Source organism: Oryctolagus cuniculus, chromosome 10 (assembly GCF_964237555.1).
Source record: "Oryctolagus cuniculus chromosome 10, mOryCun1.1, whole genome shotgun sequence".
Classification (NCBI taxonomy): Eukaryota; Metazoa; Chordata; class Mammalia; order Lagomorpha; family Leporidae; genus Oryctolagus; species Oryctolagus cuniculus.
In genome coordinates this window covers 117,728,641-117,798,589 of record NC_091441.1, presented here as the reverse complement: position 1 = coordinate 117,798,589, position 69,949 = coordinate 117,728,641, and the positions used below count along the sequence as shown (strand labels likewise).

Genomic DNA, 69,949 nt, shown 5'->3' with positions numbered 1-69,949 from the left:
TGCAACAAGGTATCAATGAGAAGGAGGAAAAGGAATACCCTGAAAGGAGCCCCACCCTGCGAAACCTGCCTGGGATCCAGGACTGGGCCTGGCGGGTGTGGTCCACTGCCTGAGCAGGTGTTCCGCAGCTTCTTGCTGTGCTGAGAGAGTCCCGCCCCATGCACGCCCCAGAGGGCAGCAAGCAAGTGACCCAATCTGTCAATCAGACTCCCACGGCCCAGACACCTCCTGAGACTGAAGCCACACCTGGGAGCGGGGACAGGAGGTGCCCTGTCTTGGTGGCCGTCTTCCCAGCCCTATGGAGGAAGCCTGTTGGTACCAAGAAACGGGGCCCTGTAGAGATTGGCAGAGACCTGGGAGAGGTGAGGCGTGAGGCAGAGAGAGCATCGTCTGGCACCGAGGCCCAGCTCCGGTCTTGCAGGCTGCCCCTTGTCCCCTCCTGGCCACAGGCGTCCATCAAGCTCCCCTGGCTTCTGATCGCACCCTTGACCTCCATGCTGAACTCCAGCGGGGGGAGGTTGCCCATCATCATGACCACAACGGCTGCTGCCAGAGTACAGATCCAGGGGCCAGCGCTGGGGCACAGCAGGCCGCTGCCAGCATCCCATACAGGAACCGGGTCGAGTCCCAGCTGCTCCACTTCCAATCCAGCTCCCTGCTAATGCACCTAGGAAAACCGTAGAAGATGGCCCAAGTGTTTGGACCCCTGCACCCATGTGGGAAACTAGGAAGAAGCTCCTGGTTTCACTCTGGCCCAGCCCTAGCCATTGCAGCCATTTCGGGATTGAACTAGCAGATGGAAGATCTCTCTCTCTCTCTCTCTCTCTCTTGGACTCCGCCTTTGAAATAAATAAAATACATTAAAAAAAAAAAAAAAAAAGAGTGTCCATCTGATGTGGTCCCCAGAGGCTCCTATGCTGGAAGCCTGGTCTCCAGTGTGACTGGACCGAGGCAGCCGACCGTGAAGAGATGGCCCTCTGGGAGGCAGTCAGGCCAGGGGCTCTGGATTACGTCTCTGGGGACTGGGCTGGTTCAAGGCCACCATGGCCTTGGCCTCTTCTGCCAGGGGCCACCTTCCCTTCTGTTCCTCTGCCATCAGTGGGACAGCAGGTAGCAAGCACCAAAGCCAAGCAGGTGCCACTCCCAGCCCCCCAGGGAGGGCTGAGACCTGCACACGCTTCTCTTCTAAGCCCCCAGCCTCAGTCTGCGGCAGGGGCTGAGATGGCCATCATGCCCGTCTCCGGGGGAGGCAGACACGGACGTCATCACTGGGAATGAGCTGATGCCGGCACTCAGCAGGCTCTAGGATGCCTTGTCGCATTGCTTTTCTTAACCTTGCTGATGCTACATCACCTGCAGTAAAACAGGAACAACTCATACAGTCAGCTTCCCAGGGGAGCTGTGTGACCCCGGGATCCATGAGTGAACACCTGGCAATGTTCAGGCCAAATCCGCAGTCAAGGGGATGCAGCTTGGGTCCAGAGAAGCCACGAGACCCCAGCTGGGACGATCAAGTGGAGCCAGCAAGGGGGTGCCCAGCTCATCTTTTGGCATCAAGGGAAGAGAAATGGGTGAGTGGACAAGAAGTAAACAGCAGGACGGGATAACTCTGCAAGCTGCCCACCAGGAGAAGGGGCTGGGCTGACTCGGAGCCAGCCTGACCCGGGGCCAGAGAGCAGGAAGCACACCTTGGAGAGCAGGCGGCGTCCCACGTGGGAAAGGCCATCAGAGCCCAGGCATCAGTTCTTGCTTTCAGAGTGCACCACGACTTGAGGGCTTCTTATCTGAGCTCAAGAGGAATTACAGGAAGGGGGTGCAAGAGGGGAAATCAGGGCACAGGAAGGGGGGCTGTCACACAGCACAGCCGGCTCTGGACAGGAGACACCGGCACTGGGACCCATGCCGGCCCAGACAGCAGACTGACGCCGAAGCCAATTCATTTCCTTGCAAATTAAACTTCCAGTCTTCCAAGTGCTCAGGCACGGCCAGTGCTGTGAGTTTATCAAGAATCAGACGTTCCAGGAACAAAGCGATGTGATTATGGCACTTGGCTTAAAACCAGACTGAGGGGAAAATACCAGCCCCAAGAAGCAAACCTAGCAGACGGTTGGCAGCCACACAAAGAGCTTCAAGAAAGAAGCACAATGTTAAGACAACACCTAAGATACAGGAGGAGAACTTTTATCCTGCAGGGAATAAACAGTAAAATAACATAGCGAAGCGTCTGGAGTCACCAATTATCACAGAAACCCAGTGTAATCATGATGAGCCAGGGGATAAAAATCCAATGCTGGCCAGGCTGCAGGTTCGGCTACTGCTGACAGCAAAACGAAAGCTCTGGAGCTGTAAAACTACCGATGCCCTGTGACCCAACAATGATCACACCCCACGGATTTTAAAAGCCAAACACCCCAAGATGCCGGTACTGGAGGATGGTTTAAGGGCACACAAAGAACGCTTAGGCACAATCTCATGTCCACAGCAGAAAGAGTTCCGCAAGTCACAACACGTCCATCTGGCGGGATGTCTGGGAGCCATGTGACACGACAGCCGTGCCGAACGTGAGACACTGGGCAAGCGACTCCACACCCTCGGTGCAGACAGCAAAGCGCCCGGAAGTGGGGACCGCAGTCACAGGAAAGTGAGGGAACAGAGGGACTGCAGGAGAACACAAGGGGCTGCACCTTAGGCGGGTCATGGACACAGGGTCCTGCGGCCTCACCTTCCTGAGCGGGGAGCCCTGGGGGCCTGGCTGCCCTCCACCCTCCCAGCAACGGGCTGAGAGTAGGAACGAGGCAGCACGTGCAAAGAAGCCTGCGTGCTGCGGGCCCAGCCTCGCTCTCCTCCCATCCCTGCAGCTCAGGGCGCCGCAGGGGCGCCTGCCAGGCTTCCGAGGTTGGATGCACGGCACCACACATGTGGAGTGCCTCTGTCCTGCAGCCAGGGTGCAGTGTGGGGACGCACAGGGGGACATGGGGAAATGGGACTCGTGTGGCTTCTCAAAATGCTCCCTGGGACGAGAAAAGCCCCACTTGTCCTCCTTACCTGGCTTCTCTGGAATTCATCCGCCGACATCATTCATCCCCGAACATCCCACTGACCCAAAACATTCATTTCCTGACACCCCGGGCAGCGGGTGCACACCTGTGTGAGCCCTGTCCCACGTGACTGAGCTAGGACATTGTCAGAAGTCCACGGAGCTGAGGAAGTAGCGGGGGGATGGGACAGCTGGTGATGGACAGCCCAAGCCGACCTCAGAGACTTGAGTCAGGAGCGCCTGGTCTGAACATGGCTCTGCACCTGGGAGCTTCGTAGACCGCAAACTGTTTCCCTCTGCAGGGAGAGCAAAGGCCATGGGAATGAAACAAGTGTGCATTGATTCTCTGCCTCTCGTCCCTGACATGGGAGTGTGACACTCTGCTCTCCCCAGCAAGGTCCCCAAAAGGCGCACTTGAATCCTCTGGGGGCTTGTCAGAGGGCAGCCTCGGGCCCCCAGCCCAAGCCCATGGAGGCAGTGCCAGGGTTTGAACAAGCACCATCCATGCCCGCACGTGTCTGTAAGCACTGGGGAGGCACCTGCAGCAGCTCAGGGCCTGATGTCACAGCCAGGGAGCCGCGCCCTACAAGTCAACACCCTGGACCCCGGGGACCCCCGGCCGAGCTCCTCCAGGTGCTTTCTTAGTTGGGCCTGAAACTCCCCAGAGAGAGCCACGCTGGGCGGTCCCACCAGGAGGTCAGCAGTGTGCTGAGCACGCACGGAGGGCGGAGGAGGCTGGGGAGCAGGAAGCAGCTCCTGCAGACACAGGGGCCGCCCCACATCCGCATCCCCGGCCTGCTGACTCCAGACTCACCAAGACGCAGGGGGTGCAGCCCCTGGGTGGCGGCTGCCACGGGCCTCTGGGGGCTGCTCGAGCCGTAGGTGTGTGTCTCCTCTCTCTGCTCCAAGGGTCAGCACACCGTTGCCTTGTAATTTCTCAAGGCTGCCGTTCAGAGCTGCGCCCCCAGGCAGCCAGGGCCTGCCAGGGTCAGAGGCCGCTTCTCGGAGCCTCCTGACAGCTGGAAGATGCTGGCTCATCTTCAGCAGGAAGCAGGTCTCTGTTCCCAGCTGCCTGGCCCCATGCTGCCCGGCGAGTCTCCAGGGCCGCTCTGTCTGTCCTGGGGCACCGGACCCGCTCCTGCCAGGATGTCCACTTTCCAGCATCTCAAATGGGCTTGCTCAGCCTCGGCGTCACCACTTTTGGGGCCAGCTACCCCTCTAGTAGTGGGTTAAGCCTAGGCCTGCAGTGTTGCCATCCCATATGGGTACCAGTTTGAGTTCTGGCTGCTCCACTTCCAATCCAGCTCCCTGCTAATGCACCTGGGAAAGCAGTGAAAGATGGCCCAAGTGACTGGGCCCCTGCACCCATGTGGGAGACTCGGATAAAGCTCCTGGCTCCTGGCTCCTGGCTCCAGCCCGGCCCAGACCTGACCGTTCCAGCCACCTGGGGGTGAACCAGCGAATGGAAGAGCTCTCTCTCTCCCTGCCTCTGCCTCTCCTCTGTAACTCTTTCAACTAAATAAATAAATCTTAAAAACCAAAAACATGGCTACCGCCGACAGCATTAGTGCCACTCCCACCTGCAGCCACGCGTGGGGCACTGCTGAAGGTGCTTTGCACCACGAACGAGCTGTGCCCACGCTTTTCACCCTATGAGCTAGGAACACAATCAGCCCATTTCACGGTTGGGGAAACCGAGGCACCTCCAGGCCGGGCGCTTGGGGGCTGGGACGTCCTCAAAAACCCAGCTCTGAGTCTCACGGACATGGCCTTGACCGTCAGTTCTGAGGGTCGCGGAGTCCGACGGGAAGCCGCTGGAGCGGCCCGACCCCTGCCTGGGTCGGGACAGGCGTGGGCAGCACCGGGGCGGCCGCCCTCCCCTTCCCGCAGAGCCGGGGGCCGGGGTGCAGCGCTGATTGGCCGGCGGCCGCCCGCCACGCCCACGCCCACAGGCCACGCCCACGCCCCGGTTCTCCGCTGCCGCTGCGCTGTTCTGAGCCCTGGCGACCCCTCACGGACAGCCCAGCCCGGAAAACCCCGCAGGCGCCGTCGCCGCCCGGAGCCCCTGGCCTTGACCTGTGCGCCTGGCTCTGCCACGATCGCCCAGAGGCAGCTCCCGCATCGCTGGGTCTCTTCCCCACTCCTCCCTCTCTGCCTGCTCCACGGGGTGGGGTCAAGGCCAGGTGAGGGCAAAGGCCCGTCCACTCCCTGATGCGAGCCGGCATGCACACGGGCACGCACACACGCTGGAGGATGGTGTGCCCACCCACGTGGACGCTGCACGCCCCCCGGCCATCGCTACAGGGTCAGACGGGAAGCAGGACGAGCCCTGCTCGGGCCTCGGAGCCCCCCGCACGCCCGCCCACAGGATGACTGCGCCCCTCCGCCTCCAGATGCCTCCGTGCAACGTCTCCTGCCCCGGGCGCAATTGCTTTCAAGTCCGGAGAGGCGCTTCTCACTCTCTGCTTCCCACCAGGGATGGTGGCATCCGGGGAGATGCAGCGTCCCAGGCAGCTCACCCCTACATCAGATCCCAGCCCGGCCACTGTCAGGATGCCTCCTCAGTCCAGACACGCTGTGTGGCTTTTCCTGCAAGAACCAGCCACGGGCACGCAACCTCAGGAGAGCACCAGGGCCCTTCCAGAAGCTCACGGAGCAGTGGGATTAGAAGTTAGCTTTGAACTCAAAAATGTCCCATGCTACACATGCACACAAACAGGCCCTTCCATCCCATCTGCCCACCAGGTCTGTTTGGTGCCCTCGCGTGGGCGGGCCAGCCCTGTGCCCAAGCAGCTGCACTTGTCACTCACGGTCGCTGTTCCCACCCCTGGCTGGGCTCGCCAGAGGGGTGCACGAGCTGGTGGGTGGAGCTCTTCCCCCAACCCCACCATGCCCCTTCTCAGTCTCTGGTCCCCAGTTCCAACAGGCAGCTTCTAAAGCTGGGGCACCCTGGGCGTCACCGAGGCCAGAGAAGCTGCCCGCTGGGCCTGGGGTGTGGCCTGGGATCTGGGGAGGCCCTGGCTGCACCGTGCCCCCCCCCACCAGCGGGTCCTCCAGGCTGAGCTAGTCAGCTGCGCACCTGCTCCTGAGTGGGCGGGCCCCTGAGCTCCAGTTCTCCACGCTGCCCGACTCGCCGTGTAGTGTCCCGCACCAGGGCTGAGCAGCTGTTGCATCTGCCCCACCAGGCTCCCTACAGCACAGGGCCTGCTTCCTCCACTCTCCCCGGGACACTTAGGTCTGTGACGCTGGCGTGGTCCTCATCTCTTCCCATGATTGCCGTGCCCATTTCACAGGTGAGAAAACTGAGGCTCCAGGGCCCAGGACGCCTGATGAGGAGAAGCAGGGCAGTCTAAGCCAGAAGCCAAGCCTTGAGGATCCTGCCTTCCCCAGGTGACCCCAGCCCGCTTACTCCAGAGAGGCGGAGCCCCCCTCTGCCATTCACCTGCAGGAGGGCATGAGGGCGGGGCCGGCTGACTCCGGTGCCTGGGAGGAAGTGGGCGCGTCTGCCTGGTCCCCGCCCCTCGTGACGTCAGCCCTGTGAGGTCCCAGGCTCGGCTCCAGCCCGCCCCATCTCTGGGTCAGTTCGTGGGGCCTGGATCTGCCCCTAGCCCTCAGGGAGAAGCGGAAACCCAGCCGCAGAGCCCTCCCAGGGTCTGCGAATTCCCACGGCTGGCCAGGGGTGCGTGAGAAAGCAGCCGGAACTCTTCCCATCCCCGGGCCCTCAGCAGAGTCTGCAGCCGGCTGCTCCGGGACGAGCAGTCTCATTCAGGGCTCTGGCTGCCCACATCCCATGAACCGACCTGTACTGGGACCACCTGCGCCCTGGGTCCACACACCGCCTTTAGCTGCGTTTGTGCCTCGAGGGCCACGCGGAGCAGGCGCCACAGGGACCTCGTGTCCCACAGAGCTACACCAGGGCCAGCTTTGTGGGTGTGCAACCCCCACAGCAGGTGCCGAGAACACGCCACAAGGTTGCTGTCACCGCGGTCAGATTCTAGCGTGGCTTTCCAGCGAGGGCTCTGTCCCCCCGGGGCTCCCGCAATGAGGCAGGCACTCCCCCTAAAATACGCCCCATCCAGCCCCAGGGGCCACCTGTCACACCGCTGTTCCACACCCCCGCTCCCTCCCAGTCCCACCGTGGCAAACAGCAACCCAAAAATGCCTTTATAGTAACACAGCACCCTCCGTCGGACCCCAGACACAGAGGAGCCGGGAACACCCCCCACCCCGCACCACCACCGTGCAGTCTTTGTGGGTTGACTGCTCTGCACGGCGTGTGCTCTCATGCCCCGCGCGCCCTCCCGTGCCCCAAGAGGCTCTCCCAGTGTGTGCCAGCACAGCCCTGGGCGAGGAGCACGGGGACCCAAGAAGAAACAGGGCTGGCGTTCCAGGTCACAGAGCTGCCGGAGCCAGAAACAAGGGACGGTTCCTGGCTGTGTGCTCCCCCCAGGAGCGCCATGTCCAGAAACAGGAGCGTCCGCCCTCACCACCCAGCCCCTCTGGTCCCTGCCACCCTGGCCCAGCTGGAGTGCACGCCCTTCTGCAAAATGCACACGCCCTGGGTGGGAGGCAGCCGCCCCCGGAACCCGGCAAAGGAGCCGACTGTCACTCGCCTCGGGCCTAAGTGACCCTCAGCACACGGGAGCTGCAGGTGCGGGTCAGCCGGCGCATAGCCATGATCGGGAGACACGCTGTGCCCGTGTCTAGAGGACCACGCAACCTCACGTGGTCTACAGGACCAACCGGGCACTGAGAGGATGGCCCCGTGGCTCCGGAGCAGTGCGGGCACGGCCACCCTGTCACCACAGTCGTGTTGCCATCGCCGCTCCGTCAGGCTCTGCACCCCCGGGGCCGCTGGCTGGTCCATGACACAGCCGCGCCTGGGCTCAGATCCCTGCCGTGTCCCGCAGCACAGCCCCACAGCCTGGAGGTGGAGAAGCCGGGGACCCAGAAAGGGGAACAAACAAAACCCTTGCTGACTCGTAAGCGACTTAGTGATAGTTGTCACCCCCACGCTCGCTCTGGGAGTTGGCAACGCACAGCTGAAAACCTCTCATTCCACCCTCCTTTGCCAAGGGGGGACCACCAAGCTTGGATGGGACTTGTGGGAAAGCCTTCTAATGATGCCAACTCAGCCTGCAGACGCCTCTTCCTGCCCCTTGCTCTTCTTGTCTAGACTGAGCTATGATGCCTGGAGCAGCAGCAGCCACTTGTGTCTATCAGGAAGCGTTGAGGACACAACAGAAACACTGGGGTATGGATGCCTGATGAAGGCATGAAGCCACCCCACAGTTCTGAGCCCAGAGTCTCTGAGGCCTCCACCTTCCCGCCTCAGACCGCCCCAGCCCCCGTCCACCCTCCAGCTGGCTGCCAGGGAGTTTTCCCTCCCCCCTACACAGGGGTGACTGTGCTGCCCAGAGGCCCTCTGAGACCTCAGACCTCTAGGTAAGTTCCCCCCACCCCCGGCTCAGCACCACTGTCCAGGACACTTCACCTCCAGGCCCAGCCGGGTGCCACCCCACCTGACCCCAGCCCCAGCACAGTCTGTATACACCATGTCCATGTACACCTGCTCATCCACCCACCCCTAACTACAGCCACCTCCTACGGGAAGCCTTCCCTGATGCCTTCAGAGCAAGCAGAGCCCTCTGGTGTGCGGCACCTGTCATGCTACCACAGGACCCCTCCGTCTCCAATCAGTGCATCCAGCTACACGGGCAGCCCCTCCACACAGGGACAGAGCCTGTTAGCCCCTTGGTCCCCGGCTCCTCGCATACCTGAAGGAGTGAGGAGGTGGGTGGGCGGGCTGAGCTGGCCCCTGGGAGTTGAGAACCTTCCTCCTTCCTAGGTGGGGGAGGGGGTGGGCTCACGTGATTGATGGCAGAGTGGGAACCGGACACAGGAGCTCTGCAGGTGTGGGAGAGAGCAGAGCCCTCCATGCACGTGGGGTGGGCGGAGGTGTGGCGCTCTGGAAGCCTGTCCACCCTCCCCTCCCCTCCCCTCCCCTCCCAGGGCAGCACAATCGCGCCGCTACCTGCTCTCCACGGGGGCCCCCTCGGCGCAGGCTCACCCAGGAGTGGGGCCACCCCTCAGGGTCCCCTCCCCCACAGCCGCTGGGAGACAGCACGCCCAGCTCCCGCAGCCCATTTCACAGACAGGACGTGGTGGCCGTGGCCCTCCGCGTCTCAAAGCCTGAGGCTCCCAGCTTTGGAGCTCAGGTGCAGGGGCAGACCACGCATGGAGGAAGGGGAGGGGCTTTTATACCCAAGGCCCTCACGCTCCGCCCACCTCCCAAACCCTGGAGAAGCCCCGCCCTCTGGTGCCACTCACTCCTAAGTTTGGGGCTAAGCCCCTCTACAAGGTCAGGAGCCAAATCAAGACGACACCCAGCAGGGGTACATAGGTCAAGGGCGCCCAAGGTCACCCGACAGGCGGGACAGGCAGAACTGGCTTCTGGGGCAGCCAAGCCCCGAGGAGCCCCCAGTGGGGCAGCAATGGGGAGAATTCCAGGGCCCAGCCGCGCCCGCAGGGCCTGGCCTGTGTGTGTGTGTGAATGCTGTGTCCCAGGTGCCCGTGCGAGGCCCAGCGCCGGCCGTGGCCCCCTTTAAGGAGCGCCCGGCCTTCCAGGGCGCTGCAGTCTTAATTTTAGCTTGGAGGCCTGCCACGGGCGGCTCCCGCGAGCGGCCGGCGAAGTTATGTGGGGCAGCTGTCGGCCGGCGCCCTGGGTGGGGCCTATTTAGCCGGCGGGGGCACGAGGCGGGGGGACCCTGAGCTGGTCTCTCTGCCCCCAGGGCTTCTGCCCCGCCGGCCCCACGGCTCCGAGCTCCCCCAGGGGGCCCCCCAGCCCCGCCATGATGGCCGAGGAGCACACGGACCTGGAGGCGCAGATGGTCAAGGACATCCACTGCAAGGAGATCGACCTGGTGAACCGGGACCCCAAGAACATCAACGAGGACATCGTCAAGGTAGGCCCCCCCGGCTCCTCGGCACCCCGGGCGCAGCCAGCTGCCCTGACCCACCACCAAAGGTTAAGTAACGGCTCCCGACCCCCAGGGCACAAACAGCAGGACCCACAGCCTGGACACGGCCAAGTGCGGCGGGCAAGGTGGCTGCCAGGCAGAGAAAGCCACCTCACCCCTGGTGGCCCTGCCACTCACTGCTGGCGCCCGGCCCAGGCCCAGCAGGAACCAGCGGCCACACTGGGCCCCGTCCCATGCCACGGGCCATTTCTGTGGTCTCTACAGTGGGCACAGGGTGAATCCCCAGGGGTGGCTGCAGCACAGGGACACTCACTAGCCCCGTCTGTCACCCAGGGCCTGGAGGCCATGCCCAGTCCTTTGTGCACCCCAGGTCTGGGCCAGGGCGGGGCACAGGCGCTCCAAGGCCCTGGGGTCCCTGCAAGGGTGTGTCAGAGTTGCCCTCAGCTGTTGGGGCATCCCCCCCTCCCCAGCAAGGAGCCTGAAGTTGGGCCACTTCCCTCGCCGGTGACCCTGGACCCACACCCCCAGTCTGGACCATCCGAGCAGGGTCCGAAGCCACCAGCACCAGAAACAGTGGCAGGGCTGTGTGAGGGGCGGCTGCCCGGGGGCTTCAGGTCCTACAGGGCCCACCTCGAGGTCCAGTGCGGCCTGCAACTCAGGACCCCACATTGCCAAAGGGGGACACAGTCATGAGGCTCCCGCGTGCGACTTTACCCCTGCACACCCCACATCCGCCGTTTCAGCACCTAACGTACCACAACCTCGGACGTCCTGCTGCCCAGTCCCTCCTTATCGCCACAACCCAGCAGGCTCTGCGCCCCCACACCTCTGGGTGCAGCCTCCCCACGGCCATCCGAAGTTTGTGTGTTCCGTGTGCAGAGATCGTAAACTGCAGAACTGAAAAATCCAATCTCAGGCTCCAGTCGCTGCCATCCCAGACGCCGGCACTGCTTGTCCCATTTTAATGAGCCCAGCAGAACCCAGAACTCTCGGCACCAGCCGCGTTTAGGTGCCCAAAGCTCGCAGCTGCTGGGTCAGGCGAGGTAGCTGAGGGCGTGTCCCAGGCCTGGTCCTCAGGGGCAGCACTCATGGGCAGAGCCTGACCCCTCCAGGGGCTTCCCAGGCCCAGGAGTCTGTGAGCCCACCCACCAGAACACACCCCGTGCCCTCGCCAGCATCGCCTGCCTGCTCCCTCCAGGTGGAGAAAGGCCCCTCAGCTCTCAAGACCACGCTCTGGCCACCTCCTCCAGGGAGCCTTCCAGGCTCCTCCAGGCAATCAGTGGCCTCCTGGACTTGCTCCGGGGGCATTCACGCTACACCACAGGTCGGGGCTCTAGCAACTTATCAGAAGTGGCGCAGAGGCGAGGTCTTCAAAAAGTTAGTGGAAAATGGAATTAAAAGATCATTTATTTTGGTGCCAAAAAAAAATAGCCTCTTGGACTCCACGCAGTTTTTTCATGAGAAGCATTGGCCGTGAACTTCCTGCCGAGCCCGGATTTCACATTTCTTTTTCACCCAAGGGACCTCTTTTGTTCATTCCATCTCCCACGGGTGTTTTGAAGCCCCAGGATGGTGGCGCACAGTGTGAGAAGCCGTGGCGGGAACTCGGGCAGCAGACCTGACAGAGTGACAACCACCAGACCGGTGCAAAGTGTCCCTGAGCAGTGCGGGCGAGCGGGAGCCACCCTGGGCTTGACGCCCGTCACGCACCTGACCTCAAGTCCAGGCTCTTCCACCGAGGAACCGTAGCCGGCACACTCGCCCAGGCCTCGTGGGCCTCAGTTCCTACTCTTACACTGCCATGGGCCTCCTGTGGGTAACTGAGCCCCAGCTACACGCTACATGACAGGTTTACTGCGCAGGGTGTGAGCAGTGAGCCCCCACCTGCCTCACAGCCTGCAGGACAAGGGACTCGGGTGTGGGCCACTCCAGGGGCCCCCGCGGCTGCTGGGGGAGACCTGAGTGGGTGGCAAGGGCAGGGTGGTCTCCGAGGTCCCGCAGAGCCAGGAGGGAAGCCGGCCAGGCCGTGGCCGTGGCCATGGCGAGAGCACTGTCCTGAGCTTCACTCCCCTCTCCCGGGGCTGGGAACCCCCGCTTTCTCCCGGCAGCCCCGAGCGTGGCCACAAGATTGTCCTTTGGTATTTTGGGGATGTTCTCTGGCTTGAGGAGCTCTGTGCCCTTTTCTGAAGTTTAGAAATAAAGGATGCAGACCCTGGTGTGTGCGTCCGTGGAGGGAGACGGAAGGGCAGAAAGCAGAGGGGACGGGCACAAGGCAGCTCCCCGGGGCCTGGCTTTCTGGCATCAACGGGAGAACACGACACAGGGTACCTGCAAGGGAGAATCAGGGAGGGAGGCAGGAAGAGAGACAATGCAGAGGCCAAGGCGAAGGCTCAGAGGGCCCCACAGAGCCTGGGTGCACCTGTCAGGGTGCAGGGGCTCCGAGGAGTGACACAGAGAAGCCTGGAGTGGGACAGGGCTGCAGCCACCTGAGCTCCAGCCCCCAGCCCAACACCACCGTGCTGTGTGACTCTAGGAGAACAATGAGCTGGAGTCCATGGTGCAGCTGGAGGCAGGCAGACACACACAACTGAAGAACAAGAGGCACGCCCACCATGTCCAGCGCTTGACCTCCAGCCCAGGGGAAGCTGGGAAATGAGTGCCAACGGCAGAGAGACCATGTCCAGCCCAGCAGACTTCACCAGGGTCCCCAGGCGGCTTGCAGGGCCCTGGGAGACCAGAGGAGAGGACCTGGGCCAACACAGCCTCATGGCCTTTGCCACGTTCACCACAGCCAGCACTGACTGCCCCCCAAGTCTGTGCTGCCCCAGAGGAGAGGGTCACACCAGACCCTGGGCATAGGGATGCCCCCCCAGGGGCCCCGGCTCTAAAGATCACCCGCAGGTGCACCTATGGATGCCTCTCCCTCATGCCCAAGCCATACAACCCTGAGCACCTCTCCCGCACAAGCCTTGGGACCCCAGCTTCAGCCCAAGTCCTCTGAGGGGGCTCAGGGTGGGCTCAGCCAAGACCCAAGGAAGCCTGGCTGGATCCCAAAGCATCACCCAGCTCTGGATCCGAGTCCTCTTCCCTCGGGAGGCAGGGAGACAGACCCAGCCCTCCCCGCATAGTCGTTCTCAGCCCACCTGCAACCCATACGTGCCACAAAACAGCCTCCTCTTTCAGAAAAACCAACAGCACCCCTTGGGCTCTCAGATGACATCCAGGGGTACCTGCATGGCCACAAACTCCCACCCCCAGCAGGCCCCCTCTGGGACTCCCTGTTGAGCCAAGGTGAACCTGATCTGAACCTGGATGCTGCCTTAGACTCCATCCTCCAGGGGAGATCAGAGCAGGGTGAAGACCGCACGGGAGACAGTGCTGAACGCCCCAGTTAGTGCCAGGCAAGCTGTCGCGGAAGGTGAGGGAGGCGTGAATTACTTGCACCTTGGAAAACCAGAAGCCAGCTTGATGGTGAGGTGTTGTCCAAGGTGCCCCCCAAAAAAGGGAGAAAAACTAAAAATGTAGAAGAAGGGAACCAGGCTTCCCAAGAGAAGGAAGCAGAGTTAGCGAGAAGTGGAGGTTTCGTGGCACTGGGAGAAACCTGGGGCAGAGCTGGCAATAGTATGGGCTCGTCTTGCCACTGCAGACATCACTAATGGATCACAGCACTGGCGCAGTGAGTCAGAGCTGACACAACAGAGGATGTCTCCTTGCCCCTCCTGCAGGAGATGACGAACTTTCGCATGGGCTGGGTCAGAGCCAATGAAAGGGATTTGTGGGAGAGAAGGCAGGGAGAGCAGGTTGGGGCTGGATCGGGGGGGCGGGGGGGTGGGGGGGCATTCACCTGCTGGTCATTCCACACCAGCAGTTCCTTCTTCCTCTAAGGGCCGTGCTGCACTGACTCACGCTGACGTGATGTGAGTCAGGGCCGTGGGAACCCCAGGTATCAGCTGGCCTGAGTCTTTTGAACGAGGCCCGTTTTCTTGGGGAGCTCATTGAAATTTAGATTCCGGGGCCCTGCCTACACAAGTTCCCCTTCAGCCGAGCTGGTGAGAGTTTTGCATCTGCATATTTGAGGCTTGACCAAGAGCCCCTCGCCTGCAGGAAGACAAAGCTGGAGCCCAGGGTTATCTGCTGCCCCTGGAGACGCACTGCATCCCTTACCCACGGCTGTGCCACAGCCATCCTTCAGCTCTGCTGGCCTCATGGGGGCCTCTCATGCAGCTGCAGTCAGACGGGGGCTGGGGCTGACATCCCCTCAGCCGGAACTCCCTAATGGTGCCCCCATATGGCTGCGGCACTGGGGGAGGCAGGGATCTGCTCGGGGGCAGGGCACAGCAGTGGCTTCCAACTCACGGGTCTCTCGAGCAGGGTATAAAAGTGGCTCAGGGATCCCCAAGGCATCAGCTCTGCAGCCAGTGCGGTGTCTCCTGTGCCACATTCTGAAGCTTACAGTGAGTCACGGGGCACACCCAGACTCAGGATGGGACTAGACTCCCATGCTCACAAACACCGAGAGGCCTGGCTCAGTCATGGCATCTTCTCGCTCCCCCACACCGCTGCCCAGCAGACGCCAGGCACAGCGAGCGTCAAACTCCACCCAGGCACTGCTGCTGCCCCCCCGTCCTCCCAGGCACCTCTGTTGCCCCCTGGGCCTTTCTCCTGCCCCCCCTTCCAACCTGTGCATCTTCACTGAGAGGGCAGAGGCGAGGCTGGGAGGGCCGGGCAGGGGCAGGAAGAGGGCCCTCCCGGATGCTCTAGGGGCTTCCTTCCAGCAGATCCTTCCCCTCCCTGCAGCTCCCTCCTCCTGCTCTCCCCACTCTCCGCATCACCCCAAGGCCCCTTTATGTCCAGCCCAGATGCCCCCGTCCCCCTGTGGGATGCACCCTGCATCTGTGCCAGCCCACCGTGCACCCTGCCACCACCCAGGGCACTGGCTTTGCTGTCAGGCTGGGCTGGCTGCACCCTGCTTGTCTCTCCTGTGCCCTGTGCGGCAGAGGGACCCATGCGTGGGGGCGTCCCGGGGTCTTCCCAGGCTGACGGAGTTGCTGCCATCACCAGTCCTAGCCCAGGAAGCCCCGCCCTGCTGGGCTGTCTTTGCAGCCTTCACCATGTGTGTGCTGCCTGTGTCAGGGAGCCCTGCTGGTCTCACTCCTCCAGCCTCATCAGCGTCACTCCCATCTGCTGAACGCTGACGTGCTTGTAGGATACGAGAAAGATGAACTATGAGAGCAAAGACCCGAAAAGTGGGCATGCAGGGAGAAACTCCAGTTTTTGCAGTCCTTAGATTTAGTAACATAAAATCACTGCTTCCAATTCCTAAATGCCTTCTCTCAGTCCCTGAAGCCACCTGGTGGGGGGCTGGGGAGCAGCCACTGTGGACCACCCTGGAAGTAACAGGGGCCCAGCAGAGAGAACCCAGGGCCCAGCAGAGGCCGGCGCTCACCCTTCTCCAGAGCGGCCCCTGGTCCACCTCTGTGCAGCACTGAGGAGGACAACGCCATGGCCCCGACACACCTTAATGCAGTGGCCACGTGGACAGCAGACCTCAGTGACCTCCCCTGCTGCAGCTGCTCCCCCCACCCCAGATAGCCCATCTGCACCGTGCAGGGCCCTGTGTGTCCCAGGGCCGAGTCCTGGGGGCTCTGGGGAGCTGTGTGACACCCTCAGGCCACGCCCAGCCCTTCCCTCCCCCCACCCCAGGACTGCGGGGGCTGGACTGGCTGGTTCTGATTAATCAACTGGCTCTCCAGCTGTTCCAAAAATAACCAGGCCCGAGAAGGGGACACCGACTGAGAGAGCAGCCACTGCGCTGCCTTCCTGCCCCCCTCAGCTGCACACGGAGCCCCAAGGCTCAGTCAGCGCAGCCAGCACCCAGCCTCCCCCCACACACACACACCGAGTCCTCTCCTCCCCACTTCTGGGAAGGAACTGAGGAATGAAGTCACCGCCGGCTTCTGATACCCTGGCATGGCCGCCCAGGGCTGCCCAAGTCGGGCCTTATAAATATCTCTCCAAACCAGAAGCCTCAATGCTCGGATCCCTGCCAGGGGTGCGGCCGCCCCCGCCCGGCTCGGCACAGCACAGCGCGCCGCCTACACATGTGCTGACTCTCAGAACACAGCAGCTGCCCTGCTCGGCGCGCAGTGGCAATCCCTGGAAATCACTCAAACGTCAGCTCCAAGGGATTCTGCAGAAAAATGACAACTAGAGACACATCAGAGAGATCGGGGCTGTGGGGCCCTTCCAGTATGCAGCCAAGAGGGCAGGGGGGCGCATCAGTCCCCATGGGGACCCCACACACATCTGAGCCTGGGGAGCTGCACAGAACTGTATTTGCCATCAGGCATGAATTTCTGAGCTGTAACTTCAATGGCGCTTCGGATAGTTATTGCTACGGAGCACCTACCACGTGCCAAGGAGTGGGCTAAGGACCTCTCAAGAGGTGTGTGCCCAGCACAGACTAGGTGCTCGATGACTATCTGGTGGACAGATGCACAGATGGACAGATGAGTAGGCAGAGAGCTGGACAGACAGATGGTAGACAGACAGCAATATGAATGGGCAGGCAAGTGAATGGATAAGCAGGTAGACAAACAGGTTGATGAGTGGATGAACTGACCAATGAGGCATGGCTAGATGGATGAACAGATGGCCGGAAAAGTCTCTCTATTCCTCACAGCAAGGTTCTAAGAAATATCCCAGAGGAGTCAATGAAGGAAGGGGTTAACGGATCTGCAGACTCTCTCACCTGGTTACCAACTCCCTCGACTGGGATGCTAGGGCCACCACTGGCCTCGACAACCAGCCCAGGAAGGCACACAAGCCCAGCCTTGGGCATCCTGGGGCGGGGGCAGGCTGCAGAGGTCAGAAGCCGGTAGCCAGCAGGGTGGGACAGGGGGACAGGGTGGGAGTCAAGTGAAACCTCAGTAGGTGTGAGGGGTGCACAGAGGGTGAGGTTGGGAGACCCCAGACCCACAGTGCCCAGCTTCCCAGGGTTGGAAGCGCTCAAGACAGAGCAGCTGCGCCCATCCCCCCACCCACAGCAGAGCAGGTGTGGCAGGTGCCAGCCGCTTGCACACACTCTACAGAGCCAGAGACCCTCCTGACTCGGCACCCCCCCCCCAAATACCACAAGCAGGGTATCTGTTAGGAATGCTGGCTCCCAGGCCCCACCTGACCCAGCGGGTCAGAGCCCGGGCAGCAGCCCATGGGGTGGGGCGAGGCCTGCGGGGTCCCGATCCTGGAGAAGTGGGGTCACGGTCGCCCTCCCCCCAACAGGTGGATTTCGAAGACGTGATCGCAGAGCCCGTGGGCACCTACAGCTTCGACGGGGTGTGGAAAGTGAGCTACACCACCTTCACCGTGTCCAAGTACTGGTGCTACCGCCTGCTGTCCACGCTGCTGGGCGTCCCGCTGGCCCTGCTCTGGGGCTTCCTGTTCGCCTGCATCTCCTTCTGCCACATCTGGGCCGTGGTGCCGTGCATCAAGAGCTACCTGATCGAGATCCAGTGCATCAGCCACATCTACTCGCTCTGCATCCGCACCTTCTGCAACCCGCTCTTCGCCGCCCTGGGCCAGATGTGCAGCAGCATCAAGGTGCTGCTGCGCAAGGAGGTGTGAGCCGGGGGCGTGGCCAGGCCTGGCCCCGCCCCCACGCGGCTTGCTCTTCAGGGACGGCTCCGTTCCCCCGAGGCAGGGGCACCCTGTGTAGAGGAGCCGGGAAGAAGACGGCCCGGCCCGGGGGGCACAGTGGCCCCTTCCTCCCTCCTCTCCCACCACACCTGCCCCCATCCTGCCCCCACGCGCCAGGCTGATGGGAGCTCCTGGTTAAGAGGCAGCTACTGCAAGTCTGCATCCACTTGCACTGTGACGACACAAACCAGCCCAGGCTCCCTGGGGTCAGCCTGCCCACGTGTGCCAGCAAAGCCACCAGCGACTGCCGGCCAGAGAGGGGGGCGCCAATAAAGGGTTTCTGCCACACTAGGGAATGCCGTGTGTTTCTGTTCACAAGGCTGTGTGCATGCATGTGTGCACACGCGTGTGTGCGCACATGTCTGTGCATGTGTCTGCATGCCTCTGTATGGATGGGTCTGAATGCATGTTTGTGTGTGAGGAAATGTGTGTGCATATGTGTCTGCATGTGTGTGTGCATGTGTGAATGTGTGTGTGCACTTGTGCCTGAATGCATTTGTGAAGGTGTGTGCATGTGCATGGCATGTGTGAATGCATGTGTGTCTGAATACTTGCATGTGTGTTCACGTGTGTGCTTGCATGTGTGTGTATGTACATGTATGCAAGTGCCTGTGTGTGTGAAAGAGAGAATGTGGGTGTGCGCGGACCGACGCCACCCAAAAGGACATTTTTGGCTAGCAAAGCTGACTGACCACAGGCTTGTTCAAATCCAAGGGCCAGCACGGAGTTTGGATTTTGTGGGATTCACTTGGTTTGCTGGGTGTGGCCTGTGGTTCCTTGGAAGATGGTTTCCAATTGAGTCAGCTCATGCGCACGGAGAGGGGGAGACGGGCCTCTGACTGGTGGGGCGGCTGACCCTCCCTGCTTACTCTGAGGGCAGGGCCAGGGGTCAAACCTCTCTAGATCTGCCCTGTGGCTCTGCAGACCCCCAGACACCGGGCCCACACATGCTGGCTGCATCACTGTGTGCTCTCCAATGTGTGCATGGGCAGGGAAGGGGGAGAGGAGAGAGGGGCACCATGACCGTGAACAGCAGGGGGAGGGGAGGTTCCCGAGGCCCGGCAGCCACCCTGCTGACACAGGTGCGCCCTGGGCAGGGCCCGCGCGTCTGGTGTGAGAACACTGCGTCTCCCCAGACACTGACGCACAGAACTCTCCTCAGACCAGACCCCCACCCCCCCCTCCTGTCCGACCTTTCTCTGCCTTCTCACACAACACCTGCCCAGCCTCTGCGGGTTTTCCCAGGCATCGTCTCGCTGTGCCTGGCCACCTGTCCGAGGGACCTTGGCGGGCAGGGGCGCGATGAGAAGAGGGGACGCTCGCGGCCTCGGTTCTCGTCCCGTCCCTGACCCATGCTGCCTTCTCTGGCTTCGGCTGTATCATCTACAACATGATCTCCAATGTCCCTCTCAGCGCCAGCAGGTTCCCCCATTTTTGTTGTCTTCTAACAACTTCTGGAATTTCTGCACACACACCGAGCAGCTGAGCAGGACACAGCCACCCAGAGCCTCTCCAACGAACACCTCGCTGGATCACATCTCTGTCTGCCCAACCTCCCCCCGCCCCCAGCACCTCCTGGACACCTGGTCAGGACGCCCCGGCTCCGGAGATGACCGAGCCACCGCCCTGAGGGCTCAGCCGGCTTCCCGGTGTGCACAGCGGGGCTGCGGCCCCCGCCCCCTGCTCTGCGCTCTCCCCCAGGGCTCGTCCACATTCTCAAGGGGACTCAGGGTGCCCAGGCTCCACTTGCTGAGGACAAGGCTGGAGTCACCTCTGCCCTCCCCGCAGGGCCTGCCCTGCCCGGAGCGGGGGGGATCCACACTCGGAACCCCGCCTTGTGCAGTCTCTGTCCCCACCTCAGTGTCTGCTACAACGGCCCCAGACTCTGACGCCAGCCCTTCCAGCTCCTTCTCCAGGGGCCGCCTGCAGCAGGGGCTCAGTTACCCGTGGGCGGAGCTCACAGCGGAGACGCCCGCCCGCCCGTGTGCCCGAGGCCTCCTGGGCCCTGCAGGGCTCCCCGGAGAAGCAGCAGGAGGGAGGCCTGTGGGTAGGGGGCAGGGGGCAGGGTCTCTCATACGGCACAGGCTGTTTCAGACACAGGTGCTGCGGCTGCAGGCCCAGAGCACAACCCAGGAGCGGAGCCCCGCAACCTGCATTTCAGCACAAACTCCTGGTGACTCTGCAGGCGGCCCCCAGTCGTCCCTTCAAAGGACAATCTCCAACCCTACCATCTCCAGAGCCAGGCTGTGGCACCTCGCCGGTTTGGGGACATCACCCAAAGCGTTCGCTTCCAGGTGTCGGGGCGTCGTTCCACCGAGTCCTGACAACTGAGCGTCCTGGGGCTGCAGAGGGGACCGGATCCCCTTTCTGCCCCGGCCCAGGAGTGCAAGGTGCCCCTGCCATCAGCAGGCAGGGAACTCAGAAGCCGCGCCAACCACCAGATGCGCCGCTGCCCTGCTCCTGGGAGGAAGAACGAAGGCAAGGCAGGGAAGGAGAAGCAGTGTTTATTCCCGTGCACCTGTCAGGACGCAGCTCAGGCCAGACATCTCACACTGGCCGCGTCACTCGCCAATGAGCACAGCACAAAGGGGCACCAGACGGCGTCACCACAGGAGAACAGAACCAAGGGATTCACGTTTTGCGTTGAACAGCATTTCACCGCGACCGATTACAGGAAAAGCTAAGCACTGGAAACCAGGATCTTCGTACAAGGCAGCCCGTACCGTTCCCTTGCGTTTCTGGAAATGGCAACAGAGACCCAGCCAAAGGAGACCAAATCACACAACAGGTGCTTCTTCAGGGCCTGAAGGAACAAGACAGCAGCCACGCGGGCCCTTGGGCGGCCATCAGAGCCATGACAACACAGTGGAGGGGGCGTGTACACCCCACCAATGGGCACCCAGCCTGCCTGGCATCCGCACAGTGGTAACACCCCAGGAAGGACAGAGACTGCGAGCGGCAGGCAGCAGCCGGACCCCCGCTCTCACCCTTCCAGGCGCAGGGTGGGGAAAGGCTGCACACCATGACAGTATCCGGGAGGGTGAGATGACCGGGGGGAGGGGGCAGGGCCAGCCATGCTGTTGAAATCAGATGTCACCAACCAAGGTGCCAGCCAGTGCTTCCACACCATGAGAAAAATCAAACACCCACCTCGGCTCCGAGGCCAGGACCCTCACAACTCCGGGTCCCCAGGCAGCCTGTGCCCCTGCTTGGAAAATCTACTGCTGACCGCTGTCCCAAGTGACCACTGCTGGCTGCCAAGATGGCAACTTCCCCGGGGTACAGCAGCAGCCTGGGGGCACCGCTGCTGGGGAGCAGGACGGCCCAGACGCCGGCAGGGCCCAGCACCGCACTGGCACGCCACACACCCCAGAGGTCCTGCCCGTGGGCACGGAGCCCCCAAGCCAGCACCCTGCTAGCTTCCACTGCAAGGAGAACTGGCTGTGAGTGCCAAAGCCCCGCCGTGAGCTGCCTGCACCTGCGCTTTTCACTCGCCAGCCAGGACTGAAGGCTCCGAGCTGAAACCGTGTACCTCGAACACGGATGTTTCAGTGAGTGCTCTCTTCTCCCCTGAAGAGCTAGACCGCGCCAGCTCATTCCAGTGTGTGCGTGCGTGCGTGCGTGCGTGCGCGCCCTGCGGAGGAAGAAGCAGGTGAGACCCAGAGAGAGTGGCTCTGTGGCTTTCTTCGAGGAAGTGGTTATGGTCAAGTCCAAAATGGTGTTCGGAAATGTAAATGGGGCCCCAGACAGTCCTGAGCCAGCCAGGCCCAGACAGAAAACCCGCGATCAATCGATCACTTGAGTCTGGACCTGAATGACTACAGGCCTTTCTTAGACGAGGTCGTGACCCACCCTCCCAGCCACAGGTGGGGCAGGGGACTGTCTGATGAGGGAGACCCTCGGGGAAGCGTTGGTCTGCCACGTGCGGCCGAGCAGGGCCACCCCCGCGGCTGCCACCTTTTTCCCCAAATGCAAAACACCAAAGAGCACCTCTCACGTAGAACTGGGTCCCTCGGGGCTGCTGAGTCACACGGAGACGCCACGGAACCCATCCGTCACGCTGCCCACCTCCTCGTGCAGCCGCTGCACATTTCATTTTCCAAGTGCACAGTTCAGTGGTTTTTAGTAAATTGTCAACTGTGCCTCAGCACCGATGCCAGAACATTCTCATCACCCAGTGGCGCAAGGCACACCCTCGGCCGTCACCGCCGTGCCCGCAGCCTCCAGCCCCCGGCCCCCGCCTCTGTGTCCTATGTTCTGGGCATTTCCTGTACGGGCCATCAATGTGTGGACTTTTGGCCAAGTGTCTTCTTCACTCACATAATGTGCTTAAGGTTCATCTGTGAACCAATACTCCATTTCTTTCACAGGTGAACAATATCTCACAGCATTGATGCCTTGTTTCATTTACTCATTCGTTGGCTGACTGATACTTGGGATAGCTCAACTCTGGGACAGTTTTTTTTTTTTAAGATTTATTTATTTGAAGGGTAGAATTAGGGAGGGACGGAGGGATAGAGGGGGAGAAGGGGAGGGAGGGAGAGAGGGAGAGAGGGAGAGAGGGAGAGAGGGAGAGAGAGGGAGAGAGAGGGAGAGAGAGGGAGAGAGAGGGAGAGAGAGGGAGAGAGAGGGAGAGAGAGAGAGAGAGAGAGAGAGAGTCTTCCATCCATCGGTTCATCCCCAGATGGCTGCAACACCCAGAGCTGGGCTGACCCGAAGCCAGAGCTTGGCCAATCTGAAGCCAGGAGCTTCATTCCAGTTTCCCACATGGGTGCAGGAGCCCAAGCACTTGTCTCATCTTCCACTGCTTTCCCAGGCACGCTAGCAGGGAGCTGGATGGGAAGTGGAGCGGCCGGGACTCGAAGTGGTGCCCTTATGGGATGCTGGCCCTGTGGGCAGCGGCTTTACCGGCTACACCGCAGTGCCATGAGTGCGGCTGCACCAGTTCCATGTGTGTGCTTGCATTTCTCACGGGTGGAGGCCAAGGCGTGGCACCTCTGTGCCACCGGGAGCTCCGTGTTTAACTCTGAGCAGATGTCCACAGCCGCAGCCCCAGCGGCCACGCGCAGGGTCCCCACAGCAGCTCCTCCACACCAACACGTATCCATGGCCATCTTTCCACCAGTGGCTGTGACACGGTACCTCATTCCGGGCCCAATGCCCAGTTCCCATATGAGTGACGCGGTCGGCACCTTCTCGTGAGCTCGCTGGCCGTCCTCTCTCTTCTGTGGAGAAATGTCCCCTTAAAGCCTTCGCCCGTAATTGCCTTGCTTGTCTTCCTGCCCTTGGGCTGTAAGAGGTGTTTGCACTTTCTGGAGCCATGATTTTCACTCATTTTCCTCCATTCTTTGGGTTGTCTTTGCATTGTCTTGGTAACATCCTTTGCATCACAAAAAGCTCTAAATGTTCACAAAGTCCAACTTTTTTTCCTTTGCTTTCTTGCATCTTTGGCATCCTAAGAAACCGCCGCCTAACCCCAGATCTGTGCCGAGGTAGCCTGCCGGCTCTGACGGTGGGGTCTTTGATGTATTCCGAGTTAGCTTTGGTGCACAGGGCGAGCGAGGCGAGGGTCCAGCTTCATTCTCTCACACATACACAGCCGTCCCAGCATCCTTTGTGCGGAAGACCAGGCTTTCCCTGAACTGCCTGGGCTCCTGTCCCGAAATCCACCAAGCACGACGGACAGGCTCAAAGCTCCACTCTTCGTCCAGTGCTCCGCTGCCACGCTGACCCGGTGCCCGTAGCTTCAGAGTAACTATCGAATCAGGCAGTGGGACTCCCGGTCCCGACGCCTGTGCTGCTCCGTCTCAGGGTTTATTCGGCGGGTCTGGATCCCTTGTACTTTCTTCTCAATTCTAGGAGCAGTGCATTGATTTCAACTAAGAAGCCCCCCAGGACTTCCGCTCAGGATTATAGTAAATCCTCACGGCACCCCGGGCAGCACGGCCGCCGGGGCAGGCGCGGAGTCCAGCTGCGACACAGGCTGTCTTCGCACTTGCCGACGTCTGCCTCCAGGGCCTTTTCGGAGCCCGCCTTTGTGAAGTTTATCCCTACATAATTCTTCCTGCGGCTGGTGCAAACGGGCCCGCGGTGCTCGTCGCTAGTGAACACACATGACCCATCTTTGCAAGCTGATCTTGCATCCCGCAACCACGTTACAGTCGCCTGTCAACTCCAACAGAGGGGAGTGTGCGTGTGTGTGTGCGTGTGTGTGTGTGTTCCTTAGCCTCTTCTACATACAAAATCATGTTCACTTGCAAACGGTTCCACTTCTTTTCTAATCCAGATGCCTCTTCGTTGGTCCAAATCCTTCTTCAGCATCCGTGAGCTCCCTCTACCAGGTGGTCTCGCAGGCACCCTCCCTGCCCCCACATGCACTCTGAGGTCAGTGGGGTAGCAGCACCACCCCCCACCCGAGGTCCCCGTCCCTCTCCTTTGCCCAAGCCCAGAATACGGGGCCTCCCAACCCCAGTGGCCAAGAACCTTGCCCTTTCCACCTTCCACAAGATCCCAGAATAAAGGAGTGAGCAGACAGCGGAGTCACAGATCTAGGGGACAAACAACCCTCCCACCACCCAGAGTAGCCATGAGGTCAGAGCATTACAAGCACACCGGGGAGCCCGGGGGGATGACCGATGGCTGGGTGCCCCGTCGTCTCCAGCAGGGACCTCTCCCCCACCCCACTGAAGCCACCCCAAGGTGTGGAGGGACACACACTGACAGGTACCTTACAACATACGCACAGGGCCCCGAGGGGCAGCCTGACCCCGCCCATGTGGGCGGAGCCTCGAGGGGCAGCCCAGGCGAGGCGGGCTCACACGGTGGTGGGCTGCGAGCAGCTCCGCTGGCTGGAGCTGCGCCGGCTCAGCACGAAGGTGGAGGAGTTGCTCTTCTTGCTGACGCTGGTCTCGCCCTGCCGGCCCCCTCTCCGGTAGCCAGGGGAGCAGCAGAGGAAGCGCTGCACCAGTTCCTGGAAGAGGTGCCCGGTGAAGAGCAGGTAGATCCAGGGGTTGCAGCAGCTGTTGAGGCTGGCCAGGAGCATGGCGATGATGAAGGCCGAGGCTGCGGGCGGGCCGGGGGGAAAGGCAAGCAGAGCATCACTGCACAGCATAGGAGCCGCCGCTGCCCCAGCCCCGGCCCTCCCGGGACCACGGCCCAGACCCCAGGCGGACCCACGCAGGCACGAAGTCTTCCTTCTGCTCTCTCTCTCTCTGGCCTGCCCTCAGCCCACCGCCAGTGCGCGCCCAGGCTCAGCCCTGGCCCTGCCCCCACCATCCTCCCACCAAAAGCTTTTCCTCCGGCTCTGTGGGCCCCCCGGCAGGTGCACCCGGCCAGTCCATCACCCAGCAAGCACCAGAGAGCCCAAGTGCAGCATCTGGAAGCTACTGGGCCTGGTTTGTGTCAGAGCCCCACCTAGAGCTACTTCCTTTACCCATGAGAAGCCAAGGTGCCCACTCTCTCCATGCAAACAGGAAGCACCCCAGGCCCCCCGGCATGCCTGGGACACAGGGAGTGCCCGTATCAACGGTGGCTGCCGGCACAGGCTCTGGGTGTGACTGTGACTGCACTGTGGCCGGTCCCCTGGCAGGCGGCACAGGAGCAGGATGCTGAGATGCCCGGGGCCCTACTGGGGGGCCGGTGCCATGCAGGGAGGAGAGAACACTGACCGTGTGGAAACACACACTGAAGCGTCCCTGAGCGCCATGCAAGAGGAGGATGAGAAATGGTTCAATTCAAGACCCTGCCTGTCACAGACTCGAGCTTCAAGGGGGGAAGGCAGAGCCGACCCCTCAGCTCTCCAAGCAGCTGCACAACACTGTGGATTGCTGTCACTCTCCCTAAGCCTGATACATCGCAGGCTCCTCTGTCCAGCGATGAGGCCAGGGACATCTCCCAAACTCGGAAGGCGCCTCGAGCCCTGTCCACCGCCTCACCCCGAGGAACGGCAGCCACAGAAGGCTCTGAACACCCTTGAGTCTTCTGCCTTTTCACCGAAATGTCTCAAACACCGAATCCAGAATTCAAGATGGAGACTTGCGGAAGGACTCCTGCCTGCGGACGCCAGCGTGGCAGCACCCAGACACGGAGAACAGGTGCAGCGGGCAGCAGGGCCTCCGAGCACGGACGGGAGAAGCAGGCAGCAAAGGCAGGGGCTGGGGAGTCCGGGAGAGGGCTTCGCCGAGGGGTCCCCAGAGCAGCACAGCACCAGGGACGGCCTCAGAAACACAGATTCTCAGGCCTCGCCCCCGTTGTCATACCCTCCCCCTCCCTTGGGGGCTGGGCTCAGCCACTCCGGTACCTGCCCGGCCCCGGGGCGCCCTGGTCCACTCTCACACCTGAGAGCCACTGCTGAAGCAAACTGGTGCACCTGTCGCACCAACACAAGCAACCACAGCCAAAACAAGAAGATTGCCAGAGAGAGGGTTTAGGATGTTAGGAAGCAAGGAGGGGACTCTAGTCCTTCAGACCAAAATAATAAGCGATAGAAAAGAGGAAAATCTAATGGGGGAAAAATAATACAAGCAACTCCAAAGGTCCATAGATATCACACATGATAAAAAAAAAAAAAAACTATGCAAGGATTTAAATACCTTTGGTACCAAAATAAATTAACCTTTTAATTCCATGTCTGTCCCAACTTCTTCAGTGACCTTCATACTACTGAATTCCTTGCTTTTTTTAAAAAAAAAATTTAATTTGCTTATCGGATGTGTATAAATTTAAGCTTAGAAATTCTAATGAAATATTTCACCAATAAAATTCAAAATCATCCACAAGACTAAACAGAAACTTTTAAAAATCATAAAAGTCTTCAAAAATTGCAAAACCAACCTGTCAAAGTCAAGAGTTTTAAAAACGAGAAGTGAACTGCTGGCCTGGGAGGGAAGCAGGTAAGGACACTGAGCTATGAGAGGACAGCAGACGCAGGTGCACAGCTCACACCGGGACAGGAAAGCCCCAGACTCGCCTAGCTGCACCCAGCCAGGCAGTGGAGGCTGAGCATCCCTCATCTCAAGTCCAAAATCCACAACGTTCCAAAAAATCCAACTTTTTGAGCTCTAACATGACCACAAGCAGAAGGCTGCACACCTGGCCTCCGTCTCAGTGCAGGGGTGGGGTCTTCCAGGGCAGCGTTGTCATGGCTTGGGACGCCCACATCCCGAAGCTGAGTGCCTGCCATGGATTCCTGCCATCACCACTGCTTCGGGGCCAGCTTCCTGCTAACGCCCCTGGGAGCCAGCAGGTGATGGTCCGAGCACACGGGAGATCCAGATGGGGCTCCTGACTCCCAGCTTCAGCCTGACTCAGCCCTGGTTACTGAGGGCATCTGGAGAGCGAACCAGCAGATCAAAGATGGATCTCTGTGGGTCTGTGTCTTTGTTTCTCTCCCTCCGCCTTTCAAGTAAACACAGGAACACTAACATTCTGCATAAACATCACCTTCAGGCTACAGACATAAACTGCCTATGAAACACAAATCAATTTTATGTTTACACTTGAGTCTCATCTCATTATACAGACACAAGCATTCCACAAACACCTCTGGTCCACAGCACTTTGGATAAGAGGCACTCAACCCAGACAATCCTATCTGCTCATTTAAGCTGTCTGCCTCTCTCTGTATATTTAATTTTTATCCTGGTTTTACAAAGAAAACCTCCGCAAAGCATCAACAGCAAAAAATTAAATAGTTCATGAATTCCTAGTGGGCACCCAAGTTCCTTCGGCCTTCAGGGGCCAGCCGGGGGGAGCGGCTTGGAGCTGCACCTGTACCCACCTGACAGGCACAGGCACAAACCAGTGCCCGTGTCCAGTTCTCAAGCGCCAGGGCACAGATGGACTTTCGCATTTTGGCAACATGCTGATGCTCCAAGGACGGGAGCCCCAGCAGTGGAAGTCAAGCCTCCGCCATCAGCCAGGAGAGGAAAATAAAGGCTGGCTGTCAGAGGGAGGAGGCAGCAGGAATCAAGGCCCCCGGCTGGGGTGCCTGTGGGCACCCAGGGGCTGCAGAGGCCAGAGCAGGGAAGGGAGCCTCAGGAGAGACGCGGCCAGAGAGACAGTTTCGAAGCAGGCTGAGGGGGTCTGGATCCAGGCTGTAGTCAGCTACACTCTACAGTAACGCCACCTCCCTGCCCCACGGCAGCGTCTGCCCAGGGCGGCCCGGGGGGCAGGCTGCTCGGCCGCAGGTGTCAGCTCATCGGGAAGCTGTCCTGCTGGCTCTGAAAGCCGTACCAGCAGTGTGGCCTTCCTAGCAGACCTGCCCTGCTGCGCTCGCTCCTAACGTCCTCCCGGGTCACCCTTAGGGAGGGCAGGGGAGACAGCAGCGCCCAAAACCAACAGGCTGATGCAAGGACGGAGCAGGCACCAGGTGAGAGCACCCCTTCTCACACTGCCCCGCTTGGCGGCCTGGAAACACCTGTCCTTCCCCTGCGGACGTAGGTCCCGGGTTGGCCACAAAGCGCGAAAATGCCGAGTCAGCTCCTGCACCAGCCTGGCCCTGGCGGCTGGGAAAGCTGCCCTCGTGCTGGTCCCCATGGAAACCCTAATCGTAGCCACTGCTTTCCTCCAACACACACACGCCTCCAGGGGGCGCTCACGGGGCACAGGCTGGAGGGGCGCGGCAGAGCCAGCCTTCAAGGTGTGCCTCAGGTTTGTGATGGACAGCCTTCACCCCCTCAGGACCCAGGCACTCACGTTCCCCCCTGCCTGCCTCCTGCTCCCAGCCCAGGCCCTCTGATGACACCAGCTTTGGCCAGAGGGAGCCGGCAGCCCCCGAGCACAGAAAGGCGGGCCCCGTGCCCACCCTGGGGCTGCTCTGCAGAGCCGGGCCAGCTGACAAGCCCCGTGGCAATGGCCTGCCCCTGCCAAGTGCAGCGCACGCAGAGTCGGGGCGGACCGATAGCAAACCCAGAGAGCGGCTGGGGGAGGCCTGCACCTTCTCTGGGGTCGCCCAGGGGAGGACACGGCTCAGAGACAGCGGCAGAGCAGCCGGCCCTGGTGGGAGGGAGGATCCACATAGGAATGCCTGAGGCCACCCTCCGGCCCCAGCACCCTCTGCCCCTGCGCCGACCGCGAGCCTCGGCGTCCCCATCCACAGCACAGAGGGGACACAGGACCTGCAGAAGAGGCAGAGTTTTTTGGAAACCGTGGACAAGGGCCGTGTGCGAGGTCACGTGTTGACTCAGGCGATGACGATGATGAGTGACAGGAGCGAGATGCCACGCACCACAGTGCTTTGTGGGAATCCCGCTGGGCCACTTTTCTCAATAATAATAACAACAACAGCATCCAAGCCCAGAGCCCCTGAACTGGGTACATTGTCTACTCTCCACCTGGGAAAATCTTAACTCCGCCAGGGCCACGACACTGCAGAGGGGCGATGAGGGCAGAGCTGGGGGGGGGGGGGGGGCGGGGAGGGGCTCCGCGGGAGCAGCCGGCTCTGGTCACGTCTCTCCCATGCACCAGCCCCCAGCACGGAGCCCCCAGAGTGCACCAGGCTGCAGACAGGCTCTCTGGAACCCTGCCCTGAGCCCCCACCTCTGCACCCCGACTCCTGTGCTCCCGGCAGGTCCTGGAGACCCCCGTACACACCCACGGAGCCCCCTCCTGCAAGGGAACAAGAGGAGGAAAGATGAGCACAGTGCTAAGCAGGAGTTGTGGAACGCGGGGGCTGGCGGGCGGGCAGGCTGGGGCTCAGCGAGATCTCCCTGGGGCTCCTCCACGCCGAGACAGGGCCCTGAGCCGAGGAGCAGAGCCCCAAGGCAAAGGGCACCTGCTGGCTACCCCTGCACCAGGGGACAGGAATCCGCCGTGGGGTGGGAGGCCGGGGCCCTGCAAGCCCGGGGTGTACCAGGCCCGCCCCCGCCTGTCACCCCTCGTGCCCCAGCCGCTCCTGGGCCCGGCCTTCCCAGCACCGCTTTCCCCAGGCAGGCACTGAAGGCTCAAATTAGCCGGGAACAGCTGTGGGGCAGGTGGCCGCGGCCTCTCGGGCTGTGCTGTCCCCGAGGCAGCCAACACGTCCCACGCACAAACACCAGGCACGGGGCTGCTCCCAGCCGCTGGCGCCTTCCCCTGCAGAGTGAGGAATGTGGTGGAAGCCTTCGTGGTCACAGGGACAGCGTGGGCACTTGGGAGCCAGGCCCCAGCACAAGGCTTTCTAAACATTACTATCTAATGCATGCGTACATGAAGACAGGGTCCTAGCACACGCTACGGCGCCTTCTTTTCACAGAACTGAAGGGGCACAGATGACTTCATTTCCTGAAAGCCACACAGGTATGACCACCGCAGATGCGGCCAGGTCAAGAGGAAGCTGAATTTGCTGCTTTGGGCGCCGCTCACGGCTGGTGGACATGCCCACCTCCCAGGGCCGGGCCTCGGGCATAGTCACTGGGGGAGGAGAAAAGCCAGGGCCTTCCAGCAAACACCAGCCCATCTTCTTCCTCGGAGGGTTGGGACCTCGCGGCCGACGTGGGGTACGTGGGCATGCGTGCACGGGGAGTCTCTCACATACACGCACAGGGGTCTTACAGTGCACACACACACAGTGGGTCTTCACAGAACAGACAGCACAGGAAAGCTAGTTAAGTGTGCTCAGTGGGCGGCTGCCCGGACATCCCAAGAGGCCTCCTCTGTGTGCCCACCCGCAGCACAGACCCTGGGGCCCCGCTCTCCGCCTGCTGAGTGACAGCCTGCATTTCCACCGGGTGTCCGGGTGGTTCGTGTGCACGGTAAGACCTGAGATGCCTCCTTGTAACTGGCAGCATCGCAGCCCACAGGGACCAAGGGGAAGAGAACACGGAAACCGTTCGGGGTCTCCACACGGAACACGCGTGTGCTTCCTGCGTAGCAGGCTCCTGCCTGTACTTCCAAGTCCTTTTCAAATGTTGCTGCCTCTCTGGAATCCTCCTGGAATTTTTTTTCTCCAGGATCAACTGATGCTTCCTTGGGGCATCCCCAGAGTTTACTAAGTGAACACTCGGGGCCAGTCCTCTGGCGGTGACTCGTGTTTACCCCTGGCTGGGGGTTCTGCCCCCTTTCCAGCCCTGCCCTGGCTGCTGGCAGTGACTGGTAACTGGAACTGCCACGTGAACTCAGCAGATGAGAAGTCCCAGTGCCACGAGCACGCGGGAGAAGTGGGAAGACCAGCTCCCTGCTCCACGACTGGACCATGGTGCAGCTCACATGCAGGCATCAAGGTCAGGTGCAGAGAAAGGCAGGGGGACAGGACAAGCAAGGGCAACGGCGAGGTGTGCGCCAAGGACCGCGGCACCAACCAACGTCCAGGGGCAGAAGCACCAGCTCCCGGCAGGGCACAAAGGAGGCGCTGGCAAACCCTGCCCCTCTGTCTCCACCCAGCAGGACGTCTGCTTCCCTCCACCCTCTGCATTCCTGAATCCAGCACCTCCCACCTCCACCCCACCACAGCCCCTTTGCTAATAGCAGCTGGTGCTCTATAGGACGTCCACCCCAGGACCCTGGCACCGACTGAATTCCTCTTTAAAAGCAGATGTCCTAGGGAGCCCTGGGGCCTTGCAGCCACATTCCACCCCTCCCACCCTCACAGGCTCCCTGCTTATTACCCAGGACCCCCAGCTGTTGCGGGCAGGGTCAGCATGTCTGCTCCACAAGCCCCACGCCGGCAGAACGTGGGTCAGCAGGCGCAGCCAGAGCTCCAAGCAGTCTTGGTGCGACAGTCCCCAGCTGCTGGCCACAGAGTGCTGGAGAAGGCTCTGGGCGCCCTCTCCCGACGGCATGAGCAGAAGGACTGGAGCAGACACAGCGTTCCGGGGGGCACAGGAGGAGGCTGCCCAGCCCAGCTCCCGGGAGTGCTGTTCCCACAGATCATGGCAGGAGAGGCTGCCCACAGAGCGGACTTGGGCTCCCGAGGCTGGGTCCCCACTGCGGACCACGGTGGGAACAGTGTCAGTGTGGGCACTAAGGCAGCACAGCTGCAGGAAATCACAGGAACATGTAGGTCCTCAGGCCCTGCTCAGGGGACCCCGGGAAGGCTGGCCCCCCAGGGCAGAGGAGGCAGGGTGTGCTCATGTGCCAGCGACCAGTCCAGGCTAGGGGGACCAAACCAGTGGTCCCCAGTCAGGAGCAGATCTGCCCCTTAGGGGACACCCAGCAATGTCTGCAGGGGACCTGAGTAGGTGGAGACCAGGGGACGCTAAGTAGCGTGCAATGTGCAGGGTGGCCCCTCCCCCTGCCACCTGCCTAGCCCCCACACACCTTCACACGCATGCACAGAAAGCACATTCACACCTGCACTCATGCATGTGCAGAAACACATGCACGCACACACGTGTGCTCGACACAGGCTACCTGGCCAATGACATCGAGCGTGGCAAAGTTGAAAACTCAAGCTCCACCCCATAAGGTGGCGACAGGAATGGAAAGCCCCAGAGTGGGGAGACGGAGTCGGTGCACACGGGGAGTGGCCCGGGAGACACGGAGTTGAACTGAACGCAGAGCACCCCGGGAAAAACGCCCGCGTGGGGAAGCCCCTATGTGAGGACCCGGGGCCAGAGCCCAACCAGAGACACGCCCTCCATGCAACAGACGGGAGCAGGGTCAGACCTCGAGAGAGGGCGCGTGCTGCTCTCCCTCCACGGCCCCTGGGGCTGGAGGCTGGGCCCAGCAGCTCCTGACCCGCCCCAGGTCTGGTGGAGTCCGAGTGAGCGCCCAGCCCTTTCCAGGCTCTCCCAACCCCCACCCCACCCGCCGTCCATCAGGCTGCAAAAACATACAGCAGAGCCTCACCCAACAGATGGTGTTTTTTTTTCTTGCTGTCTGGGGGAGGGGATGAAGTCACCTGGGGGCAGAGATCTGAAGAGAAAGCACCAGCGTTCGCCAGGAGCTGGGACTGCCAAGTGCTGACTCAGGCGAGTGTGCCAAATCCCTGGTCCGCCATCCGCTCAGCAAGGATTCAGTCCCACCAGTGCCGCTGGAGGGTGCTCCATGGCCGTCTCAGGCCCCCCACCCACCCACCCACCACCACGGCTGCTTGCAGCGGCAAGCACCTGACTAGCAGCCCCTGCAAGGGGCGTGCCCCCCAACCAGCACACATCCAGGGGAAGGGGAGGTGCACAAGCCCACGGGGGTCCCCAGGGCCACCCCGGCAGGGAGGGCTGGGAGCTCAGTGCACACTCAGCGAAGCCCCCGGGCCTCGTGCCTGCCTCCTGGCCCAACGCCTGGTGGGTGTCGGCTGCCCCCAGGGTGGGTGCTCACTTCCCCCCTCCAAGGTTTGTCTTGTTGGAGGGAGACTCTGCCCTGTTCCCCCTGTGTCACCTCCCTCACACCCACTCTGTCCCGTCTCCTATAGCTCCCCCCACCCCATACTCTATGGCTTTAACAAGCACTGGTGGAGATGCCCGTGCAGAGGAACCTGGCACACATCTGTGAGCAGGACAGGAGGGATGGGACCCTCCAAGTCCACAGGCTCCTCACCCCTGGACACCCCATCTATTGTCCAGGAGGCTCTGCTGCGACCCCCGACTGACCCACCCCCCTCCTCAGCTGCCTGGATGCCTAAAGCCAACTCCAAGAATGCACACCAAACTTTGAACATGTAGGCTAGAGCAGGCGAGAACAGTGACGAGGGCCAGGTGGCCCCAGGAGCCACGGCCACGCCCTTTCACCCTCACAGCCCCACGGGGCAGACTCTGCTACCTCATCACCCAGGGCAGAAACTGGGGCTCAGACAGGTGATGTAACTCGCTCCAGGACACACCGTCTAGGGTGGCAGAGAAGCCTCCAAACCCCAGCCGGCTGGGGGCCCACACTGCCCCTGCACATGTGCCTGGGGGGTCCAGGGGTCCGGGCCAGGCAGGAAGTGTCCCTGATCCCTTGCAGTGTCGGTGTGGCGCCCACCGCACCCTGTTCTTCCTGGGAGGGTTCTCACTGCCTTCGCTGGTCTGGCCCTGACAGCCCTGGGTAGGGCGTGGCCGGGGGCTGCACAGCGGCGGTGTCAGGCTAGGTTCAGTGAATATCGAACAGCAGGTGGCCCGGCCACCAACACTCTGCTCGTGTGAGCGGGGGGGGGGGGGGGGGGGGGGTGTATGTGGCTTCCTGCAGGGATCAGAGCAGGGTGAGCACAAAGCAGCTCCAACTCTTAGGGCCAGCTGCCAGGCTCCAGCCACAAGCACCCGAGCCCGGGGTGCTCTCTGACTTGGCCCAAGAACTGGAGCCCCACCGCGAGCCCTGTCCTCAGCTGCCCTCCAAGCTGGAAGGCACATCCCCACCCCCCGAGACCACCTGCCGCCCCCCCCCCCCCCGTGCCGGCAGGTACCTGCCCAGCTCCCTCCTCTTGCCGCAGGTCGAAGCAGTGCCCTTCCTGGGCACCCGGCCCTGAGGCCTCCAACCCGCCAGCTGAGGTCTCGGGGTTCTGCTCTTTCTCCAGCGGTGCCTTCCAGGTCCCTTCTCAGCGCCTGGCTGGATGTCCGGCTCCCCCTTCCCAGGCTGCCCTCACCCCAACCCTAAAAGCGCCGGCTCCACTGAGGATGGACTTAAAGCCGGAGCTTGAGCAAGGTGTGGTTGGAAACTTACCTGCCCCACTGCTTAGCCCGGCCGGGCAGAGGGGTTACCTGCACCTCCTGGTCCTCAACCATGCGCAGCCCCCACCCGGCCAAGCAAGGGCTTCACCCGTGTTTTTCCCCCACTGCGTGGCGGGGTGTGGAACGTTCATTGCCACTTGACAGAGCGGTGAGTTGAAGCTCAGCTCATCCACCAGGAGCCTAGTACAGCCGGGACTCAGAGCCGCCTGCCCCAGCACAGGGGGGTCCCCGCCTGTCCCCGGGAACCCTGCAGGCCCCGCCCACCAGCTCCCTCCACCAGGTCCCTGGTGCGCCAGGCGCTACCTTCCTTGGGCGCGTCAGCATCCCAGACGCTCCACATCTGCACGAAAAAGAATGGCGTCCAGCACACGATGAAGGCCAGCACGATGATGAAGGTCATCTTGACCGTGCGGATCTTGGCCTTGGAAATGAGCTTCACGCTGCTGACCCGCGCCAGGGCTGCGCGCTCTGCGCCGCCCGCCGCCGCGGCAGCCGCTGCCCCCTCGGGCCCCGCGGCCGCCGCGGCCGCCGCCAGCGTCTTGAGCCGCAGGTTCTGCCAGATCTTGAAGCTGATGAGGCCGTAGCAGGCGGCCAGCACGATGACGGGCACGATGTAGACGGCGAGCGTGATCCACGTGACGTAGGCCTTGGGCCCCCAGGGCTGGATGAAGACCGCCCAGCAGTCAAAGACGCCCTCGGCCACCTCGCGCAGCGAGAAGATGTGCACCTGCGGCGCGCTGGCCACCAGGCAGCCGAGCCACGTGGCGAGCACCGCGAGGCGGTCGGTGCGGCGGCGCAGCGTGCGCAGCGGCCGGCAGATGGCCAGGCAGCGGTCCAGCGACATGAGCAGCAGCATGTAGGTGGAGGCAAACATGCCCACCACCTGCAGGTACTTGACGAGGCGGCACAGCAGGTCGGGCCCGTAGAAGCGGAAGGTGATGTCCCACAGCAGCTGCGGCAACACCTGGAACACGGCCACCACCAGGTCGGCAATGCTCAGGTGCTTCATGAAGAAGAAGAGGCGCGAGTGCTTGTGGCGCGTGGTGCGCAGCGCCAGCAGCACGCACACGTTCCCGCTCAGCGCCAGGAAGAGGATGAGGCACAGCACGGCCACCTCCACGCGCGCTAGGGCCTCGTTGCGCTGCGGCGGCCCGACCGTGCCGTTCTCCGTAGTCCCCGGAGACACCGCACTCGCGCCCACCGCCTCCGTGCTCCAGTTGGCCACCAGCGCGCCCTCCATGCCCACGGCCGCCGCCGCCGTGTGCGCCCCCGGCCTTCGGGCCCTTTAAGTTTGTGGCGCCCGACAGCAGCCCCCGAGGGCCCGGGGCGCTCCGGCCCCTTTTCCGGAGACCCCGCGGGCCGCTCAGCTGGATCCCGCCCTGAAACAAAGGAGGGGGGGGTCATGAGACGGTGTGCGCATGGGCCGCACCTGTCCCCAAATAACCGGGGAGTTCAGGGCATAGCTGCCACCCCACAAGTCCCCTCTGAGAAAGCCCTGAGCCGCTTCCATTGGGGAGGGGGCATCCTTTGGGACTGGGGCTCGCACCACAGCGCCCTCCCTAGGGAAGCCCCAGCCCACCCTCGGCTGCTGCATGCGGGGACCCCGCAGCCCTCCACAACAGGACACTGCTAGCAAACCTTCCTCCGGAAATCCCCAGAGAGCCCCGCTTGGGACCTTCGGGTCCAGGACGCTCAGCCCCTCGCGCCCTGAACCTGGAAAACCTCAGAGCCAGCTGGCCCCGCGGGGTTCTTCGGCCACCCTTGGTCTCCGAGGAAGCGGGCGCGCTTCTGTGGCCCCGACCATCGAGCACTCCACATCTCCACCACGCATGCTTTGCACCCTCTCGGGGGACCCTGCGCGCTGCTCCAAGCGCGCAGGGCTCCCCGCCGCCTCCCCTGAGGTCCCAGCCGCCCGAGCGCTGGACCCAGCTACCTTGCACCGCGTCCGTCCGCAGGCTATCCTCGAGGTGGCGGCACGGGGACTTGGCCCCGATGGACGTGTGCGTTCCCTGCCGGGGTTGGGAAGGCTGCGGCAGGCGCCCTCAGGGGATTCCGTGCAGGGATCCCGAGGCGCGGCTGGAAGCCCCTGGCCGGAAGCCCTGCTGGCCGCCGGGTGCGGACGGAGCGCTTGAGGAAGCGCAGCGCGGTCGCCGGTGGCGGCTTTAATGCAGCGGGGCAAGGCTGCGGAGCCACGGGGCCCCGCTAGGGGGCGGGGCCCGGCCGTGCAGACCGCGCTACCCCTGCGCGCCCAGGCTGGTCCCCGCGGCACGGAGCGGGCCGGTCTCGCAGAGCACGCACGTGCGCCCGAGCGGGTGACCACTCGTCACCAACCCGCCCTCTCTCCTCCTCCCTGGGCTCAAGCTCGCGGCGCTTTCGGGGAAGCCGGAGGCTCGGTCGGTGCCTTGCGATATGCTGACAAAGTCGCACCTGCGCGGGGCTGGTCCCACCCCAGCTGCCTTCAGCAGCTCGCTCGCCCGCCTAACGTTGCCCAGCAGAGGGTCGGGCGGGATCTGCAGGAGGCTGGGGCTCGCCAGGCTCCAAAGTGAGACGCAGGAGACAGCCTCGCCACCGCCGCATTTCCCTCCTGCTCCAAAACCCACCCCTCCCCGCACTGATTTGCATTGGCTAACAATGAAGGCAGAAAAAAAAAGCTAGGATTCAAAACTGAACAGTGCTTTTTATTATGTATTAAGTGAGCCATTTCCTCCTGCCATTTCTGTCTCTCTCTTTTAATCATCCGGAGAGAAAACAGAGCCGGGCTGGAGCCGGGAGCGTCCCCAGCGGCCCGGGGTTGGCTCAGGGTCCCCACCCTTGGGAGCTGTATCACGCGTGAACCAAGGAGAGTAATTGACCTTGAGTGCATCCTTTCTTTTCTCTGGGCATCAGTCTGCCTGCAGGTAACCAGAGAATGCCGGCCCAGACAGCCTGTGCGCAGTAAGCCACCTGAATCCACATCGACACCTTTGGCTAAGGAGTGAACAGCCCACAAGAACCCCTGACAGGGAATTTAGGGAGTAAAATCCTGGGCGGGCAGAGCCCAGCCCGCACCTTCTCCTGGCAAAGCCGCTGTTAGGATGCCAAGCAGCCCAGGGGCTCACCTGCGCACAGGTAACAATGCCTGATTCCGGATCACTCAGCAAGAACACGCAGGTCTCACCCGAAAGCTGAGTTCTCTGACCTGCCTTCATCCGATTAAAAAAAAAAATGACAACATGGTCCCTCTCTGCTGAGTTACTTCTCAGTGTGTGCCGAATCCAGGCAGGGAAGGGAGAGGGTCTGTCCTGGGGCTCCCCTGAGAACTCCAACAGCCAGCGAGACCTGCCCCTACCTCCTCACACATCCCCAGGGCGAAGATGAGGAACACACGAGTGGGGGTGGGAGGAGTGCCAGACTGGTCTCACAGCTGGAGGGTAAGGCTCAAGGGTGGGCTCTCCCAGACCCGGAACTAAAAGAGCACTTCTCAGGGAGGTGCAGACGGGAAGGCATGGTGGGGGCAGACGCTGCCAGCCACTGGGAGGCACCGCCGGTGCCTGGGCCATCTCTGATGCTTAACCAACACCCGTGGGTGTGGAACGGCCTGAAACCTGCCAAGGAGACTGGGGTTCACGTTGTGGCTCCACACTCCCCAAACGTGGCAAGGAGTGAGCAGGTTCCCTGGCGACTCAACACCTGCTGGTGTTGAAATCGAACACAAAGAGGAGCAGCTTCCGTTCTCCTCCTGCTCTGTGTCATCAATTGCCATTTCGGCAAGGGGGAAGTCTGATGGCACGAAAACGACGGAGGTGACGGCGCAGCGATGGCTGGGGTTTGGGGACGGCGGGCAGGAGGACGGTAAGCCGGGCAGCACCCTGGGGGCTGTGGGGAGCACAGGGCTATGGTCTGAGAGTTCCTGCGCTGGAAGCTTCATCTTCACACTGTGTGTGAGTCCCAGGGATGAGGGCCTGAGGGTGGCCCCCGGATGGCAGGAGCAGCTTCGTACGAGGAGGAAGAGGGCCCTGTGCTGGCCACACGCCTCCCCCCACGTTAGGATGTGACCAGGCGGTGAGCAGGTGCTGGCACGGTGCACGTAGCCATCTCAGCCTCCAGGATCATGGACCTGAATTCTGAAGTCTGTGAATTACCCGGCGTCAGGGGCGCTGCGGTAGCCACACAGAAGATGAACTGAGAGGGACCGGGAGAACTGGAGACCCAGGCTGGAGCTGCTGAGGGCATGTGGTGGGGGAGGGGCCTCCATCCTCTACACCTTCTCAGGTCAGTCTCTGGACTTTCCAGTTCAGCTGTGTGTGTGTGTGTGTGTGTGTGTGTGTGTCACTGTGCCAGACAAGGAGTGCGACTCCACTGAACCCTGGCGCTATGGCAGGACCTCTCTCTGCACCTCGTCGACACAGCCTGCCTGACCACCTGGGCCCAGGGAAGCCAGCCCCTACCACCGATGTGCTGTCTCCTGGATCTGTCACAAGTGCCTAGAACCAGTCGCATGCATCCGTCACAGTCTGGTATGTGTTACCATCTGCCTCTCGTACATACCTCCCGCTAACAAGGTGTTGGGAAAATGACAGATTGCCTGAGAACATTGCTTAGAAAATGCATCTGCGGGATCGTATCTTTGCTTCCTGGAATGGAGCAGGAGGAGGGCTGTTTGAGGACGTGTGTGATGCACACGGGAAGACCGCTGTGCCCCAAAGATGTGATGGCAGAGACGAAGCTGAGGCTTCTAAATCCTTGGCCACACAGTCTGCTGACCATGCACAAATGGGCGGGCAGGCAGCATGCACTCTCCATGGGCAGAGGCTGCAGCCTAGACTGAAGCTCAACAGGACACACCGGAGAGCAAAAGCACCCTTGGAAATGACAGAGCTGGGATTAAAAGCAGGCTGCCCTCTTGCAGGAGAACAGGTTAGCTGCGAATCCACATCTGTGGACTTGGTCGCTCCTTGCGGGGCCGGGGGCCTAGGAGTGGAGAGTGGCAAGCTGGCGCGTACCTATCTCACAGGAGAGGAAGCAGGCTCGGAGAGGCCCAGGCGCCTGCCCAGGGCTCACCGCTGGCCGCAGCAGGCACAGGAGGAGCCTGCAGGGGTCGGCAGGGACCAGGTCCCCCAGACCTGGCAGAAGTTGGAGGGACTGTGCTTCCTCTTCTAGGAGTCCAAGGAAGCGTCGAGGGGGCTCAGGGAAGGTGGGAGGTGACCCACCAGCAGGACAAGTGTCCCAGGACCACCGATCAAAGAGCTGCTGTGGGCATCCAGGCAGGACTGAGCTAGCTGGAAAGGGGTCCCCGTGGCAAGGTGCCCCCATGACCGTGAAAGGCTTGAGCAGCCCTGACAGTGCTCTGGGGATGAAAGCTGCAAGGGCTCCTGGGAGAGGGAGAGGAGAGGGCAGGGAGGGAGCAGAGAGAATTACAGCCCTGAGACAGCCCCGGGGAGTGAGTGCCCCGGAGCTCAGCCTAGGAGTGAGTGCCCCAGAGCTCAGCCCAGGTTTACCCCCAAACACTCCAAGGAAACAGGCTCTCCTATCAGGCCATCTCTGCCCGGGGGCCAAAGGGAATTCCAGCCACTGGCCCTCACCAGACAGACATCTCAAGCCCAGGCAGCCCGGCTCTCACCTCCCCCATCCGGCTGAAGGCCTACCCATTTTTCTTTTTCATTAAAAAATAAGAAAGTCATTTCTTCCTGGAAAAGTCCCAGCAGCAGTCTGCCTCTCTTCCTGAGGCACTGGGCGGGCGTGCGTGACAGCACAAGCCATTTCCTCTCCCCTGCGATGCCCCGACACTCACCAAGCAATCAGTATGCTCTAAAGCACCTACTGTGGGCTCGATGGGGAGACCTCCACCGGCACAGCAGCGAGGGGCGGGACCAGTGGTTCAGAGGCCGAGCGGAACCTGGCCGGCCACACTCCTCAGGAGTGAGAAATCAAAGGAAGCAGGAAGCCCGGAACCCCTGTTGCAATGCCACCAAGGACGGAGCTGCTCCGTGTGACTGCAGACAGGTCCCCCCCATCCACCCTGGGCCTGTTTCCCCTCCGTGAAGTGGGGGTGGTGCACCACCTCCGAGGCCCCTTGCAGCTCTAACTTTCTGTAATTCTGACGTCTGATCAACAGAGGACACAACGAAGCAGCTGGCACACAACGGGCTGTGACATGGCATCCCTGGTGCGAGTCATGGTGCATGTGCGCGCGCACACACACACACACACCACCATCCAGGGACCCCCAACACGCTCTGCCGAGACCCTGAGCTTGAAGCAAGTGAAGCAGCATTTTCCACCTGCTGGCCTAGAGAGGGTGAAAGTGTGGGGCTCCTGCTAACTGCGGGGTGCAGGGGTGCATTTTGGAAGCACAAATCGCAACAGCTGTAAAACCTGGAAGACCTTGCGACTCAGCAGAGAGCCCCTCTGAAGAAATCACAGGACATGGATGCAGGGACAGGAGCAGGCAGGTGTCTATCAAGGACTAAGGCTAAACGGAAGGAGGGGCCCTGCTGGAACCCGCCTCGACTCCCGGTCCCTGTGACACCGCTTTTCAGCATGAAGCAGCCAGAGCGATCGCCGCCCGGCTCCCCAACGAAGTTAGGGTCCATTCTCTTGTGAGGAGTCAGATCGGTTAAAAGGTAGCCTGGAAATTGAGAGTGGAAAACGTTCCTCCCCAAAGTTACCCTTAGCAAGGTCAGAAGTGCCTGCCTGCCTGCCCACTCCTTGAGACCAGCACGCGAGTGGGGACTCCACCCTTCTGAGCTCCCAGTCTACTGTCCAGCAAATTAGGTATCCCGCCCTTGTGACAGCTCTTCTGCTTGACTGTCCAAGCCAGACAGGATGAAGGACTGCAAATCAGGTCTTTCGATGGGTTTTGTCCCAACCTAGGAACTGAATGTCAATCTGATGGCCAAGTATTTTTTTTTTCAAAACTGTGCTTAAAAGCCCCAGTGCCATGGGGCCCTCTGGGTTTTTCCTCACTCGGAAGCCCCTCTCCATGCCACACTGGCTGGAGGACTATGACTCTGATAAATCTGGCTTTTAAATCTCAAAAAAAAAAAAAAAAAAAAGGAAGGGGTGGGCCTGTGAGAAGTGACATGGACAAGTCATGTGTGCCATGCATGTGCATGTATGCGCATGTGTCTACATGTGTGTGTAGTATTATGCACGTGTGTATGCTAACACATGTGTACACATGTATGCATCTGTATTTGTGTGTGCATGTGGGCGGGGGTTGGGGCAGGGGAGAGGGAGAGGAGGAAGAAACGGGCAGCTTGGGCAAGGGTGGAGGAGGACAGCCTTTTTGCACACCCCCACGTCAGAGCGTGGTCCGAAAGGGGCGGTGCAGATGGACAGCAGTCGTCACCAGAGGGTGGCGGGTGGTGAAGCCGCTGTCTTATCTGTGATTTCAGTGTTGCCACAGTGAGAAGAGAAAATCCATTTCCTGAAAGTCTCCTGGCGTCTCCAGCCTCAGCTGCCCTCCCCGCCTGAGCTGTGGGCAGTGCTGTCCCCAAAAGGCCAGAGAAGGGAGGGGCGGCCCCAGCCCGGGCTCCAGTGTTTACAACAGCAGCTGGGACCCCTGGGGACGGGCAGGCAGGCAGGAGGCAGCTCTGGAGCCGGGAGGAACAGCACCAGTCTTCCGGGTCCCAGTGAGCAGGACACTCCCTGCTGGCTGCCTCCCCACCCCGCTGCCCCCATGGCTACGCACACACTGCTTCTCTCCACTTCACAGTTTCCCGGAGCTGCCAGGCTCCAGCAACGTGCTCACAACACAGACGCCCCTGCACGGGCAGTGCAGCCCAGGGCTGTGCGTCTGTGTGCTGGGGCTCCAGCATAAGTCAATGACGCTAAGAGGGTGGACGCTTCCTGTACGTGGAACGCATAGGAGGCAGGCCTCAGGGAGGCCCCGAGACCACAGGGGACACTTAGAAGCCACTTCTCGCGAGGCAGCTGGTGACAGAAGCCCACGCTGGGTCCAGCCTCTCTGCTTCCTGGCTCCCTCTGCCACTGCGATGCAGCAGCCTCATGGGACAGCAGGACCCATGGGGCCCCCAGCCTTAGGTGGGAACCTCCAAACCATGAGCCTAAGTCAACGCCCTTCCTTCACAAGTAGTTCACCGCAGGGGTCAGTACCAGTGATGGAAAGCTGAGTACTGCAACGGCCAGGCCAACCACGACCTGTCTCTCAGTCCCCACTAGGCTCTCCCAAATTCCATTGCACCCACCCTCGTGTACCCCTGCCTCCATGTCTGGCTCCTTCCCTCCCACACCTCTCCTTCCTCTCCAGCCTGGCCACCCAACAGGTCTCCCAACACCCCTGTGTAGCCCAGGCTCAGCCCACTACCCCAGTGCGAATGCTCCCTGCCTCGCCCACTTTACAGATGGAGAAACCGAGGCTGGTGGTTTGCCCAAGACTGCCAGGCTCACTGGCATCACAGCGGCTCCCCTTGCCCGCTGCCTGTGCTCGGAGAACAGTGCTCTCTGGAGCTCTCCAGAGAGTGGACGATGCATTTGCTGTCCTTGGCGTGCAACCCAGCTCTCCTTAAACTTCCTTCCTCTGGCCTTCAATGATGCGTTAGACACGGGAGAGGAGGCAGCAGTGCACTGGCTCACGCAGCTGCCCCAGGACGGCGGCACAGCCCCTGGTCATGGCCTGGTTTGGAGGAGCCAGGTAGGCCTGGACTTCACTCTTGATGCTGCCTCCTACTCGGCTCTGACCCTGGGGGACAGCACCAGTGCCCTGGGGCTTCAGATAACTCAACCAACCACCAACCAGTGGGGTGACAGCAACACAGTGCACTTCAGCGACAAGGGTAGCTCGGCGGCTGTGACTCGGGATGGGCCGTGGCCAGGCCCGCTCATCTCTGCCCCTCTGACCTCAGCTGGAGCACCAGGGGCTGGGAATCGAGTCGTCTTCTGGCTTTGGGCTCAAGCCCCCGCCAATGCAGCTCTCGAACCTGGCTGTCGCTGGGATTCTAACCAGGGCTGTGGTCACAATCCCCCCCCACACACACACCCCGGGGTCCTAGGCTGCTTCCGAATGCTGTATCCCGCTCATGGGCAGCTGCTTCCCCAGTCTGCGAACTCACTAAAAAGGCCCAACAGAGTGCAAGGACGAAAGTGAGTGCTTTGCAGTAGGGACACAAGCGCCCCAGCGCCGGGGAGGGGCCGCAGGGCTGGGCATCCTTGCCTACGCAGGGCTGGTCTCCATGGCGTTATGTTTTTCTTATCTGTGATGCCCTGGTCCCTCACCCGGTGCACACAGTAGGGCTTGTACTAGGATTGGCTCCCTCTGCCCACAAACACAGTCAAGGACTGGCAGTTGGATTCCCTATATGCAGTGAGGGTGGGCTGTTGGTTGCTATTTCCCATACCCTTATCTTAGGTGCCATGTCGCCACTCTTCCTCCCTTGGGTCTATCCTAAACTGCATTCTCTTACATGCAGTTTTTCCCCACAGAGGTGGAATGTGCACAGTATTTGCCTGACGTCCACTCTTCTTCTCTAACCCTGCCTGAGGACATGGTGGCTGGATCCCTAAGGCAAGCATCGAGAGACGCAGACGGACAGCGTCAGAGAGCGAGCGAGACGGAGATGCACAAACAAGCTGTACCACCTCTTGTGACTCAGCCTCCGAAGTAACTGCCCCACTTCTGCCACGTTCTATTGGACGATGTGACCTCAAAGCCCCACCGGTTTCAAGGGAAGGAGAAATGCACCCCCCACACCCGAGGGGAAGGGCAAGGGGCTGGAGGAGCCTGGGCCCGGAAGGGCAGCTGCAGCACACGGAAAAGGCACAACGGTGCCGCGCCATCCAGGGTTCAAGGTGATGTAATGAAGAAGAGGCAGCGTGGTGCTTAGTGCCCGACGGGCATCGCCAGCAGGTACCAGCCAACAGGGAACCCCAAGAGTCTGGGGCCAGAGCTTGGGGGCCGGGGGCCAAGCCCAGAGGCTCCAGCTGGAATCTGTCGTCTGTGCCCAAAGGACAAAGCTGCGGGTCTGCTCACAGTCACCCGATTTCGGTGAACCAGGGGCTAAGACAAGAGCCCCAGAGGGGTAGCTGCTGAGTGTTCTCTCCACACGAACCCGACCCCACCCAGCAGCACTGCCCATGTCCCAGACAGGGACCTGCAGTGTCGACCTCAGGGAAGACACAGCGTCCTCAACAACACAGCAGTCCCTGAGTCATCGCTCAGAGACGAGAACAGTCTGTGCGGACTGCAGGGCCGGCGCAGACACGACGCAGCTTCCGGGACGCCACACCCTGGGGTCAAGCCCGTGGCCTGTTCACTTCCAAAACATCTTCCCAGGGATTATTTTGTTGTTTCAAATGGAGCTTGATTTCGTCTCTTCGCCATCCCTCCCCCTGCCCCCAGATGTCCCCAGGGGTAGATATTGAGGCAGCCTTGTGACGCAGTTCCAGGCCCCCTCGGCAGTAGTCCAGGGCCTGTCCTGCCTGCCCATGGACCCACCAAGTAACCCGAGAAGAGCCACTGGATATAAGCCCACTCCATCAGGAACCCAATATGGACCCTGAAGCAAACCCTGGCCCAGTCCCAGACTACAGATCAAGGTCCCGGGGCAGCCCCGGCCACATCGCCCCCAGGCGGGACCCACGTCCACACAGGCTCCTAAGAACAGGCCCAGAAGCCACAGGTCCTGGGGCAGCCCCAGGTGGGACCCACGTCCACACAGGCTCCTAAGAACAGGCCCAGAAGCCACAGGCCCCGTTGTGGACTCAGCACAGGTGTCCCAGGTCCAGCCCCACTCGACTGTGATCCCAAAGGTTGGGCCTGGCCTGGCAAACATGGCCTGTAAACACTGAAGAGGGGTTTGCCCATCAAACATCAGCGCAAGGCTGCCCAAACCACAGTCAGGTAAGCGGAAACTAACGGGCTTCAGTAGCACAAGCTCCCGTGGCCAAGACACGCAGACCTATGAGAAGCCACCGCAATCACGCCACAGAAGCTTCAGTGAGATGCCAGAGAACTGAGTGCAGTCAGGAAAACAACACACGACCACAAAAAGCTTAATGAAGAAACAGGAAACATAAAAAACACCACCACGCTAGACCTGCCTTACAGGAAATGCTAAGCAGAGTTCTACCAGGTGAAAGGAAAGCATACTAAGTAAGAACGCTAAAACAGCACAGGTACAGGCAACAGTCAAAGTCGGAACACTCCTGTGCTGCTGGCATACAAATCACGTGTAGCTCTAGCATGACAGTATGAACAATAACCACAGCTACAATAACCTGTTAATGGACACACAATATGAAAACCTATGAAGTGAGACATAAATGGCATATGTGTGGGAGAGGATTTTTGTGTGCAACTGAAGTTGTTACCAACTTAAAGACTGTTATCACTGCAAGACGTTTTGTGTCAGCCCTGTGGTGAGCACAAAGGGAAAATGCTAGTGATACACAGAAAATAACGAGAAATGAATCAAAGCACACCACTACAAAAATTTGTGTTACTCTCCAAGCTAGATAGCAGGAGGAGAAAAGAGGGGGCAAAAAAAAAAAAGCTACAAGATAGAAAGAAAACAATTAAAATGACAGTAGTGAGTCCTTTCCTATGCATAAATACTTTCATGTAGATAAATGTAAACGGGTTAAATTCTCCCATCAAAAAGTACAGCATGGGAGTCTGCATTGTGGCACAGTGGGTAAAGGCACCACTTCCCATATGGGCACCAGTTTGTGTCCCCGCTGTTCCACTTCTGATCCAGCTCCCTACTAATGGCCTGGGAAAGCAGTGGAAGATGGACCAAGTACCTGGGCCCCTGCACCCATGTGAGAGACACAGATGAAGCTCCTGGCTCCTGGCTTCAGTCTGGCTCAGGCCTGGGTGCTGTGCCCATCTGAGTGAACCAGTGGATGGAAGATCTTTCTGCCTCTCCCTCTCTCTGTAACTCTGATTTCAAATACACAAACTAATCTTAAAAAAAAAAAAAAAGAGCATGGCTAAATTGAAAAAACAATTAGATCCAAGAAAAGGTTGCTACAAGAGGCTCAATTAAGATTTAAGTCTAAACATGATGGATTGGAAAAGATACTCAGTCAAATGACACCCAAAAAAGGAATGATGGCTATGCTTACATTAGATGAATAGAACTTTCCATAGAAATTTGTCACAAGAGATAGAGAAGGCATTTACCTAATGTTAAAGGGCTCAATTCACCAAGAGGATTTAACAATAGTAAATGTATATGCACCCAACATTGTAGTACCTGAATATATGAAACACATATTAATAGAACTGAAGGAAATAAATAGGAATATAATAATAGGAGGGGACTTAAATATGCCACTTTTATAAACAGATAAGTCATCCTGACAGAAAGGTAACAGCATGGTTGAGTAAGTCTATAGACCAAATATGATTGACATTTACAGAGTATTCTAGCCAACAGCAACAGAACATTCCTGGTCTCTTAGCTGCTGTGCCAAAGCCCTCCCTAAGAACACATGGATTTTCCAGGATAGATCACAGGTCACAAGTCTTCAAAAATATAAGGAGACTGAAATCATATCAGGTATCTTTCCCAACATCAACAGTATGAGACAGTAATATGAGTAACAACAGGGGAAAACACTGAAAAAATTCACAAATATGTAGAAATTAAATATACAGCCAATGAACAACCAATGGGTCAAAGAAGAAATCAAAAGAGAACCAAAAAGCATCTTGAGAACAAAGCAAGCGGAGGGGCTGGTGCTGTGGTGCGCAGGTCGGGCTGCTGCTGATGACGCCCACATGCCACACCAGAGCGCTGCTGCAGGCCCAGCTGCTCCACTTCCCATCCAGCTCCCTGCCACTGCGCCTAGGGAGCAGCAGGCAATGGCTCACGGCCTTGAGTTCCTGTCACCCACACCGGAGACCTGGATGGATTTCCGGACTCCTGGCTGCACCCCGGCCCGGCCCTGGCTGTTGTGACCATTTGGGAAGTGAACCAGCAAATGGATCTCCCTCCATCCCTCTGCTTTCTGACTCTATCTGTCAGTCTCTCTCCCATCCTTTCAAATACATGAACAAATCTTTTAAAAAGGAAACAAAGAAAATGGAACCACAACTCACCAACCAGTGGGAAGAAGCAGTCAGCTCTAGGAAGGAATTATACAGTAAAAAATGCTCATGCAAAGAGAAAGAAAAAATTTAAAAAAAAAAAAAGAAATTAATGTTAGATCTGAAGGAACTAGAAAAAAAGAGCAGACTAAGGCCAAAGTTTGCAGAAGGAAGGAAATAACACCAATCAGAGCTGAAGAAGCAACACAGAGAATAGAAGGATAATTAAAAAGACAAAATGTATGAGTTTCTGTTTTATGAACAACATTGATGAACTTTTAACTAGATTAACCACGAAAAGTGAATGAGGATTCAAATTTAAAAAGACAGAAATACTGAACCTGATAGTACAAAATACAGAGGTCAGAAGAGATTGATGCAAACAACTACATGCCAGAAGCTGAGTAACCTAGAGAGGTGGATAAATTCCTAAAACCACACAACTCCCAGGACAGAACTGGGAACAAACAGCAGCAAATGTGAACAGACCAACGACCAAGCACAGAGAACGAGGCAGCACCCAAATGCCTCCCAACAGAGAAAAGATCAGTACTCTGCCAAAGCCCACAGGAACTAACGCCAATCCACCAACTCTCCCAAAGCAGCAGACGAGGAAGAAACACTGTGAAACTCATTTTCTAAGGCTCCATTCCCTTCACACAAGACAAGAACACTAGAGGCCAATACCCCAGATAAACACAGGTGCAGAAAGCCTCAACAAAATACAAGCAAATTTAATTCAAGACAATATTAAGGGGCCAGCGCTGTGGCGCAAGGGGCTAAAGCCCTGGCCTGAAGTGCCAGCATCCCATATGTGCACTGGTTCGAGTCCTGGCTGCTCTACTTCCAATCCAGCTCCCTGCTAATGCACCTGGGAAAGCAGCACAGAATGGCCCCAAGTCCTTGGGCCCCTGCACCATGTGGGAGACCCATAAGAAGCTCCTGGCTCCTGGCTTCAGATTGGCTCAGCCCTGGCCATTGCAGCCATTTGGAAAGAGAACAAGCAGATAGAAGACCTCTCTCTGTGTCTCTACCTCTCTCTGTACCTCTTTCATATAAATAAATATTTTTTTAAAAAGACCACATCAAATGAATCATACACCATAATCAAGTGGAATTTATCTCAGCGATGCAAAAATGCAATAATGCAAATATGGAAATCAATAAACATGGCAGACTTCATTAACACAATGTAGGACAAAATCATATCATGTCAGTACACACAGAGAACAAATCTGACAAAGTCCATCACCCTTTCATGACAAAAAATAATTAAGTATAAAAGAAATACACCTAAACAAAATAAATGTCATATACAACAAAGTGGCACCGAACATCACACTCCACGCAGGAAAGCTGAGAGTCCTAGCCAAGGCCACGGGGTAAGAAGAGAGAGAAAAGACATCCACACCAGAAAGGAAGGAGTTAAACCACTGTTCTCGGTAGAGGATACCTAGAAAACCCTAAAAACCCCACCAAAAATGTTATAACTAATAGACGAGTTCAGTACAGTTGCAGGATACAAAACCAACATACAAAACCCACTGTATTTCTATATAACAGCAACCATCTAAAAAAGAAATGATGAAAATGATCCCATTTATAACAGCACCAAAAAGAATAAACACTTAAGGAATGCATTTAACCAAGGGGGAGAAATACCTCAGTTAATACTGTTATAACACTCATTCCACACAAATCATTGTACAGATTGATTCAAAGTGACCCCTATCAGAACTCCCAAGGTGTTTTTCACATAAATAGAACAGGAGACCTTGACCACAGCACGCCATGGATGAGCTTGGAGGCATCACGCTATGTGACATAAGCAAGACACAGAAAGACAAATACTGTGTGAACTCACATCCAACTCACAGCAGCAGAGAGAAGGGTGGTTGCCAGGGACTGGTGGGGGGTGAGGGCGACGGGGAGATGTCAAAGGGTACACTGTCAATTACAAGACGAGTCAGCTCTGGGGATCCAACGCACAGTGCAGTGACCACAGCCAAGTGCCCAGGGAGCTCCCTCCACACTGTCCACTCCACCCCCAGAGCTGTCCACTTTACTTCCTAAAGTCTCTTGAAGCCATCTGCTCCCTCTATGTTCAGGTCATGGCTGCAGTCCAAGCCTCCACCTACCCACTCGCCCTGGCCAGCTACAGCCCTCCCGGGCCCTCCTGTGCCCACACAGAAACCACAGTAACCTCTAGAAATAGCACGTGCAGTGTCCTCCCCCCAGCCCTGCCCCTTGGGTAGAGGCCAAACTCTTTAACAAGGCCCATAACACCCACAGGGTCCGCTGACCAGGCCAACCTTGTTTCATACTCTTCCTCAAATTCTCTGAGCTGCACCAGTGTCCCCACATCCCTGGCCGTTACCTCCTGCTCGGGCCTCCCAACCCAGCAAACCCCCCACACCCACCTAACTCCATCAGGAGCTCCAGTGACCACTCCTCCCTGGCACTTTGCACAGGGGTGATCTTACCATACTCACGCTGGGTTTTAATGCTTGACACCAAGGGCAGAATCCAGGTCTCATTATCACTTTCTCCCGAAACCTAGCACAATTTGTGTGCACAATTCATGTTCAAAGACTTAACTAATGCCACGATGACTGCCATGTACACGAAAATCCCCAGATCAGCACTGCACCTGGCTGGTCATTGTGGGGGCAGAAAAGTCCTCTCTGTTCTAACAAGATGAGCAAAGCCTCCTTAAATGGATATTGGGCAAATGAAATGGGATTGTGTGCAAAAAAATAAAATGAAAAAAACCTGGCACAAGATAGCAGCTCATCAAGTGTCTACTCACAATTGTGAAGTGACCTCAGGGCAGCCTCTCTCTCCCACCCCAGCCCCCAGGCATCTGAGGTCTAGGCAGTAAGTCTCAGCTGACTGACTTCTACCAGCCCGCTAAAGATTTCACACACTTCCCCTTCCTGGGGGATGTGCACTCACGGAGGAACTTCCAGGACTAACTCGGGTTTCCAACAACACTAGGCTGGGATGTGGGAGGGTAAATGGGTAATTCAAATCCAGTCATGGATTATTCCAGGTCTAAGTCCCGCTCTTCTACACCAATCGCCTTTTGGAGAGCATCCCTAATAAAAACAGTCGTAGCCTAAATTAGCTTTCTCTTGCAGCCTGATTTTAACCTAGATGAACTTCCAGCATCCAGAGAAGCAGAACAGGCTCCTAACACAGACCTGCCCGGGCATCTCATCCCTGCAAAGCTTCTTGAGTTCAGACTCAAGGCAAAGATTAAACAACAGGGTCCACTCGAGCAGGAGGAGAACTGTCGCTGCCTGCCAGGCCACCACAGACAGAAAAACAAGCTCCGTGCCCATGTTCTCGTCACACTCGCCTGCGGCTGGTCTTCTCGGGCTGGGTTCGCTCTGCCAGGGTCCTGTCTGGTGTGGAGGCAGGTGAGCACGGCGTGGTCCCCAGTCAGCAGCTCTCAGTGTGTGTGGAGAGGGGACGGCCTCACCCACACCCAGCTGAGGCTCCAAGCAGAGGACTTGTCCTCTGCAGCAAAGGCAGGCTCCTCAGTGCTGCGTAATTCGGAATCTGCAGGGAGCCAACCACTCTTCAAAGATGGCAGCCTCTCTCGGTGGTCATGCCTCTGCCCTCCTCCAAGCCCGGGCTGGTCTGTGAGCTTATCAGAGCTTCAGAAACAGTCCCAGGAGCCCTGCAGGCAGGACCCCTCATTCCCGTCCCTCAGAGGGGGAGACCCAGAGCCGGGCAGTTACCATCAGCCCAGCACGGCTCTCACCACTGAGTGCTCACTGCGGGGTAAGCCTTGCGTGAACCATCTCAATTAAATCCTGGCAAGTAAATTCTATTATTGCCCTCATTCTACAGGCAAGCAGGGAGCAGGGAAAGCTAAATTATTTGGTCCATGTTGCTCAACTAGGAAATAACAGAGCCTGGATTTGAACTGGTTTCGCTTGAGTATAAAGGTTTTGTAATGGGCTAGCATGCCAGATTTTCCCAGAACTGGCTCCACTTAGAGTTCCCATCCAAGTCTCTGTAGCGAGAATCCTTTGGTTTCTAGCTCCACCCCTCAGCACAGGTGATGGGCTGCAGAGCCTGGTCTCCCCAGCACCTCTCTGGACTCACAGCTCTCACAGACGCCAAAGCCACCTCTCCAGGACCACGGTTCAGCAGCATAAACTCCTAGTGCATAAAACTGGGGGCATCTGGAGTTGTTTAATGAAACCCTCCTGGCTTGGCAGAGCTAACAGCCTGGTACGTTAACTCCCAGAACACAACTTCACGACAGGAGCTGAGAGCTCAACACAGCTCCCTCTGTGGGCCAGGCACAGTTTCAGGTCTCCAGGATCCAGCCTCACCTAAGGCAATGGTCCTGTCTTCCTACAGCTTACGTCCTTAGGAAAGAGAGGGACGCAAGCAAACACACATGCAGAACGTGGCCGTAACAGCAAGAGGTGCTGAGTACTCTGAAGGAAGTAAAGAGGCCGGGGGAGACTTGGGCTGCGACTCAGATGGGCTGCTCTTGGAAGGTTGCTGGTCAGCTGACCTAAAGACTGTCCTAACTTGGAGGTGGGGAAGGGGGGAGGCAAACTCAGAAGCCGAAGAGGAATGAGCAGAGTCGGAGTGGGAGTGGGAGTGGGAGAGGCCTGCAGATGCCGCACTGCTGGGTATGACGATGGAGGAAGGGCCCCGAGCCAGGCGGTGCAGACGGCCAGGGGCTGCCAGACAGGAGCTCTCTCCTGGCGCCTCCAGCCCTGCCAAAGCCTTCATGTCAGCCCCGCTTCCAGCTTCTGACCTCCAGAACTCTGAGACAAGAAATGTATGGCGTGTTAAGCCACTGGATCTGCGAAACGAATACCAACCACCAACCCAACCTTCTGAAATATTTCCATCACTTCTTGGCTAAACCTCCTACCCATCAGCGGCCACTCCCCCTCTCCTCACTTTCTCTCCAAACCTCCCACTGATTCCAAACTTGGGCTTGCGAGTTTACTTATTCTGGAAACTTCCTATAAGGGGTCTTGAGAAAGTTTTCAGGAAACATGTGCCATGGAAAGTATTACACAGATGTCACCGTTTTGCACTACAATGAGCTTATCTTTGAATTTCATCTTTCCATGAACTTTTTGAAGTTCCTGGTATAAATGGAATCATACAAGACGTGGCCTTTTGTGCTGGGCGACTTTTACTTTGCACCACATTTTCAAGGGTCATCACCCGTGAGGGGTCTTCAAAAAGTTCATGGGAATGTGATTATCTTTTTTCTCATGAACCCATTGCATTTCATTGTGTAGATATTGACGTGTGATAATGTATCCATTAGTTGTAGGATACGTGGGTGACTCTGACTTTTAGACTATAATGAATACTTTGACTATGAATCAACACAAACTTTTGTCCAAAATGTACATGCATATATATATATATATATATTCATTCATTTTTCTTGGTTATATTCCTTAAGAGTAGAATTGCTGGTCAGATGGCAACTGTATGTTTTCGTTTTATTTGAAAGGCAGAGACAGAGCCACATAGAAACAGAGATCTCCCGTTTGCTGGTTCACTCCCCATGTTCCCGCAAGAGCAACTCCCGGAACCGGGAACTCCATTCAGGTCTCCCAGGTCAGGGGCAAGGACCCCACTACTTGAGCCATCGCCTGCTACTTCCCAGAGAGTGGGCTAGCAGGATGTTGCAACTGGGAGCAAAGCCAGGACACGAACCCAGGCACTCTACAATAGGACGTGGGCACCCCTCGCAGCAGCTTAACTTTGTGCCAAACACCCCCAACCACCAACAGGAGGCTAATCTCTGGAGGAATTCCCGGGTTGTTTTCCAAGTGGCTACACCATTCGACACTTCCACTGTGTGTGAAGGTTGCAGTTTCTCTGCAGCTTGGTTGACGCGTCCCTGTTTTTGACAGCCATCTTGGTGGATAGGACGTGGAACTGCATTGTGTTTTCGCTTTTCATTTTTTAACAGGGGTTTTAGTATCAGACTGGCAAAGTTCTTTACATTTTCTTGATACAAGTCCCTCATCAGACATATGCCTTGTAACTGTGTTTTCCAATTTCTTCCTCAATTATCTTTTCACTTTTTTGATGGTATGCTTTGGAACACAGAAGTTTTCAATGTTGATGAAGTCCAATTTACCTGTTTCCTTTTGTTGCATGCACTTTTGGTATCCCAGCTAAGAAATTATTGTCAAATCCAATGTCACAAAGATGTACGTCTGTGTTTTCTTACAGGAGTGTTATAGTTTCAGTTCTTACAATTAGGTCTTGCATGTATTTTAATTTTTATATAGGGACGAGGTGGGGTGTTTGAATTAATTCTTCTGTACGTAGATGTGTTATCCCAGCAGCAGGTGTTGAAAACATTCTTTTCTACTGCCTGTTCTTGATCTTGAACTCTTGTAGAAAAACAACTAACTATAATTACGAGGGAAGTGTCATTCCTGGGCTTTAGATTCTCCTCACTGATCTACACGTGTTTATGGCAGTATCACACTGCCTTCTTAACTGTAGCTGTGTAATGAGATGTGAACAAGGAGAGTGCAAGTCCTCCAACTGTGTTCTCTTTCGAGACTTCTCAGCCTCTCCCAGGCACTTCACGTCTTGGGAATTTCAGAAGGCAGTTGGGATCTTGACAGGGTGCACACTGAGCCTGCAGACCTATACTGGGAAATACTGCCATCCCCCCCACAGCAAGTGCCCAACGCCTTTCCCATTAATAAAATCCTGTCTTCTTTTCCCTTTATCCTACCAGTACAGTTACTACACTATTCGATCTTCTGATATTAAACCAACATTGCATTCCTGGGCTAAGTCTCACTGAAGCATAATATGTAATTTCTTTATATGTTTGTACATCCACTCAGCTAGTATTTTTTTTCCTAAAAGTACTGCTCTGTAGCTTTCTTCTACGATATCCTGACTTGGGAATCAGAGTGCCGCCACCCCACGGAGTTGGTCAAGGCCCCTGTTTTTTTTTTTTTTTTTTAATTTATTGACAGGTAGAGTAATAGACAGTGAGAGAGAGAGAGACAGAGATAAAGGTCTTCCCTCCGTTGGTTCACTCCCTAAATGGCTGCTATGGCTGGCACTGCGCCGATCCGAAGCCAGGAGCCAGGTGCTTCTCCTGGTCTCCCATGCAGGTGCAGGGCCCAAGCACTTGGGCCATCCTCCACTGCCTTCCCGGGCCACAGCAGAGAGCTGGCCTGGAAGAGGGGCAACCGGGACAGAACTGGCACCCATATGGGATGCCAGCGCTACAGGCGGAGGACTAACCAAGTGAGCCACGGAGCTGGACCCCGTAACTGCTTTTGATCTGTGATGTTTTGTTTTCTTTGGAATAATTCAATCTGTTTACTTGCAGGTATGTTCAGATGTGACATTTCTCCTTCAGTCTGTTTTTTTTTTTTTTTAATATTTATTTATTTGAAAGTCAGAGTTACACAGAAAGAGAAGGAGGCAGGGGCGGGGGGAGGTCTTCCACGCGCTGGTTCACTGCCCAGTTGGCCACAACGGCCAGAGCTGTGCTGATCCGAAGCCAGGAGCCAGGAGCCAGGAGCTTCTTCCAGGTCTCCCACATGGGTGCAGGGGTCCAAGGACTTGGGCCATCTTCTATTGCTTTCCCAGGCCATAGCAGAGAGCTGGATTGGAAGAGGAACAGTCGGGACTCAATCCTGCGCCCATACGGGATGCCGGCACTTCTGGCCATACCTGCTACACCACAGCGCCAGCCCCTTCAGTCCATTTTAATAGCTCCTGCCTCTCCAGGGATTTCCCCATTTCATCTGTCTTCATCATATTCAGCATATCCCCTAATCATTTCATTTTTTTAACATCACTAGATCACAAAGTCTTTCTTGACTCTGGCACTGCAGGTAGACTAAGCCTCTGTCTGCAGTGCCACCATCCCACATGGACACCAGTTCGAGTCTCGGCTGCTCCACTTCCCATCTGGCTCCCTGCCCATGGCTAGAAATTTGAGTCCACTTTGTTTTTCACTTGGTCAACCCAGCTGAAGCCTTGTCAGTTTTGCTGATCTTTTTAATTCACTAATTTTGCTTCCACAGATTTTCTCTGTGGTTTTTGTTTTTCTGTCCTCCTGTCAATCATTTTTATGATTTTATTTCATTTATTTTGGTGGCTCTGGGTTTAGTTTATTCTTCTCTCTCCAGCATCTTCAGTGGAAGTTTATGTTACTGAGTTGAGAGCTTTCTTCTTATTTAAGGTAGGCATTTATGGCTATAAATTTCCCTCTAAGTACCATGTTAGCTGCATCCTATAAATTTGGTTACATTTTGTCTTAACTTCTACTTATTTAAAATTACTTTATATTTGTCTTTCTGATTTGTTTTTTAAATGATGGGTTATTTTGGAAATAAACATTTGTGAATTTTCCAAATTTTGTTGAGTGATTTCTAATCTCACTCTACCGTGGCCAGAACACACTTTGTATTATTTCCATCCTTTTAAGTGCATTAAGACTTATTTTACGGACTAGAGTGTGATTTATCCTGGGCAGTATTCCATGTGCCCTTGAGAAGAATGTACATTCTATGTCAGTGGATAAAGTGTTCTACATCCACAAGGTCTAGTTTGTTTATAACGGTGTTCAACTATTCTAAATCCTTATTTGTCTTCTGCAAATAGGTCTACCCCTCATCAAGACTATGATGTTCAAACCAAAATTACTGCTGAATTTCTTACTTCTTCAATTCTGTCCATTTTTGTTCCATTTATTTTGGGGCTCTGTCATTAGATGCATATGCAATTGTGCTATTTTCCTAATGTACTTGCTATTTCATCATTATTAAATGCACCTCATTTTCTCTAGCAACTTTTTGTTTTAAAATCTACTTTTCTGCCAAAGACAGCATGCGGTACTGAGGGTGTGTAGAAAGGGGAGCCCTTTCACACCGCTGTTAGGGATTTAAAATAGCACAGCATTACGGAAAATGCCAGGCATTTATATACTCAAGTAATTGAAACAGAATTACCACATAACCCGACAACCCACTTCTGGCTCCATACCCAAAGGAAACGAAACCCACTTGTCAGACAGGTATTTGCACTGCCGTGTTTCCTGTAGCAGGGTTCACAACGGTCAGTCTGCAGAGGCAACCTCGGCGTCCATCTATGGGTAAAGAAAGTGTGGTTCATCCATGCAACAGAATGCCATCCAGTCAGAGAAGAAGAAGAGTCCGGTATTTGCAACAACCTGGACGAACCAGGAGGGCAGCTCGAGGCAAACAAGACAGTGCAGAAAGATGGCTGCTACACACACGTTCATACGTGCAGCCTGAAAATGGTGAACTCGGGGCCGGAGGTGTGCAGTAGCGGGGAATCCCATATGGGCACCAGTTCAAGTCCTGGCAGCTCCTTTTCAGTCCAGCTCTCTGCTATGGCCTGGGAAAGCAGCAGAGGATGGCCCAAGTCCTTGGGCCCCTGCACCCGTGTGGGAGACCCAGAAGAAGCTCCTGGCTCCTGGCTTCAGATCAGCCCAGCTCCAGCTGTCGCGACCATCTGGGGAGTGAACCAGTGGATGGAACACCTCTACCTACCTCTCTCTCTCTCTAACTCTGCCTTTCAAATAAATACATAAATAAAAAATTTTAAAAGTCTTTTAAAAAATGTTGAACTCGGTGGCAGAAATGATTGGTGTGGTTATCAGAAGCTGCAGTGACCACGGGGGAGAGAGGACAGAAACATGTTATATATGAGAGAATATGAAGACAGGAATAAATTCAAGAGGTTTACCTTACTGTAATGTGTTACAGTTAGTGATGGATTATATTCATGAAAAAAAATGTAAAAATACTGAGTGCTCTGTTCTCACCAGAAAAACAACTGTTCTTTGGGACCGGCACTGTGGCATAGCAGACAAAGCCGCCACCTGCAGCACTGGCATCCCATGTGGGCACCGGTTTGGGTCCCAGCTGCTCCACTTCTGATCCAGCTCCTTGCTCATGCATCTAGCAAAACCGCAGAGGATGGCCCACGAACTTGGGCCCCTGCACCCATGTGGGAGACCTGGATGAACTCCTGGCTCCTGACTTGGGCCTGTTCCAGTCCTGGCGATGGTGGCTATTTGGGGAGTGAACCAGAAGATAAAAGATCTCTCTCTGTGTGTGTCTCTCTCTCTCTCTCCGCCTCTCCCTTCTCTAATTTTGCCCTTCAAATAAAGAAAAAAGAAAAATAACTGTTACATAATTCATTTGATAATTAGCTAAATTTCATCATTCCATATTATGTATATACTTCAGGACACCATGCTGTGTATAATATATACATATATCGTATATGTATCATTATATAGAATGTATATACGTAAGAACATAGGCAGTGGTAAAGACCCAGGGACAATGATGCATCTACACACAGGCCAAGAGTGGCGGCAGAAGCCCCAGCTCCGCTCTGCTGCAGGGAGGGAGGAAGGGGATGCCGTGGACTGGGCACTGGCACAGAGAGGTGCAGCAGGTGCACCTGGGTGCAGACCTGGGCAAGCCAACGCTTCCCTCTGACCCTCCAAGCCTCACCTGCAAGACGAGGCCACCACGGTAACGGAGGCAGAGACGTCCTGGTGCTGGGCCTCCGGCACGTGACCTGTGCGGTGATGAACTCTCCTCTCTGAAGCGGGGATAATTCAACAAACTCCCGGATTCCACCAGGCCCGGGGACACACTCCTGCTGTCTGTGACTTGGCTCCTGTCAACCTCTAAAAGGATCTGAGAAGATTTACTGTAAGAGGCTCGGTTTTATCAACGCCATTTTCTGAAAGGGTGAAAGACAAAGCGAAAGGGCTTGTCTGACAGTCCCTGCACGGAGGAAGCCACTTACAGAAAGCGACGTTTGTCCTGTCGCTCCGATTCCGCTTTCTGTAAGGAGCTGTGGCATCTCCCACGGAGCCGGCCACACTCCCCGGAGGCCACCCCAGCTCTCCACGGCGTGGTGGGATCTGCGTGCATGGGGCTGCACAGGGCGTGGAAGGAGCCCCCAGAGGAAGCCAGCGTAGACACTGCTACGTGAGCGTGTCGCTTGTTTGGGTTCCCATCCGCATTCCACCCCCAGCAAGAGAAGCGAATGTAGCCAGCTGACCCCAGGCAGTTCTTGACCTTTCTCCACCTCAGCTTCTTCATCCGTAAAGTGGGTGTAATTTCTCTCCTGACGCAGACCATCATGCATCATGTGAGATAAAGTAGAGATGGCACAGTCTGTATTTCATCAGCCTTCGGTATTATTCCTATTATTATTTCACAAAAAAACATGTTTTCACCCAAAAGAGTTGGGTACAACCTTTGAGTCATAATCTTGCTTAGGAAAACCCAGGTCTGAACGCCTTCAGCAAACCCACGCCAGACGAGAGCCGACACCCCTCTCTGATCTGGAAAACACAGGCGATCGAGAGCCAAGGCCAGCAGGAGCTGGCTAAAACCCAGGCCGGGCCCTTTCCCGCCCTCCCAGGACAGCAGCTGGGCCACGTCCACGGTGCCCCAGCCATCACCAGGAGACAATGAGACCTTCAATGCTCCAACCTGGGGGGCCTCGGAAGTCACCTGTGAAATCCTGTCGCTGAAAGCCAAGAAAATGTGGCCGGAGCCGGAGTTGGCCCAAGCTACCGCGAACCCTGGGCCAGTGCACCTGACCCGCCTTCACAGTCCACACAAGCTCCGCGTTCGGCCTGCACGTCCTCGGGTGTCCTGGTACGGAGCTTCCAGATCCTTCTCCGATGACCCCACCGCCCCTGGCCATGTCGTCCGCCTAGAGCCTGGTGGGACAGTGCCTGCCACCATGCCATGGCCTATGCTGCCATCAGTGGCTTCCTGGGACGCAGGGACCAACGGGAAAAACGTGCGGCGGGGGCCACGGGGAGAACCCCCGGGCCGAGGGGGAGACGGACACAGCCTGTGTGGTTTTTGTTTGTGCAGAACCAAGGCTTTCCGAATTGCTTTAGTTCCCACAGCAGTAGGCCGTGGCCCCGAGGTGCTGGGGGCAGGGAAGGCGCACTCAGTGAGGGCAGGGACCGAAGCAGGACAGCCGGCTCTCCCGTTGTCACAGCAGCAAGGCCCGGCACTACGGAAGCCCTGGGTCCTCCGCGGCACCACCTCGGGCCTCCCTGCTCTGACCTGCAGGCCGCAGCCTCTGAGTGAGGAACCACAGTTCTGACCCCTACAGGCTGCGGGGCCCAGCCCGCGGCAGCCCCTGCACAGTGCATGGGGACGAATGCGTGACGCCACCCAGGGCATGCTCAGTAGCACGTGCCAGCAGCTCCACGTGTGTCAGCTCTGTACGGGGCCTCATATGGGCTGCAGCACGGGCTGGTGCCCTGCCTGGCTCCCTTCTCAGCACTGCCCCTTCCAGCCTCCCCCGTGGGGAACAGCAGCACCGCCCCTCTGCCCCGCCACTGCCGGCCTCAGCTCTGACCCACTCGGGCAAAGGGAGATGCTGCCAATTTCATCCCTCCATCTAATTTCTTTCTTTTTTTTATCATTTGAAAAGCAGAGCAACAGAGAAGCAGAGTCGGAGAGACAGAGACAGAGACAGAGAGACAGAGAGACAGAGAGAGAGAGAGAGAGAGAGAGAGAGAGAGAGAGGTCTTCCATTCACTGGTTCACTCCCCAGATGGCCGCAATGGCCGGAGCCGCACTGATCCAAAGCCAGGATCCAGGCGCCAGGAGCCTCCACGGGGTCTCCCACACGGGTGCAGGGGCCCAAGGACCTAGGCCATCTTCCACTGCTTCCCCAGGCCATAGCAGAGAGCTGGATGGGAAGTGGAGCAGCCGGGACTAGAACCAGCGCCCATATGGGATGCTGGCACCGCAGGCGTCAGCTTCACCCACTACGCCACAGCGCCGGCCTCTCCATCTAATTCAAGCAAGCAGGATCAACGGAGCAGATACTGCACCCTGCAGAGAACCTGGGGGTGGATGTAGGGACACAACGGTGTGGATGTCAGTGCCTCTAAGGCTGCACCCTGGGCCAGCCCGCAGGGAAAGGACGGGAGAACCCACACTGGCCTGGGAGGCGCCACAGGCATCCTGCGCCTCCCCGCAGCAGCCACTGCCTGACTGCTGCCCTCTCTCCCGGCATCTCCTCCAGGACCTGAGCCGGCCCAGGCTTGGCACAAGATCCTCTCCCCAAGGTGGCCCTCCAGGACTCCACCCACCTACAGCCAGCAGCACCGGCAGCTCTGCACCCAGCATGGGCTGGACTGCTCTTGGCCTGGCCTTTTGCCAGCTCTGGGTCCCAGGGAAGCCACCTGTCTCTCTCGACCACTGCCTCCAGGGGCTGTCGGGATGAGCTGGGCAGGCAACACTTAGGGGGTTGCCCAGTTCAGGGCTTGGCTGGCAGTGAGGGATGATGGTGAGAGACTCAGCTGGGGACAAGGAGCCCGGATTATCCCAACCAACCACCCTCCCCACGCCTCCCTGCCCCAAGCCTCTGCTTCAGCACCTGGCCATTCTCTCAGCCCTAGTGAGCATGCAGGAATCCCAAGTCCAAAGGCAGAGAGGGGGAAGGCTGCCCTGGCCAAGGCCACCGCATCCCAACCCAGGAGACAAAGGCAGGAGCAGTGCCTGCATACACAGGGATCACTCGGGCCCACAGGACAGAGATGGGTTACCGCCTGCAAGCGGCACAGGGCACTGTCGCCAGACGGACGCCAGATGGCAAAGCTGCCGGAGCACTCATGTCCACGATGGCCTGTGAGTCACTGGGAGCTGGTGACTCAAAGTCTCAGAGCCATGAGCTAATTGCAAAAGTGACTGCAGGCCATCGGCACCCGGGGCCCCCCAAGGCAGGCCACGCAGCGCCTGGACATCAGCCAAGGGGGCCTCTGGGCACAGCCCCTCCCTACACCACAGCAAGCCAGGGGCTGCGCACGGGAGAGCAGCTGCCGCCCCGGAGGTGAGGGCAGGCTCGGCTGTGAAAGACACACAGTGCACCCAAAGAGCAAGACACCTCGCAGGCCGCCCTGGACCTGGTGAGCTCACCCGCTTCTTTCTTTTTACAATTTATTTATTTATTTTTATTTGAAAAATGGAGTTACAGAGACAGGAGAAGAGACGCAGTGAGATAAGGATTTTCCATGTGCTGGTTCACTCCCCACATGGCTGCCATGGCCAGAGCCGAGCTCATCTGAAGCCAGGAGCCAGGAGCTTCTTCTGGGTCTCCCACGTGGGTGCAGGGGCCCAAGGGCTTGGCCCATCTTTCACCACTTTCCCAGATGCATTAGCAGGAAGCTGGATAGCAAACGGAGCAGCTGGGGCTCGAACTGGCGCATACAGGATGCTGGCATCGCAGGCAGAGGCTTAACCTGCTACACCACAGCACTAGCCCCGAAGTTACGCATTTCAAACGGCAGGAAAGGCACCAAGCCAAGGACAGCTGCTCTGGCGCTGAGCTTCCGTGTACCACGACAGACAGTGCACCGGTACACTGGGCAAACGCCCTACTGTTCAAGGTGGGCTCCGGGAGTTCAGCTGCAGCCACGCTGGCCTGGTCTCACTGGTGCCCAGGCCCCACCCCAGAACTCCCAGAATTCCAGAGCCTGCGTTTCCACCAAACCCCAGGAGAGCCCTGCCCTCAGTGATGTGGGCCTCCCTGGGCTAAGGCACGCAGTCACTCGCTTGTTATTCACCACGAAAGTCATCACCAAAGAGCACTCAGCTGTCACTGTTGGCTAAGGGCCTCGGACAGAGCAGCCTGTGGAGCCCCAGGGACGCAGCTGGCAACAGGACAGACCCCGACTCTCAGAGGACAGACAGGGCTGTGGGCTGTGGCTAGTGGGCGGGACACGGGCAGGACATCGTGCCAGAGGGCAGAAGCGCTCTGACAAAGCTTCAGTCTTGCATAACACAAAGAACCCAGCCGTACCAAGGTGTGAAGGGAAGGCTGGGGGCGGTGAGTGCCAAGGCCCTGGGGCAGGCACACCAGGGCAGGTCTGAGGAACAGAAAACAGTCGTGTGGCCTGAGCAGGGGACACAAAAAGAGGGTGGCGGGTTCTGGTCCCGGTCGGGGCGCTGGATTCTGTCCCGGTTGCCCCTCTTCCAGTCCAGCTCTCTGCTGTGGCCCGGGAAGGCAGTGGAGGATGGCCCAAGTGCTTGGGCCCCGCACCTGCATGGGAGACCAGGAGGAAGCACCTGGCTCCTGGCTTTGGATTGGTGCAGCGCGCCGGCCGTAGCAGCCATTTGGGGGGTGAACCAATGGAGGGAAGACCTTTCTATCTCTAACTCTGCCTGTCCAAAAAAAAAATAAAAATAAAAAGAGGGTGGACTACAGAAGGCCTCTCACCTGGATTTCATTCCAGGTACACAGGAAGTCACTCACATGGGACAGTGCACAGAGAGGAGGTTGCCCATCTTTCTCAGAGGCTGGGCGTGACTTGGGAGCCTGGGTCCCAGGGGACAGTGTGCTTCTGCTACGCAGACTGCCCGGCAGGGAGCCTGACCCCGATGCAGGAGCCAGGCTGGCCTCACTCGCAGGTCTGGGCCTGACCAGTGGCGGGGGAGCCGGACAGCTCAGCCCCCTGCGTGTGCCTCACTGTCACACCCAGGCTGCTCCCAGGGCAGCGGGCTTCCAGATGTCCCTGGTGGCTGGCAGGAAGGGACAGGCCCCGGGGAGGAGGCCCTGAGCCAGCAGTGGCCGTGACCTGACGGGACAAGTAGAGGCGGGGTCGAGTCCATGTTGGTCTAGCACAACCCTGGGGTGCTTAGTGCACAGCGGGACAGAGAGAAAACAGGGATGATTTCCATGTCTCCAGCCTGATGGGACGGTGAGGGTCAGCGCCACAGTGAGCAAGACGTCTGACTCGGGGCGTGGAGGCAGGATGACGGGTATCTGCAGAGGCCCGTTGACACACAAGGGGAGACACGTCCTGCAGCCAGCCAGGGGCAACCACCGGGTGCAGGCTAAGACAGTCTGAGCAGAGAGGCCGGCTGAGCCCTGAGCCTCGCCCCCAGGGTCAGCGAGCAGCCAGTAGGCCAGGTGCAGCAGTGAGGTGGGCAGGAAACCAGCAGGGCCCAGCACAGGGCAGCCCAGGAGGGGAGCAGCCAGGGAGGGGCTCCTGTGGGCCCTTAGCAAGGTTCCGGGCGCGGATGAATACACGTGGTTTGCTTTTCATTACTCTCCAGGAGACCCAAGAGTGGTTCCCCCATGAAGGAAAAGGCTTGTTTTGGCTCATGCTTTGCAGGTTCAGTCTGAGACCAGCAGCCCCTCCTGGTCAGGCATCTGGTGAGGCTGTAGGATGCTGGCAGGATCGCACGGCCAGCCGGGAAGCAGAGACACAGAGCGTCTGGGCTCACAGGCCCCACCCTGTGTGAGAAGCGACCCTGCACATGCGTGCTCCCAGTGACCGCGACCTCCCAGTGTGTCCACAGCCAGATCCGGCCCCACCACGATCCCTCAACCAGGACCCTCAGTCCAAGATGCTGGCATTTAGGTGCCGCGGCTCACTAGGCTAATCCTCCACCTAGCGGCACTGGCACACCGGGTTCTAGTCCCGGTCGGGGCGCCGGATTCTGTCCCGGTTGCCCCTCTTCCAGGCCAGCTCTCTGCTGTGGCCTGGGAGTGCAGTGGAGGATGGCCCAAGTACTTGGGCCCTGCACCCCATGGGAGACCAGGAGGAAGCACCTGGCTCCTGGCTTTGGATCAGCGCGGTGCGCCAGCCGCAGCGGCCATTGTGTTGGGGGTGAACCAACAGAAAAGGAAGACCTTTCTCTCTCTCTCTCTCTCTCTCTCACTGTCCACTCTGCCTGTCAAAAAAAAAAAAAAAAAAAAAAAAGATGCTGGCATTTAAACCTCTGCCTGAATGTGGAGAGCCAAACCCCGCTCAAACCATCGCCCAAGGGAGACTGCGAGAGGAGAGCTGGGGAGGGGGGGAAGCACATCGCTCAGGTGAGCCAGCCCGGCAGGAGCAGGGACGGGTGGGCAGGTGCAGGGGGATCCAGATCAGAAACCGGCAGTTCCTGCCTGTTTGGCTCCATCTTCTCAATGAAATCCGAGGAAGACCACCTGCCGACCACTGGCCAGCATGGAGGGAGGTCTGAGGGACACTAACAGGAGCAGCGTACGACACAGCGCTCCCCGGGGACGGCGAATCCAGGCGAGCAGCACGTGCGCGTGCCCCTTCTCTTCTCTTTGAGTAACGAATCCCGGCAAACAGAAGTGCTGGACTGGCCTCTGTGTGTGTGTGTGTGTGTGTGTGTGTGTGTGTGTGAGAGGGGGGGGGGAGAGAGAGAGAGAGAGAGAGAGAGAGAGAGAGATTGATTCTGCCTTTCAAATAAATATTTTTTAAAAAAATGCAAAACTCAGGAGGGTGTGGGAAAGGTTCGGCCTCTGACAATAAAAGAAATGTAAAACAGAAACCACTAGCGACCAGACGTGGCATCCGAAGTAGGGTCTGTGGCAGGGCCATGAAACACGGCATGTGCACCTGGAAGGAGACTGAACACACGGCTCTAACAGCCTTCAAAGTGTAAGCACTTGTGGGCCAGGAGACACCCAGATGGCAGAACAGGGAGGGAGCTCACTGCTCTAGAACTGGGGAAGATGGTCAAAAAAACAAAACCATGGAGAGAGTGCAACCTCAGGGAAGATTTAGGGTTAAAGTGGCAGAGCAAACTCCACGCAAGTTAGACACTGTGGACTACGTGGAGGGTGTGCACACGCGCAGCTCAGGAAGCCAGCAGCCGAGAGCCTCAGCACCAGCTTTGGAGAGGGAGGTGAGACCAGACTGCAGCAGCCCTGGCCACTGGCGACGAAGCTGTGGGAAGAGCCTGGCCCGAGTCCAGCTTGGAGCCCTGTGGGGGACAGTGCACTTGCCAACCCAGAGGGGGAAACAGGGGCACAGTTCTCTCTCCCTGACCACCGGCCCCAGCAGAGAGAGGGAGGGCACCATTTTGGACATGCCTAGCAGGTGCACCAGCTCGTGTCTGCCTGCCCAGCAACCAGTGAAAACGAGAAGCCTGAATCTGGCTGGGCGAACTGACAGGGGGCTGGGTGCTCGTGACTGTGGGAGCCTTGTGTGCTGGGACTGTGCAAACACTGTGGCTGTGTGGGAGGGCACAGAGTGAGGCTGGGGCTTTGGGCAGCCACCACACGCTCGGGGCTCCCTGATTCCCTGCTGAGGGTCCCTGCTGTGGGATCCGTGCTCACACTGAGGACTGCATGGATCCTGCGTGTGGTTCTTGTGGTTGTACAAATGTTATACCCACTGTGGCTAGGACCCGGCACTGGCCTCCTTGGAGGAGGTGAGCGTGAGACTGTGCCACCAGAGCAGATTGAACCTCCCCTCTGATTAAAAAAGAGAGAGAGAGAGATTTACCACGTCCAATTCGGGTGCCACCTTACACACACCGCTCACCCTAGAGCACTGAACAGAGCTCCCAGGCCACACCCAGCACGCCCAGGGTGTTCCTTGAAAGAGCTGACACTCCCCTGATCTGCCAAGTCCAAAGATAAAAGCCATCAGAGGGGGGAAAAAAACAACAAGTATCTCCACACGCCCCAAAATAAACGCAGTAACTCAAGAAATGAGAATAAGGAAGACAACATGACATCTCCGATGGAACACAACACTTTGATACTAGAATGTGAAAATCAAGAGATTAAAGAAATTCTGGAGACGGAATTCAAAAAACTGACTGTGGGATTACTTAGAAATAATCAGAAACAAATCCATGAATTAAAGAAATCCATACATGACACAAATGAACATTTTTCCCATAAAATAGATTTTTAAAAAGAAATCAAAATGAAATATTGGAAATGAAGAATTCAATAGATGAAATTAAAATGTGGTATAAAGTCTTAACAAGACTCAACAAGGCAGAAGAAAGAATATCTGAGTTCGGAGACAAATCTCTGGAAATTTTACAGTCAGACAAAAAGAAGAAGAAATTAGAAAACTAAAAAAAGTGTTGGAGATTTATGGGGTACTATCAAGCACCCCAACATACGGGTCTTAGAAGTTCCTGAAGGCATCTAGAGAGAATGGATTAGAAGGCCTTTTTATGGCCGGCGCCGTGGCTCAAAAGGCTAATCCTCTGCCTTGTGGCGCCGGCACACCGGGTTCTAGTCCCGGTCGGGGCGCCGGATTCTGTCCCGGTTGCCCCTCTTCCAGGCCAGCTCTCTGCTGTGGCCAGGGAGTGCAGTGGAGGATGGCCCAAGTGCTTGGGCCCTGCACCCCATGGGAGACCAGGAGAAGCACCTGGCTCCTGTCTTCAGATCAGCACGGTGCGCTGGCCGCAGCGCGCCAGCCGTGGCGGCCATTGGAGGGTGAACCAACGGCAAAGGAAGACCTTTCTCTCTCTCTCACTGTCCACTCTGCCTCTGCCTGTAAAAAAAAAAAAAAAAAAAAAAAAAAAAAAGGCCTTTTTAGTGAAATTACAGAAAATCTCCCTAACTTGGAGAAAGAAAGGGCCATCCGAGTACAGGACGCACAAAGAACTAACAGACATGACCAGAAAAGGTCCTCACCACGATGCATTGTAGTCAAACTCCGCAGTAAAGCATAAAGAAAAGACTCCAGAATGCGCATGAGAGAAACATCAGATTACTCTCAGAGGATCTCCAATTAGTCTCGCAGTGGACTTCTCATGAGAAACCCTACAGGCTGGGAGAGAATGGCAAGACACAGTCCAAGTCTTAAGAGAAAAAAACTGTAAACCCAGATACTGGACCCTGCACAGCTCTCATTGATAATGGAAGTGAAATAAAGACCTTCCATAACAACCAGAAACTGAGAGAATGTGTCAGCACCCGTCCAGCCTTACGAAAGATGCCTGAGGATGTGCAACACACAGAAACACGGTCATCACTGCCAAAGAAGGTGAAGGCAGAAGACCCCCGTGAACGCACACAGGAAATCCAAAGCGAACACAGCAACATTGATGGGGAAGCGGTAGCGAAATGGGGCTGACTCTGCTTTTTCTTCCGCGGTTTCTCAAGTTTCAGGATATCCTGTTACTGGGAATCTAGCCACATGCGAAGGCGGTCTGTTTTTGAATCTTTTTAAAAAGAAGATATTGATTATATTGAACGTCTTTTTTCTCCTCTCAATACATACCATGAGTGTGATTACAGTGCCAAGTCTCAGTTCTTACGTCATCGGGCAGAGAGTGCAGCATTCATTTTAAATGAATTTTCCTGTCTTTGACGCTCCGTCCGTAAGTGTGTTGCTGCCACAAAAGAAAATACTTGGCTTTGCATTACTTGAGTGCTTGAAAACTCAAAATGACAAGATACATAATGTAACGAATTAGGTTTTTAGCTCTGGGTAAAATTAGACACGAAATAAAGATGTGAACTACTTCAAGGATGAAAATAATGGTAAGCACTGTGCCCCTTCGGAGGCATCCAAAATCCAAGTGTTTCATAGATTTTTCTCCTGAATGTGCGCTTCCATTCTGTGATTCGTGTGTTTACTCTTATTACCGACGCTGAAAGACAGCAGGGTCAGAGTGTCATTATATCTCCCCATTATGAATCCCACAGCGCTTCTAGTTAGGGAAAAATAGTCTCAGAAGTACTCTCTGTGTCTTTTTTTTTTGGTTAATGTCTTACTGACTAATGGTATTTTAGATACCTTTAATCATTTTAATAAGGTGTCTATAAAAATTTGAAACATTACATGTTGTATTTGAACTAGTGAAGAGTAAGAAAAAAAACCAGCTTACTGAGACTGTAGACATGCCATTAGTTAAATCCCGAATTTCTAATAAAGGAACTTTCAGAGAGAGGTTAAGACCCGACGGTACCCATTAAACCAGCTCCTGTGATGTGGAATGGAATGTGGGAAGCCGGCATACTGGCCATGGTGTGGCTGTGCTGGCTCCTACTCCAGTACTGGAGGGACACACTGCCATTTCTGTTGCCCAACAATCAGGAGTAGTGTCCTGCGTTTATCTACACTAAAATAACTATAAATTAGTGCAATCTACAAAGAAGAAACTTTTTACATGGACTGTATTTGGGAGGCTTTACACAGCTGGGTAAGTTTCCATGATACAAAGTATTTGGATTTTAAAATTTATTTGTTTTTGACAGGCAGAGTTAGACAGTGAGAGAGACAGAGAGAAAGGTCTTCCTTCTGTTGGTTCACCCCTCAAATGGCCACTACGGCCGGCATGCTGCGCCAATCCAAAGCCAGGAGCCGGGTGCTTCTCCTGGTCTCCCATGTGGGTGCAGGGCCCAAGCACTTGGGCCATCCTCCACTGCACTCCCGGGCCACAGCAGAGACTGGGCTGGAAGATGAGCAACTGGGACTAGAATGTGGAATACCGGCGCCGCAGGCAGAGGATTAGCCTAGTGAGCCGCAGCGCCGGCCAAACTTTACTCTTATAAGCAAGAAGACATGACATTATTCAATGTGCTTTAATGAGAACTTGCTTACTGAGTTGCAGAAGAAAAATAGGAAAAAAGAACTGTCACAGTGCTAGCTACAATGTTGCAGCACAAAGCTTACACCTGTGTTTCTCAGAGGTGAACCGTGGTTGTCCAATGCTGCTGTGCACACACAGTGAGTGCCACAGCCTGGGCACTGAGCACGGACCAACACCTCCGGAATGGACGCGGCCTCAGGACGCCCCAGGACGCATCTGAGTGTCTGCCAATGTGATGATCTGTTTGGTAATGAAGATACTTTCTGCTCTTTTGTTGCTGCTGTTCCATATTTTCATGTTTAAACTTGAATGTTTACATTTTCACCATTGTTATTTAAGTAGTTTGTTAAATGGTTAAAACAGGGTTGTCAGTGAAGAAAGTTAACAGCCTGGTTCATATAACTGCTTAAGTGAAAACGACATTTTGTGTTCTATGTTCATGGACTTTTAATGATCTGTATTTCTGTTTAAACATATGATGATGTTTTTAAAAAAATGAAGCAAATCAAAAATGAAAAAAAAAAAATGGCAAAATAATCACTGTAGCCCCAGCAATCCTATTTCTTTGTGGCAACAGCTGCTGAGGCAGATTTGATAGTAACGATAGGGCACTGATTTAATGATAACGCAGGGGGCCAGCGCACAGGAGGGAAAGGATGAGGACAGGTGTTTCCTGCAGCACCGTCTACAGCAGGCTAAGGCTGGAAGCAGCCGGCAAACCCACGAGGAAGGAGGTTATGGCAGCGACGGCTCACCAAGCTCATGCAACGTCATAAAGCCATGACAGCGACTATGAGGGCTTTGATAGGCCGCCAGGAAGGGCCGTTTCCCACGGGACTGCACCAAACACAGCCGCTCAGGGGCTAAGCACGTGAGGACGAGACCTGGGACAGACGCGTGCCACTAAAACCCCAGACACAGCTCCTCTAAACGGCTCTCACGGCTGCCCGCACACTTGTGCTGTGAGCGAGTCTCAGTGCCGAGCACGCGTCACGTGACTTCTTGGCGTTTGCTTTGACTCCTACACTTGTCTTTCAAGCCAGTTCCCATTAAGAATTTCATGTTCAGGGCCTGCGCAGTGGCTCAGCTGGTTAAGCCGCCACCTGGAGCACCAGCATCCTGTATGGGCACCGGTTCAAGTCCCAGCTGCTCCTCTTCCAGTCTAGCTCCCTGCTGATGGCCTGGGAAAGCAGTAGAAGATGGCGCAAGTCCCTAGGCCCCTCCACCCACGTGGGAGACCCAGAAGAAGCTCCTGGCATTGGCCTCAC

At 57.5% G+C, this 69,949-nt stretch overlaps 2 protein-coding genes across 3 annotated transcripts; one reads left to right on the top strand and one right to left on the bottom strand.

Annotated features, from left to right (window-relative positions):
* Window positions 1-9,498: 9,498 nt before the first annotated feature.
* On the top strand, window positions 9,499-18,000 carry CAV3 (caveolin 3). The gene is made up of 2 exons (XM_002720609.5): window positions 9,499-10,002; window positions 17,299-18,000. Exons 1-2 carry the CDS (start codon window positions 9,889-9,891, stop codon window positions 17,638-17,640), a joined length of 456 nt encoding a protein of 151 aa, XP_002720655.1. The 5' UTR covers window positions 9,499-9,888; the 3' UTR covers window positions 17,641-18,000.
* A 4,331-nt stretch (window positions 18,001-22,331) lies between these two features.
* Window positions 22,332-39,791, bottom strand: OXTR (oxytocin receptor). 2 transcript variants are annotated; one of them, XM_008273575.4, is made up of 3 exons: window positions 36,205-39,791; window positions 34,575-35,650; window positions 22,332-24,774 (listed from the first exon to the last, which is right to left on the bottom strand). In XM_008273575.4, exons 2-3 carry the CDS (start codon window positions 35,509-35,511, stop codon window positions 24,527-24,529), a joined length of 1,185 nt encoding a protein of 394 aa, XP_008271797.1. In that variant the 5' UTR covers window positions 35,512-35,650; window positions 36,205-39,791; the 3' UTR covers window positions 22,332-24,526.
* Between the last annotated feature and the right edge of the window lie 30,158 nt (window positions 39,792-69,949).

What these genes read in the sequence shown, in the direction of transcription:
- OXTR (XM_008273575.4), bottom strand. Translation starts at nt 35,511, where the DNA reads ATGGAGGGCGCGCTGGTGGCCAACTGGAGCACGGAGGCGGTGGGCGCG. An exon ending in TGCTGACGCGCCCAAGGAAG is followed by an intron (nt 24,775 to 34,574) that starts GTAGCGCCTGGC and finishes GCCCGCCCGCAG; the next exon opens with CCTCGGCCTTCATCATCGCC.
- CAV3 (XM_002720609.5), top strand. Translation starts at nt 9,889, where the DNA reads ATGATGGCCGAGGAGCACACGGACCTGGAGGCGCAGATGGTCAAGGAC. An exon ending in TCAACGAGGACATCGTCAAG is followed by an intron (nt 10,003 to 17,298) that starts GTAGGCCCCCCC and finishes TCCCCCCAACAG; the next exon opens with GTGGATTTCGAAGACGTGAT.